Raw genomic sequence first — 72089 nt, 5'->3', positions numbered from 1 at the left:
TAAAACTAATTTGGGATTATTGAGAGGCCATGATTTATGGATAAGGAATTAAGGAAAATATATAAACAACTGGACCATATGCCACCCTTTTTCGATGTCACCCCTATGACCCCTTCGTTTTCACCAAAACACACTTTACGATAACTACATAACAACCAATTATCAAAAATTAAAGCAGCCCCACCTCCCAAAATCAAATCTATAGCCAATAAACCTTTTCATTTCATCAACTCTATTTTTTTTTTCTTTTTCTTCTAAATTCTTATTTGGTTGGACCGAGCAGTGAGGCTGCCTACGTATCTTTATTGTAAAAGAATCAGGTCTAACGTAGTTCAAACATCTGACCTGACTGTAATTTTTTTTCATCTTCCTTTTTTGTTTTTTTTTTGTTTTCTCTGTTTTTTTCTCTTTTTTTCTTTTTTTTTTGCTTTTTTTCATTTTCTTTTCAAAACAAATTGCCCCACCTTTTATTTTTTGGGGGCATGGACCTTTGACTTTTCTTTTCTAAACTTTCTAAGACTCGCCCCAGTTTGTACTCTTGGGGTGTGAACTTCTTTTTTCCATCATTTTCATTTTTATTCTTTATTGGACTTTTAACTCTAAACTTGATTCCAAAAGAGGGTGGTCAAAGAAAATAACACAGGCTCAAAAGGCGTAACAAACGGGAATAAAATGTTTGGGTAGCAGAAAGGGCCTCCCAACCTCGAGAACGCCAAACATAGTATTTTTTCGCGATTATAGCATTGACGAACATGTCTGTCTTCTTGATGTGTCGTGGTCACAAGACACTTTCTATCCCTTAGTGTTAAACTTTCCAACAAACTTCAATTTATTAAACATCCTCAAGCCCGATCTTCACAATGATTTGAAGGTGAATTTTACTCGACCTTAATTCCAAAGTATTTCAACTATTTATTATCCTCGAAACTGTCTTTTTCTCAGTTGTCCAATTCAAGCTTAAACAATTTTCTAAGATCTGACCAAAAATTTCGTATGCATGTCATGTCACTAGAACTAGCATGAAAAGAGCTACGCACAAAATGGATACAAAGTGACTGGCATTCTTTTTTGAATAAAGGAAGGCAGTGTCCTATAACACAAAAAGAAGAAAAGATGACAAAATAAGCTACCATGGCTAAAAGAAGAGTGACTTTCCAGTTACTAAGCGACATCTTAGCCAAAAATTTGCACATCAGCACTGCTACGACATTCAACCTTTTTATTCTTTTCTGATTCAGTACTCAAATTTTGACTTTTATTCTCAATATTGGCTGTCGGATTTCAGGACTAGCGATATGGGAAATTTCAAAGCAACTAATTTACCAAAGGACTTGGAAGAATTCTCATGTCTCCCCATCATCAAATCATACCCGAGCAGGCCATATCCTATTGCTCAAATCTGGTAAAGTCAACCCCACATTTGCCTCCATTTTTATTTTCACTGCCAACTTGCCTACTAGCCTTTTCGTGACTTTGGATCAACAACAGTGGTGCTTGTTCCATTGGTTGAGAAGATGCTTTTATTTCCGAGTGTTCTTGGATTGTTTTTGTGACTCGCCATTGCAAACCAACAAACTGACCACCTTTGACTAGCTTTTATTTCAAAACAACAAGCATGTTAGAATAAACACTCTCTTTCTTTTTCCTTTTTTTCTTTTTTTTGTTTCTTTCCTTTCTCTTTTTTTTGGTTTTTCTTGTTTTCTTCTCTTTTTCTTTTTCCTTTTTTTTAACCATTCGATCGAACCTGATGTGGGTTGCCTACGTATAATATAGGAACATGAATCAGTTCTTGCGTAGTTCAGAAAGATTAGGAAAAAGAAAATAATTTAAATCTTCTTTTTTTGGATTTTGATTTTTTTTTAAATTTCAGGAAGATATACTTATAAAAAAGAAAGAAAATAATTTTGAATTTTTGGACTTTTATGTTAAAATTATGAAAGAAAGACTTCTAAAAAAAATATTTTTGAATCTTTGAATTTTCTTTTCAAATTTCGAAAGAAAAACTTCTAAAGAAGAATGAAAATATTTTGTATTTTTTAGAAAAAATTAAAAGAAAATATTTTTGGATTTTTTTTAAAAATAAATTGGGATCTCAAAGAAAGACTTTTCTAAAAAGCGAAGTAAAGAAAAATAGTTTTGGATTTTTGAAAATTGGGGGTAGGAACCGATGAGGTTTGCCTACGTATCTCGCATCCGATGAGAATCAGACCCGCGTAGTTCGTCCAGTGTTGACGGAACAAAAATTGATTTATTTAAAAACATTTGCTTATTTTCATTCTCTCTCTTTTTTTTTGAAAATGTCGGCAGAGTTTCGGATTTGGAATACCTACGTCTCTTTTTAAATTTTTTTTCGATTTTTTTTTATTTATTTTAACTTTGTTTTCATTTTCTTTCCCTATTCAAGAAGCTAGTCAACATGCAAGCCGAAACAGACAGACACGCAAGTAGCACGTAAGATGCATCAGGATGGCCTTTTAATTTGGGTACACCTGTCCTAGACGGATCCAACCCATGTGTCGAGTCCCCAAAGTCAAATGCACGTGATGCAAACAAGCGTTCCTACTAGGGATCCGACATGAGGCTATATTATTCTAGGTTTAAAACCTGGGTGTATTGTTCTAGACCTGGCTTACCCGAGCGGACAACTCGAGTCGAGGGGCTACGTACTGGGAACCAAAAGGTCATCCGGCTTTGTAACTTATCCGAGCCTCTTTCTAATTTAAGGTACGACACTAACAGAAAGAGGAGTCACGCCAGCGTGCACATCCCCGAAGATGAGAAGAGAAGGATTTCGTAATAGTTTATATGTAATCCAAATAATATCAAGGCGGTAAAAAGTGGCATTTAGCACATTAGGCTCAAACATGTAAAAATCAGATAGTAAATAAAGTTAAGTATAACAATTATTCTAAGCTCGAATTCTTGAACCCTGAACCAAAAGTTCTAGGTTATGAATCCCCAGCAAAGTCGCCAGAGTTGTCACACCTCCTTTTTACACCCAAAGGTAATATAAGGGAGTTTTTTCAATTAAAGTGACATTATTCGAAATGAAATTATTTATTTATTTTCAGAGTGGCCGCTTGGAACAATTTATGGTGTCCCACCGGTTTATTTTAAAATCCCAAGTCGAGGAAATTTGACTTTATTTAAAATTCTGGATAAGGAATTCTGTTAACCCGAGAGAAGGTATAAGGCATTCCGGGGTTCCGTGGTTCAAGCATGGTCGCTTAAACAATTAAAATTTGCCTAATTATCTTATTATTTACATGTTTTAAAACCTATTGTGCATTTTTATCTTTTAAAACTGCTTTTAATTATTTATGAAATTATTCTGGAACAAGTTACGATTGTCGTACACTTATTTATTTGATACACATCGCGAATTGTGTCACAAAAACAGTACTCACGATCTACAACATATTTTAATTTATTAACATTATTAGAAGTTGTGGCCGGGTCACATAAATGTACCCCTGAATTTGAAAAATATGTATCACAACTACGTCACGGGAACCGTACCCGTAGCCGTGATAATTTTATTATAACGCGCCAAAAGCACACTACGAGTGTTCATGATTTTCCTAAAACTAATTTATGATTATTGAGATGCCATTATTTATGGATAAAGAATTAAGGGAAAGATATAAACATCTGGACCATATGCCATCCTTTTTCGATGTCACCCCTATGACCCCTTCGTTTTCACCAAAAAACACTTTACGATAACTACAGAACAACCAATTATCAAAATTAAAGCAGCCCCACCTCCCAAAATCAAATCTATAGCCAATAAACCTTTTCATTTCATTTCAGTTAATACAATCACTTATCAAAATAAAAACAACCAACTTTAAACAAGAACACTAGACTCATACGTCACCAATCATTCAAAGAACCAAAGGAAAACTAAGAAAATAGGTAACATAAACAGAGTATAAAAATGTACGGCCTTTAAAATTGTGCAAATAGATTCAAAAGAAGAGAGCTAGAAACAAATGTTAAAGTGAGAATGAAAAATTAATTAAGAACAAAGTTAAGAAATGGACTTTTATATTGATTAATAAAGCTGAAAATTTACAACTCAAATCAGAATAACAAAGCAACAATTGTTGGACTGAAACACCGAAATTACAAACCGAAACCTCAAATCGGCACCGAAAAACTCTCTGATTTTTCTTTATTGTTGCCGCTCCTCCCTCCCTGTTCGTACCACTCTTCAGCTTATTATGTCTGTTTCCCCTCCTTACCGTATTCTAACATCTGTTGTGAATATATTCCTAATTTCCTCCTAATCATGCTCTTTCTATTTTCTCTTGATGTGCAGGTGAGGTCATATCTTGAAATGTGCACAATCACTCACTCACCCTTCCCCCCTCTGTTTATGTGTATGTGTGATATTAATAGTATGAAAGAATGATAAGGGAAATGACTTAAGAATGAGGTAAGTAAGTTAGGAAAGGAGAAGGAATTTGTTGAAATTCATGATATCATCCATTGATTGAATGGCCGTATCTTAGAGTTGAATCATTGCGTGTGTGTGTGTCGGCCGATTCCTTGTGAAGAAGGGGTCTGCCGTTCTAGCCTCTTTTTGTGTGTGTTACTTCCAGTCGTTCTCCTTTGTTTTAGGTGTCTATGGTCTAAGCATTGAAATATTAGGGTAGAGTTTCTATAATTGGGTATTTCATATGAAGGTGGGAAGGGATGATTGTCATTGGATTAGAAGGAAATAGATGGATAGGATTAAATCTTGCACTTAAGTGGGCTAATGAGTCGGGAAGAATGGACTAAGGGTAATTGGGTTGGACCATGTCTTTTGGGTTTGAACTTAGACTAAAAAGACCAAATAATACAATGTATCAATAAAAATGTAAAAATCACTCTAAATTAAAATAAACTAATATAAAACTAAATACTACGAGTGAAACTAATTTTTTTGTATTTTCAAATGTTATAATACTATAAATATAAATATACTAATTGACTTTAACCTAAAGATAAAAAAAAAATATTTTTTAATTTTTTAATTTTTTGTGATAAAAATAAAGTAAAAGAGTCAACACTATTTAGAATATCGATACTAAACATAAATTAAATATTTACGCTAAAATATGTAAAATCTTGGGGAGGGTCAAAAATTACATGTCTACAGCCGCCCCTCTTTGATTGGAAACGTGAAGAGTATTCAGACAAAGAACGACGAGACATGTTTTTTGACCCGACCCTTACTTAGTGAGACCAAAAACTAAAAGAAAAGAGAACGTGACCGAGCCTTGGTATCTGAGCTGCCTACATATCCTTGAATATAAAGGAATCAGGTCACTTGTAGTTCAGAGTTCAGAAGAGTGATGGAGTATATCGAGGTGGAGAGCCAATTGAGGTGTCGTCGAGGTTCCGGTCTGTGATCCTGTTATTACATCAAAAATCAAAATTTAAAAGACTAACTAAGCCTATCAGATACGAGTTACAAGATTCCTATTTATGAGTCTTCTGAATCTTGATCTTGAGTCTTGGTTTGTTTTTCATGCGGACTCTGATATGAATCTTGATGCTTGTTAGCTACAGGTGTTGGTTTAATCTTCTTCAGCTTTTTCAGATCAAGACTGGACATGCAGAGCTTGTGACTTCAATTATGTCGTAAGCAGTCCATATCTTTTCTCCGCTTATGCACTTTGGATTCACTTTTTTTCTTTTTCTTGATTGAGACTTCTTTTTGGTTATCTCGGATTATTGACTCGCATTCTTGCCGCGAGCTTCTGCTACTTCTGACTTGAATTGAATTCTGAAAAAACTTTCCTTGTTCTCCAGGTGGACGCTCGTTACTACAATAAAACAGACAAAATAAAAGAAACTTTTCTGCCCTAGTTTGGTACCAGGAACATCTGTGAGTGTTAATCGAATCCTGTTATCCAAAAGAGTTCTATGAATTTAAAAGTTAAATCCCATTATCAGGGAGGGTCCTGAAAACTAAAATTAAATCTCATCTTAAAAGTGAAAATTTGAAAGCTAAATTTTATTTCCTAAATGTAAAACTTACGCTAATCTCATTATCTATGAGGGTCCTGAAAACTTAAAGCTACATCCCATTATCCAAAAGGGTCCTGAAAACTTTAAAATTAAATCTCATTATCCAGGAAGGTCCTGCAAACTTGAAACTAAATCCCATTATCCAGGAGGGTCCTAAAAAACTTTAAAATTAAATCTCATTATCTAGGAGGGTCCTGATTTCAAGACAACTAAAGATTGATAACTTAAGAAAATTAAAATTGACCCCCCCCCTTTTTCAAATCCAGACTTCCTTTTTTTTTTCAAATTATCCTAGGAGGAAATTCATCAGACTAGGTTTTAATCTAAGGAGAAAGATTCATCAGACTAAGACGTTTATCCTAGGAGAAAATTCATCAGACTAGATTTTCTATCTTAGGAGAAAGATTCATCAGACTAAGATTTCTATCTTAGGAGAAAGATTCATTAGACTAAGATTTCGATCCTAGGAGAAAGTTCATCAGACTAGGGCTTTTTATCTTAGGAGAAAAATTCTTTAGACTAAGATTTCTATTCTAGGAGAAAATTCATCAGACTAGGTTTTCTAATTTATATCTTAGGAGAAAGATTCATCAGACTAGGTCTTCTATCTTAGGAGAAAGATTTATCAGACTAAGATTTCGATCCTACGAGAAAGTTCATCAGATTAGGTCCCTTTTTTGTGTTATCTTAGGAGAAAGATTCATCAGACTAAGACGTTTATCCTAGGAGAAAGATTCATCAGACTAGGTTTTCTTATCTTAGGAGAAAAATTCATCAGACTAAGACTTCGATCCTAGAAGAAAAATTCATCAAACTAGGTTTTTTTGGTTATCTTAGGAGAAAGATTTATCAAACTAAGATTTCTACCCTAGGAAAAAATTTATCAGACTAGGTTTTCTATCTTAGGAGAAAGATTCATCAGACTAAGATTTTGATCCTAGGAGAAAGTTCATCAGACTAGGTCCATTTTTGTTATCTTAGGAGAAAGATTCATCAGACTAAGATTTTTATCCTAGGAGAAAGTTCATCAAACTAGGTCTTCTATCTTATGAAAAAGATTCATCAGAATAAGATTTCTATCCTAGGAGAAAACTCATCAGACTAGGTTTTGATTGGGATAAAAATCCATCAAACTCGGACTTTTATCTTAGGAGGAAAAAATGTAAAGATCAATGGCAAGATTTTGTGCACATAGCAAGACAAATAAAGGCAAAGATTTGAGAAACTTCCCTTTGTCGGCTCTTCTCTTCTTTTCTTTTTCTTTTCTTTTTTTATTGTTTTTTAACCACTTTCTTTGCACTGCTTTATTCTTGTTTCACGCAAAGAAACATTTGTCAGTTTTGAAAATGGTGGTCGGTTTGTGGCCTTGAGTCTTGGGCAGCTTGGCTTCTACTCAATCAGCTTGAGTCGGTTTCAAGAGGCTTTTGCTCTGCATCAACCCTAATTGTTTCACACCCAGTACCATTTGTATTTGTGGCTCAATCAGCCTTATCCCAACTGGAGATCTTTTCTTAGGTAACCTTTTATGATATCTTGAATGACTTTCTGCTTTTTGAGCAATTTGTCTGTTAGAGAGAATCACCAGTTATCTTCCTTGCGCCAAGTAGGCTGACAAGAGCCTTTTATGGGAAGCCTTAGCATGAATCCTCAAGGTATATTGACAATAACAACTGAGTGCAGGCCAAAATTTACTTTATGCAATTGAAAAGCTGGTAGCAGATATTGAAATCTTTTCTTGCTTGTTTTGACAAGGAGTGACTCAGAGTGAAGGACACAAATGATGCAAAAAAATAAGTATTAACAAAAAATGCCCCTGTCGGAAGGACAGAAGGAAGTTTTTTTTTTTCATTTTTTTAATAACTAGTCTTAATGATCATGGCATGCATTTTGGACTTAACGGTCAATCTATCAAACTAATCCAATTTCCCCTTTTACCATTCTTATGACCTTTGAAGTCGGGCTTATTTGTACCAATCCTTTGCATCAGCTTCACGACTCACTTTCGACAAGTAGTGTCCGAGGGGTTTTCACCAACAAGTCTCTCTCGTTTATTCATCTCTGCTTACCATCGTCTTACAGTGCCTGTGAGGGCTTTAACTAATAAGACTCTCTCATTTTTCTTTTTCTTTCCCTCTTTTTGTGAGCAACTCAATGATTTGCGATGTCGTGTGACAACTGTTGCTCATTGCATGCGTCTTTTTGCATTCTTGAAGGTATATTGGGAGATCTTTATTTGAAAGATTTTTGGATAGGGTTGAAAAGAAAGGTTGGCATGAAGGCTCGAAATAAACTCAAAATGAGGGGTTGTAGACTTACAACTCTTGGAATCGACTCTTTCAAAATGAAATAAATCCTTGCCACAGTTTTAGATGCTGGGGATTTTTCGATTTTTTTTTTCTATTTTTTTTCTTTTTCTTCTAAATTCTTATTTGGTTGGACCGAACCGTGGGGCTGCCTACGTATCCTTATTTTAAAAGAATCAGGTCTAACGTAGTTCAAACATCTAACCTGACTATAATTTTTTTTCATCTTCCTTTTTGTTTTTTTTTGTTTTCACTGTTTTTTTTCTTTTTTTTCATTTTCTTTTGAAAACAAATTGCCCCAGCTTTTATTTTCTGGAGACTTGGACCTTTGACATTTTTTTTGAACTTTCTAAGAGTCGCCCCAGTTTGTACTCTTGGGGCGTGGACTTCTTTTTTCCATCATTTTCATTTTTATTCTTTATTGGACTTTTAACTCTAAACTTGATTCCAAAATAGGGTGGTCAAAGAAAATAACACAGGCTCAAAAGGGGTAACAAAGGGTATAAAGTGTTTGGGTAGCAGAAAAGAGCCTCCCAACCCCGAAAACGCCAAACGTAGTATCTTTTCGCGATTATAGCATTGATGAATATGTCTGTCTTGTTGATGTGTCGTGGTCACAAGACACTTTCTATCCCTTAGTGTCAAACTTTCCAACAAACTTCAATTTATTAAACAACCTCAAGCCCGATCTTCACAATGATTTGAAGGTGAATTTTACTCGACCTTAATTCCAAAGTATTTCAACTATTTATTATCCTCGAAATTGTCTTTTTCTCAGTTGTCCAATTCAAGCTTAAACAATTTTTTAAGATCTAGCCAAAATTTTTGTATGTATGTCATGTCACTAGAACTAGTGTGAAAAGAACTATGCACAAAATGGATACAAAGTGACTGACATTTTTTTTAATAAAGGAAGACAGGTCCTATAACACGAAAAGAAGAAGAAAAGATGACAAAATAAGCTACCATGGCTAAAAGAGGAGTGGCTTTCCAGTTACTAAGCGACATCTTAGCCAAAAATTTGCACATCAGCACCGCTACGACATTCAACCTTTTTATTCTTTATGATTCAGCACTCAAATTTTGACTTTTATTTTCAATATTGGCTGTCGGATTTCAGGACTAGCGACATGGGAAATTTCAAAGCAACTAATTTACCAAATGACTTGGAAGAATTCTCATGTCTCGCCATCATCAAATCATTCCCGAGCAGGCCATATCCTATTGCTCAAATCTGGTAAAGTCAACCCCACATTTGCCTCCATTTTTATTTTCACTGCCAACTTGGCTACTAGCCTTTTCGTGACTTTGGGTCAACAACAGTGGTGCTTGTTCCATTGGTTGATAAGATGCTTTTATTTCCGAGGGTTCTTGGATTGTTTTTGTGACTCGCTATTACAAACCAATAAACCAACCACCTTTGACTAGCTTTTACTTCAAAATAACAAGCATGTTAGAATAAACACTCTCTTTCTTTTTCCTTTTTTTCTTTTTCTTTTGTTTCTTTCCTTTCTCTTTTTTGTTTTTTTTTCTTGTTTTTTTCACTTTTTCTTTTACCTTTTTTAACCATTCGATCGAACCTGATGTGGGTTGCCTACGTATCATGTGAGAACATGAATCAGTTCTTGCGTAGTTTGGGAAGATTAGGAACAAAGGAAATAACTTAAATCTTCTTTTTTTTGGATTTTGATTTTTTTTTAAATTTCAGGAAGAAAGACTTATAAGGAAGAAAGAAAATAATTTGAATTTTTGGACTTTTATGTTAAAATTATGAAAGAAAGACTTCTAAAAAAAATATTTTTGAATCTTTGAATTTTCTATTCAATTTTCGAAAGAAAAAACTTCTAAAGAAGAATGAAAATATTTTTGGATTTTTTAGAAGAAATTAAAAGAAAATATTTTTGGATTTTTTTAAAAAGCAAATTGGGATCTCAAAGAAAGACTTTTCTACAAATGGAAGTAAAGAAAAATACTTTTGGATTTTTGAAAATTGGGGGCCGGAACCGATGAGGTTTGCCTACGTATCTTACATCCGATGAGAATCAGACCCGCGTAGTTCGTTCAGTTTTGATGGAACAAAAATTGACTTATTTAAAAACATTTGCTTATTTTCATTCTCTCTTTTTTTTTTTGAAAATTTCGGCAGAGTTTCAGTTTTGGAATATCTACCTCTCACTTTTGATTTTTTTTTTATTTTCACTTTGTTTTCATTTTCTTTCCCTATTCTAGAAGCTAGTCAACATGCAAACCGAAACAGACAGACACGCAAGTAGCACGTAAGATGTATCAGGATGATCTTTTAATTTAGATACACATGTCCTAGACGGACCCAACCACTGTGTCGAGTCCCCAAAGTCAAATGCACATGATGCAAACAAGTATTCCTACTAGGGATCCAGCATGAGGCTATATTATTCTAGGTTTAAAACCTTGGTGTATTGTTCTAGACCTGGCGTATTTGTCCGAGCCTCTTTCTAATTTAAGGTATGACACTAACAGAAATAGGAGTCACGCCAGCGTGCACATCCCCCAAGATGAGAAGAGAAGGATTTCGTAACAGTCTATATGCAATTCAAATAATATCAAAGCGGTAAAAAGTGGCATTTAGCACATTACGCTCAAACATGTAAAAATCAGTTAATAAATAAAGTAAAGTATAACAGTTATTCTAAGCTCGAATTCTTGAACCCTGAACCAAAAGTTCTAGGTTATGAATCCCCAGCAAAGTTTCCAGAGTTGTCACACCTCTTTTTTACACCCAAGGGTAATATAAGGGAGTTTTTTCAATTAAAGTGACATTATTCGAAATGGAATTATTTTATTTATTTTTAGAGTGGCCACTTGGAACAATTTATGGTGTCCCAAGTCACCGGTTTATTTTAAAATCCCAATTCGAGGAAATTTGACTTTATTTAAAATTCTGCGAACAAGAAATTCTAGATAAGGAATTCTGTTAACCCTGGAGAAGGTATTAGGCATTTTCGGGTTCCGTGGTTCGAGCAGGGTCGCTTAAATTATTAAAATTGGCCTAATTATCTTATTAATTACATGTTTTAAAACTAATTTTGCATTTTTAGCTTTTCAAACCGCTTTTAATTATTTGTGGAATTATTCTGGAACAAGTTACGATTGTCGTACACTTGTTTGTTTGATACACATCGTGAATCGTGTCACATAAACCGTACCCACGATCTACAACATGATTTAATTTATTAACATTATTAGAAGTTGTGGCCGGGTCACATAAATGTACCACCGGATTTGGAAATTATGTATCACAACTACGTCTCGGGAACCGTATCCGTAGCCGTGATAATTTTATTATAATGCGCCAAAAGCACACTACGAAGGTTCATGATTTTCCTAAAACTAATTTGGGATTATTGAGAGACCATGATTTTTGGATAAGGAATTAAGGGAAAGATATAAACATCTGAACCATATGCTATCCTTTTTCGATGTCACCCCTATGACCCCTTCGTTTTCACCAAAACACACTTTACGATAACTACAGAACAACCAATTATAAAAATTAAAGCAGCACCACCACCCAAAATCAAATCTATAGCCAATAAACCTTTTCATTTCATGAAAACACTATTTCCCAATTTTCAGTTAATACAATCACTTATCAAAATAAAAACAACCAACTTTAAACAAGAACACTTAGACTCATACGCCACCAATCAAGAACCAAAGTAAAACCAAGAAAATAGGTAACATAAACAGAGTATAAAAATGTACGGCCTTTAAAATTGTGCAAATAGGTTCAAAAGAAGAGAGCAAGAAACAAATGTTAAAGTGTGAATGAAAAATTAATTAAGAACAAAGTTAAGAAATGGACCTTTATATTGATTAATAAAGCTGAAAATTTACAACTCAAATCGGAATAACAAAGCAACAATTGTTGGACTGAAACACCGAAATTGCAAACCGAAACCTCGAATCGGCACCGAAAAACTCTCTGATTTTTCTTTATTGTTACCACACAACAGGAAAGAACAAATGTGAAATTTTCCTAACTCTGTAGCCTTTGGGGGATAAATATAGACGTCTTCGTACCGATCCCTCAGACTCTACTGAGCTTGTCCGTGAATTGTAAGCCTATGTAACCTAGAGCTCTGATACCAACTTGTCACAACCCCGAAATTCCCACCCTTGGGAGTCGTGATGGTGCCTACTCGTAGAAGTTAGGCAAGCCATGAACTTAGAAACCACTAACTCATTCGTTTCTTTACATGTTTTGCCAGTTAAATTATCAATGATTAAGCATTTAAATGACAGCGGAAAATAAAATTTAGCGATAGTCTTAAATAAATATGAAACCCAAATATCTAGAAACCAATACATGTCTCTACCCAGAACCTGGTGTCACATCATCCACGGACTACTAAGAATACTACATACATCAGTTTGAAAGAAAGATAACACTGTCTGTCTCGAATACGTGAGATAACAGAATATAAAATAGGATAGAGTAGACGCCGAGCCTGCGGACGCCTACAAGGCTACCTCATTGTCTAGATGGACTGAAGGCTGGCTCCCGAGCTAATGTTGTTGCTCAAACGCTGCTCCGGTATCTGCACATAAGTGCAGAGCATAGCATCAACACAACCGATCCCATATGCTGGTAAGTGTCTGGCCTAACCCCGGCGAGGTAGTGACGAGGCTAGGACCAGACTCCTGATAAACATGTGCAATTATATAATATATGGCGGAAAAAGTAATCAAGTAATAAGCAATCAAAGCTGGGGAAGGGCAACATGCTTCAGGGGTAGCAGATAAAACAGAATATCAAAGAATAATAAGTAAACTACAATTTAACTTCTAACACGGATAAAAAGAAATAAGGCAACTTTCACTTTCGGTTTCATCTTGTTGCAGGCGTGCAACCCGATCCCATTTCTCATATCTTGTGGTAGGCGTACCACCCCCTCCCATTTAATTATATCTTGTGGTGGGCGTACCACCTGCTCCCATTTCATAATATCTCGTGGTAGGCGTACCACCCGCTCCCATTTCATCGATCTTGTGGTAGGTGTACCACCCGCTCCCATTTTATCATATCTTGTGGTAGGCGTACCACCCGCTCCCATTTCATTATATCTTGTGGTAGGCATACCACCCGCTCCCATTTACAAATCACCACAAAATTATAAGAAATCCCGGCTAGGGAACAAAAATAATATAATAACTTTCCGCCAAGGGAACAACAATATCGAAACAGTCATCCCGACAAGGGAGAATCAGCTATAACCAAATCCTAACTCATTTTGTACTCAACTCAATTAATGACAATAATCAATCATAACTAAGATCTACAAGGATAAAATCAATCTTTACTCAATATAGGAGATCATTAATTAAAGCATCCGAAGTGCCATCTAAGAGCAAAACAACGTTCAAATTTAAGACTCACGGTCATGCTCGACAGCAACGTATAGATACTCGACACCATGCCTATACGTCGCACTCAACAAGAAGCAAGTAGTAAATAAGACTCAACTCCTAATCCCTCAAGCTGTGGTTAGACCGAACACTTACCTCGAACTTTCACGGCAACTCAAGCCCCGAACACTGTTTTTCCTCTCAAATTCGGCTCCAACCCAATCGAATCTATACATAATTGACTCAATATAATCAATAAGTGCTAAACAATCCAATTCCAATGTTCAATTATAACTTTCCAATCATTCTTCCCAAAATCCCAAAAATTGACCCCGGGCCCGCTTGGTCAAAACACGAGGTTCGGACCAAAACTCGATCATCCATTCGCCCACGAGTCCGAATATATAATTTGTTTTCAAATCCGACCCCAAAACGAGGTCTAAATCACAAATAATCAAAAAACCCTAAATCTACCAAATCCCTAATTTCTACCCTTAATTATATGATTTAGGCCTAAAAATCTAGTGGGTGTTAATGGAAAATGAAGAAAACAAGTTAAAGATTACTTACCCAAGAGATTACGGTGAAGAGAAGCTTCAAAATTCGCCTAAGAGCTTTGGAGAAGAAGAGGTTTGTGAAATATTTATATAATCCCGAAAGTGTTCTGTTTTTGGCCTTTTTTTAAGATAACTGGGCGAAAATGCCCTTCGCGTTCGCGTACACGGGCTCGCGTTCGCGTAAGAAAACTACCCCACCCCCTGCCCAGGCCCATTTGGACTTCGCGTTCGCGTGGCCAGGACCGTGTTCACGAAGGGTTATCCCCCCCCAAAGCCTTGCGTTCGCGACCTGAGCTATGCGTTCACGTAGAAGGAAATTCCTTCAGCAACAATTAACCCATCGCGTTCGCGTGGGTACTCCCGCGAACGCGAAGAAGGAAGTACCAAAAACCCAACAGCTGAGAAACCTGCAACATTTTCTAAGTCTGAAACCCTCCGAAACACATTCGAATCACACCCGAGACCTCGGGGCTCCTAACCAAACACACGTACTAACTCAACAACTTCATACGAACTTATCCGTGTGATCAAATCGCCAAAATAACCTCAAAAACAATGAATCAAACATCAAAATCAAAGGAATTTTATCAAACTTCACAAAACATCAACTTTAGAAATTTAGGTCCGAATCATGTCAAACGAACTCTGTTTTTAACCAAATTTTACAGAAATGACTTAAACCATATATAAGACCTGTACCGGGCATCGGAACCAAAATACGGGCCCGATACCATCGCTTTCTAATCAGATTTCATTTCAAAATTCCTTAAACATTTTCAGAAAATAATTTTACTTAAAAATTTATTTCTCGGGCTTGGGACCTCAGAATTCGATTTCGGGCATACGCCCAAGTCCCATATTTTCCTACTGGACATCCGGGACCGTCAAATCACGGGTCCGGATCTGTTTACTCAAAATGTTGACCGAAGTCAAATTTATTCATTTTAAACTCAAATTTCATCATTTTTCACAGAATTTCATATTTAAGCTTTCCGGCTACGTGCCCGGACTGCACACGCAAATCGAGGTGACTCTAAATGAGGTTTTTAAGGTCTCGGAAGCACAGAATGCAATTAAAAATAGGTGATGAACCAAATCGAACGGATAGAAGAAAGAAGTACCTAAGTCGGGGAAAAGATTAGGATAATGGCTCCGCATATCAGACTCGGACTCCCAGATCGATGCCTCAGGAGGCTGACCTCTCCACTGAACACGAACAGAAGGAAAACTCTTCGACCTCAACTGGCGAACATGCCGGTCTAGAATAGCCACCGGCTCCTACTCATAAGACAAGTCCTTGTCCAACTAGACAATGTTGTAATCTAACACGTGGGATAGATTGCTGTGATACTTCCGAAGCATGGACATATGAAACACTGGATGCATGGCTGATAAGCTCGACGGCAATTCAAGTCTATAAGCTACCTCTCCCACTCGATCAATCTCAAACGGGCCAATGAACCTAGGGTTAAGCTTGCCCTTATTCCTAAATATCATCATTCCCTTCATAGGCGCCCCTCGGAGCAATACTCGCTCACCAACCATGAAAGCCACATCTCGAACCTTGTGCTCTGCATAACTCTTTTGCCTGGACTGAGCTGTACGAAGCCTATCCTGAACGATCCTGACCTTGTCCAAGGCCTCCTCAACCAGATCTGTACCCAACAACAGAGCTTCCCCCGGCTCAAACCATCCAACCGGAGATCTACATAGCCTACCATACAAAGCCTCATAAGGATCCATCTAGATGCTCGACTGGTAGCTATTGTTGTAGGCAAACTCTGCTAAAGGCAAAAACTGATCCCACGAGCCTCCAAAATCAATGACACAAGCTCGAAGCATATCCTCCAGAATCTGAATAGTTCGCTCAGACTGGCCGTCCTTCTGGGGATGAAATGTTGTACTCAACCCCACCTGAGTGCCCAACTCTCGCTGAACTACTCTCCAGAAACGTGAGGTAAACTGTGTACCTTGGTCCGAAATGATAGACACAGGCATACCATGAAGACGAACAATCTCCCGGATATAGATCTTAGCTAACCTCTCGGATGAATAGGAGACTGCCATAGGAATGAAATGCGCTGACTTGGTCAGCCTATCAACAATGATCCATACTGCGTCGAACTTCCTCCGAGTCTGCGGGAGCCCAATAACGAAATCCATAGTGATCCGCTCCTACTTCCACTCGGGAAGCTCAATCCTCTGAAACAATCCACCAGGCCTCTGATGCTCATACTTAACCTGCTGGCAATTCAAACACCGAGCCATATATGTAACAATATCCTTCTTCATTCTACGCCACTAATAATGATGCCGCAAATCCTGATACATCTTCGCGGTGCCCGGATGAATAGAGTACCTGGAGCTATGGGCCTCCTCTAAAATCAACTCTCGAAGCCCATCCACATTAGGCACACAAACTCGACCCTACAATCTCAAAACACCAGCATCACCTAAGGTAACTTGCTTGGCACCTCCACGCTGCACCGTGTCTCTAAGGACACACAAATGAGGATCATCATACTGCCGATCATGGATACGCTCCAATAAAGAAGAACGAGCGATCGTGCAAGCTAATACACGACTAGGCTCAAATATATCCAACCTCACAAACCGATTAGCCAAAGCATGAACATCCAAGGCAAGCGGTCTCTCACCGACCGGAATATAAGCAAGACTACCCATACTAACTGACTTCCTACTCAAGGCATCATCCACCACATTAGCCTTTCCCGGGTGATATAAGATAGTGATGTCATAATATTTCAACAACTCCAACCACCTCCTCTGCCTCAAATTCAACTCCTTTTGCTTGAACAAATACTGAAGACTCTTATGATCCGTGAACACCTCACACGCCACGCCAAACAGATAGTACCTCCAAATCTTCAATGCGTGAATAATGGCTGCCAACTCTAAATCATGAACCGGATAGTTCTTCTCATGAATCTTCAATTACCTCGAAGCATAGGCAATGACCTTGCTATCCTGTATCAATACTGCACCAAGCCCAATACGAGATACATCACAATAAACTGTATAAGGCCCTGAACCTGTGGGCAAAACCAACACCGGTGCCGTAGTCAGAGCTGTCTTGAGCTTCTGAAAGCTCACCTCACACTTGTCCGACCATCTGAACTGGGCACCCTTCTGGGTCAACCTAGTCATCGGGGATGCAATAGATGAAAATCCTTCCACGAACCGACAATAGTATCCTGCCAATCCCAAGACTCCGAATCTCTATAGTTGATGCTAGTCTAGGCCAGTTCTTGACTGCCTCAATCTTCTTCGGATCAACCTGAATACCCTCTACTAACACAACATGACCCAGGAATGCAACTGAACTCAACCAGACCTCACACTTTGAGAACTTAGCATATAACTAACTATCCTTCAAAGTCTGAAGAATCACTCTGAGATGTTGCTCGTGCTTCTCCTGGATACGGGAATATATCAAAATATCATCAATAAAAACGATCACGAATGAGTCCAAATAAGGCCTTAACACTCGATTCATCAAATCCATAAAGGCTGCTAGGGCATTTGTCAACCCGAACGACATAACCAAGAACTCATAATGCCCGTACCGAGTGCGGAAAGCTGTCTTAAGGGACATCGGAGGACCTAATCCTCAACTGATGGTAGCCAGATCTCAAGTCTATCTTTGAAATACCTTGGCATCCTGAAGCTGATCGAATAAATCATCAATCCTCAGTAATGGATACTTATTCTTGATTGTAACCTTGTTCAACTACTGGTAATCGATACACATTTTCATTGACCCATCCTTTTTCTTAACAAACAACACCGGTGCACCCCACGGCGAAACACTGGGTTTAATGAAACCCTTCTCAAGCAAGTCTTGCAACTGCTCCTTCAACTCTTTCATCTCTGGTAGGGCCATGCGATACGGCGGGATAGAAATAGGCTGAGTGCCTGGAGCCAAATCAATGCAGAAGTCAATATCCCTGTCTGGTGGAATCCCCGGCAGGTCTGAAGGGAATACCTTAGGAAACTCGCAAACAACAGGCACAGAATCAATAGAGGGAACCTCAGCACTAGAATCGCGAACATACGCCAAATAGGCCAAACACCCCTTCTCGACCATACGCCGAGCCTTCACATACGAGATAACACTGCAGGTAGAATGACCAGTAGTCCCTCTCCACTCTAAATGAGGCATACCCGGTAAAGCTAAGGTCACAATCTTAGCGTGGCAATCCAAGATAGCGTGGTAAGGTGATAACCAGTCCATCCCCAATATAACATCGAAATCAACCATGTCTAAAAGCAACAAATCTACACGAGTCTCAAGACCCCCGATCACCACAATACAAGAACGATGGACTCAATCAACCACAATAAAATCACCCACCGGTGTAGACACATAAACATGATCACTCAATGAATCACTAGGCATGATCAGATACGGTGCAAAATAAGACGACACATACAAGTACGTAGACCCTGGATCAAATAGCACCAAAGCATCTCTATCACAAACTAGAATAATGCCTGTAATGACTGCATCTGAAGCCTCAGACTCGGGCCTGGCTGGAAGGGCGTAACATCGGGGCTGGTCCCCACCACCCTAAACTACCTCTCTAGGACGGCCTACTGCTGGCTGGCCTCCACCTCTGTTGGCCTGAGCTCCACCTCTAGGACCTCTACCTCCACCTCTAGAACCTCTACCCCTACCCCTAGCTGGTTGGGTGGCCTGTGGAACACCTGGGGCCTGAACCATAACACGAGAACCCTGATGCGAAGAACTGCTCGAAGCTCGAGGGCAATACCTAGCAATGTGCCTCGTGTCGCCACAAGTAAAACAATCCCTCGGCTGTTGGGGCTGACGACCTTGGAAACTCTAAAGCGGTGGTGCAGTGGTAGGTGCTGGTGGTGCACTGAAGGACTATTGATCAGAATACTACATCGGAGGACCACGGCTACCTGAAGCACTGTGAGAAACCTGAAGAGCTGACTCAAAGGGCCTAAGAGGATGGCCTCTACCATATGAATCTCTACCTCCAAGCGAGGTACCACTGAATCTGCCTGAATGACGGGGCCTCTTATCCGACCCATGACCACCTCCTTGTGACAGAACCATCTCAACTCTGCGGGCCACATTGGCCGCCTCCTAAAAGGTGATCTCACTCCCAGTCTCCCTATCCATCTGAAGATGAATCAGCTGAATCATACCATCAATAAACCTCCTCACCCTTTCTCTTTCTCGGTAGGAAGTATGACAAGAGCATGGCGAGCTAAGTCAACGAACTTGATCTCATACTGGGTAACAGTCATGGAACCCTGCTGGAGGCGCTCAAACTGCCTCAGATAGGCCTCTCTTTGAGTAATGGGGAGAAACTTCTCCAGAAACAACACTGAAAACTACTCCCAAGTCAAGGCTGGCGAACCGGCTAATAATCCCTCCACCAAGTCTTGGCGGATCCGGACAAGTGAAATGTAGCAAAATCGACCCCATTGGTCTCAACAATACCCATATTCCTGAGAACCTCATAGCAACTGTATAGAAAATCCTGGGGATCCTCAGAAGAAGCTCCACTGAAAGTAGTAGTGAAGAGCTTGGTGAACCTATCCAGCCTCCACAAAGCATCGGCAAACATGGCTGCTCCATCGCCGATCTAAGCTACTACACCCGACTGGACTGCCCGAACTGGCTGAACCGTTGGAGTCTAAATCTGAGGAGCCACCTGCTCCGGAGTGCGAGTAACAGGAGTCTGAGCCCCTCCTCCAGCCTGAGAGACGGCTGGTGCTACAAGAAACAAACCTGCTCGGGTGACACTCTCCATGAGGCCCACTAATTGGACCAGAGCATCCTGAAGAACTGGGGTAGCAATAAACCCTTCCGGGCTTGAGCTGGGCCCACCGGAACCGCTGGGGCCGGAACCTCCTCGTCAAAATCAACATGAGGCTCCGCCACTGGTGCTGCTGCTCGAGGCTGAGCTCTGCCACTCGTAGGAGCTACTGCTAGGGGCTCGGGCTGTTGAGCGGTAGATGAGGAAGCGCGTGTTCTCACCATCTGCGAAAAAACAGAGTAGGAAGGCAATCAGTATTGAGAAACAAAACCGCACAACAGGAAAGAACAAATGTGAAATTTTCCTAACTCTGTAGCCTCTGTGGGATAAATACAAACGTCTCCATACCGATCCTTCAGACTCTACTGAGCTTGTCCGTGAATTGTAAGCCTATGTAACCTAGAGCTCTGATACCAACTTGTTACGACCCGGAAATTCCCACCCTATGGAGTCGTGATGGCGCCTACTCGTAGAAGTTAGGCAAGCCATGAACTTAGAAACCACTAACTCATTTGTGTTTATACATGTTTCGCCAGTTAAATTATCAATGATTAAGCATTTAAATGACAGCGGAAAATAAAATTTAGCGGAAGTCTTAAATAAATATAAAACCCAAATATCTAGAAACCAATACATGTCTCTACCCAGAACCTGGTGTCACATCATCCACGGACTACTAAGAATACTACATACATCAGTTTGAAAGAAAGATAACACTGTCTGTCTCGAATAAATGAGATAATAGAATATAAAATAGGATAGAGTAGACGCCGGGCCTGCGGACGCTTGCAAGGCTACCTTGGTGTCTAGGTGGACAGAAGGCTGGCTCCCGAGCTAATGTTGCTGCTCAAACGCTGCTCCTGTATCTGCACATAAGTGCAGAGTGTAGCATCAGCACAACCGACCCCATGTGTTGGTAAGTGTCTGGCCTAACCCCGGCGAGGTAGTGACGAGGCTAGGACCAGACTCTAGATAAACCTGTGCAGTTATATAATATATGGCGGAAAAAGTAACCAGGTAATAAGCAATCAAAGCTGGGGAAGAGGAACATGCTTCGGGGGTAGCAGATAAAACAGAACATCAAATAATAATAAGGAAACTACAATTTAACTTCTAACACGGATAAAAAGAAAAGGCAACTTTCACTTTTCGTTTCATCTTGTTGCAGGCGTGCAACCCAGTCCCATTTCTCATATTTTGTGGTAGGCGTACCACCCACTCCCATTTCATTATATCTTTTGGTAGGCGTACCACCCGCTCTCATTTCATTATATCTCGTGGTAGGCGTACCACCCGCTCCCATTTCATCGATCTTGTGGTAGGCATACCACCCGCTCCCATTTCATCATATCTTGTGGTAAGCGTACCACCCGCTCCCATTTCATTATATCTTTTGGTAGGCGTACCACCTGCTCCCATTTTATTATATCTTGTGGTAGGCGTACCACCCACTCGCATTTACAAGACCACAAAAATATAAGAAATCCCAGCAAGGGAACAAAAATAATATAATAACTTCCCGGCAAGGAAACAACAATATCGAAACAGTCATCCCGGCAAGAGAGAATCAGCTTTAACCAAATCCTAACTCATTTTGTACTCAGCTCAATTAATGACAATACTCAATCATAACTAAGATATACGAGGATAAAATCAATCTTTACTCAATATAGGAGATCATTAATTAAAGCATCTGAAGTGCCATCTAAGAGCACAACAACGTTCAAATTTAAGAATCACGGTCATGCTCGGCAACAACGTATAGATACTTGTCACCATGCCTATACGTCGCACTCAACAAGAAGCAAGTAGCAAATAGGACTCAACTCCTAATCCCTTAAGCTAAGGTTAGACCGAACACTTACCTCGAACTTTCACGGCCAACTCAAGCCTCGAACACCGCTTTTCCTCTCAAATTCGGCTCCAACCCAATCGAATCTATACATAATTGACTCAATATCATCAATAAGTGCTAAACAATCCAATTCCAATGTTCAATTATAACTTTCCAATCATTTTTCCCAAAATCCCAAAAATTGACCCCGGACCCGCTTGGTAAAAACACGAGGTTCGGACCAAAACCCGATCTCCCATTCGGCCATGAGCCCGAATATATAATTTGTTTTCAAATCTGACCCCAAAACGAGGTCTAAATCACAATTAATCTAAAAGCCCTAACTCTACCTAAATCCCTAATTTCTACCCTTAATTACATATTTTAGGCCTAAAAATCTGATGGGTGTTGATGAAAAATGAAGAAAACAAGTTAAAGATTACTTATCCAAGAGATTATGGTGAAGAGAAGTTTCAAAAATAGCCTAAGAGCTTTGGAGAAGAAGAGGTTTGTGAAATTTTTATAAAATCCCGAAAGTGTTTTGTTTTTGGCCTTTTTAAGATCACTGGGCGAAAATTCCCTTCGTGTTCTTGTACACGGGCTCGCGTTCTCGTAAGACAACTACCCCACTCCCTGCCCAGGCCCATTTGGCCTTCGCGTTCGCGTGGCTAGGACCGCGTTCGCGAAGGGTTATCCCCCCCAAAGCCTCGCGTTCGCGACCTGAGCTACGCGTTTATGTAGAAGGAAATTCCTTCAGCAACAATTAACCCATCGCGTTCGCGTGGGTACTCCCGCGAATGTGAAGAAGGAAGTACCAGAAACCCAACAGCTGAGAAACCTGCAATATTTTCTAAGTCTGAAACCCTCTGAAACACATCTGAATCACACCCGAGCCCTTAGGGCTCCTAACCAAACACACGTACTAACTCAACAACTTCATACAAACTTATCCGTGCGATCAAATTGCCAAAATAACCTCAAAAACAATGAATCAAACCTCAAAATCAAAGGATTTTTCGCAAACTTCATAAAACATCAACTTTAGCAATTTAGGTCCGAATCACGTCAAACGGACTTCGTTTTCAACCTAATTTTACAGAAATGACTTAAACCATATATAATACTTGTACCGAGCGCCGGAACCAAAATATGGGCCCGATACCATCGCTTTCTAATCAGATTTCATTTCAAAATTCCTTAAACATTTTCAGAAAACAATTTTACTTAAAAATTCATTTCTCGGGCTTAGGACCTCGGAATTCGATTCCGAACATACGCCCAAGTCCCATATTTTCCTACGGACCCTCCGAGACAGTCAAATCATGAGTCAGGGTCTATTTACCCAAAATATTAACCGAAGTCAAATTTATTCATTAACTGAAATTTCATCATTTTTCACAGAATTTCATATTTAAGCTTTCCGGCTACGCGCTCGAACTGCGCACACAAATTGAGGTGACTCTAAATAAGGTTTTCAAGGTCTCAGAAGCACAAAATGTAATCTAAAATAGGTTATGACCGTTTGGATCGTCACACCCCCTCTGTTTATGTGTATGTGTGATATTAATAGTATGAAAGAATGATAAGGGAAATGACTTAAGAATGAGGTAAGTAAGTTAGGAAAGGAGAAGGAATTTGTTGAAATTCATGATATCATCCATTGATTGAATGGACGTATCTTAGAGTTGAATCATTTTGTGTGTGTGTCGGCCGATTTCTTATGACGAAGGGGTCTGCCGTTCTAGCCTTTTTTTGTGTGTTACTTCCAGCCATTCTCCTTTGTTTTAGGTGTCTATGGTCTTGGAATTAAAATATTAGGGTAGAGTTTCTATAATTGGGTATTTTATATGAAGGTGAGAAGGGATGATGACCATTGGATTAGAAGAAAATAGATGGATACGATTAAATCGTATACTTAAGTGGGCTAATGGGTTGGGAAGAGTGGGCTAAGGGTAATTGGGTTGGACCATGTCTTTTGGGTTTGAACTTAGACTAAAAAGACCAAATAATACAATGTATCTATAAAAATGTAAAAGTCACTCTAAATTAAAATAAACTAATATAAAACTAAATACTACGAGTGAAACTAATATTTTTGGATTTTTAAATGTTATAATACTATAAATATAAACATACTAATTGACTTTAACCTAAAGATAAAAAATATTTGTTTTGTAATTTTTATTTTATTTTTTTGTGATAAAAATAAAGTGAAAGAGTCAACACTACTTAGAATAGAGATACTAAACCTAAATTAAATATTTACGCTAAAATGTGTAAAATCATGGGGAGGGTCAAAAATTACATGTCTATAACCGCCCCTCTTTGACTGGAAACGCGAAGAGTTTTCAGACAAAGAAGGACGAGACAGATTTTTTTAACCCGACCCTTATTTAGAGAGACCAAAAACTAAAAGAAAAGAGAATGTGACCGAGCCCTGGTATCTAAGCTACCTACATATTCTTGGCTATAAAGGAATCAGGTCACGTGCAGTTTAGAGTTAGGAAGAGTGATGGAGTATATCGAGGTGGAGAGCCAATTGCGGTGCCGTCAAGGTTTCGGTCTGTAGTCCTATTATTACATCAAAAATCAAAATTAAAAAGACTAACTAAGCATATCAGCTATGAGTTACAAGATTCCTATTTATGAGTCTTCTGAAACTTGATCTTGAGTTTTGGTTGGTTTTTCATGCTGACTCTGATCTGAATCTTGATGCTTGTTAGTTGCAGGTGTTGGTTCAATCTTCTTCAGCTTTTCAGATCAAGAAGGGACATGCAGATCTTGTGACTTCAATTATTTCTTGAGTAGTCCACATCTTTTCTCCACTTCTTCACTTTGGATTCACTTTTTTTTTCTTGATTGAGACTTCTTTTTGGTTATCTCGGATTGTTGACTCGCATTGTTGCCGCGAGCTTCTACTACTTCTGACTTGAATTGAATTCTGAAATAACTTCTCTTGTTCTTTAGGTGGGCGCCTACTACTGACTTAAAACTTGAAATAATTTCGAAACGAATTCTCTTGTTCTCCGGGTGGACGCCTGTTACTACAAAAAACAGAAAAAATAAAAGAAACTTTTCTGCCCTAGTTTGGTACCAGGAACATCTGTGAGTGTTAATCGAATCCTGTTATCCAAAAGAATTCTATGAATTTAAAAGCTAAATCCCACTATCTAGGAGGTTCCTGAAAACTAAAATTAAATCTCATCTTAAAAGTGAAAATTTGAAAGCTAAATTTTATTTCCTAAATGTAAAACTTACGCTAAATCTCATTAACTATGAGAGTCCTGAAAGCTTAAACCTACACCCCATTATCCAGAAGGGTCCTGAAAAACTTTAAAATTAAATCTCATTATCCAGGAGGGTCCTGCAAACTTGAAACTAAATTCCATTATCCAGGAGGGTCCTGAAAAACTTTAAAATTAAATCCCATTATCCAAGAGGGTTCTGATTTCAAGATAACTAAAGATTGATAACTTAAGAAAACTAAACTTGAACCTCCCCCCTTCCCACCCCCCTTTTTTTCAAATCCAAACTTTTTTTTTCAAATTATCATAGGAGAAGATTCATCAGACTAGGTTTTTATCTTAGGATAAAGTTTCATCAGACTAAGACGCTTATCATAGGAGAAAATTCATCAGACTAGGTTTTCTATCTTAGGAGAAAGATTCATCAGACTAAGATTTCTATCTTAGGAGAAAGATTCATCAGACTAAGATTTCGATCCTAGGAGAAAGTTCATCAGACTAGGGCTTTTATCTTAGGAGAAAATTCAACAGATTATGATTTCTATCCTAGGAGAAAATTCATCAGACTAGGTTTTCTAATTTATTATCTTAGGAGAAAGATTCATCAGACTAAGATTTTTATCCTAGGAGAAAGATTCATCAGACTAGGTCTTCTATCTTAGGAGAAAGATTCATCAGACTAAGATTTCGATCCTAGGAGAAAGTTCACTAGCTCCCTTTTTTGTGTTATCTTAGGAGAAAGATTCATCAGACTAAGACGTTTATCCTAGGAGAAAGATTCATCAGACTAGGTTTTCTTATCTTAGGAGAAAAGTTCATCAGACTAAGACTTCGATCCTAGAAAAAAAATCATCAAACTAGGTTTTATTTTTGGTTATCTTAAGGGAAAGATTCATCAGACTAAGATTTCTACCCTAGGAGAAAATTCATCAGACTAGGTTTTCTATCTTAGCGGAAAGTTTTATCAGACTAAGATTTTGATCCTAGGAGAAAGTTCATCAGATTAGGTCCATTTTTGTTATCTTAGGAGAAAGATTCATCAGACTAAGATTTTTATCCTAGGAGAAAGTTCATCAGACTAGGTCTTCTATCTTAGGAGAAAGATTCATCAGAATAAGATTTCGATCCTAGGAGAAAGCTCAACAGACTAGGTTTTGATTAGGAGAAAAATCCATTAGACTAGGACTTTTATCCTAGGAGGAAAAAATGTAAAGATTAATGGCAAGATTTTGTGCACAATAGCAAGACAAATAAAGGCAAAGATTTGAGAAACTTCCCTTTGTCGGCTCTTTTTTTTTTTTTTTTTGAACCACTTTCCTTGCACTGCTTTATTCTTGTTTCAAACAAAGAAAAATTTGTCAGATTTGAAAATGGTGGTCGGTTTGTGGCCTTGAGTCTTGGGCAGCTTGGCTTCTACTCAATTAGCTTGAGTCCATTTCAAGAGGCTTTTGCTCTGCATCAACCCTAATTGTTTCACACCCAGTACCATTTGTATTTGTGGCTCAATCAACCTTATCCCAACTAGAGATCTTTTCTTAGGTGACCTTTTATGATATCTTGAATGACTTCCTGCTTTTTGAGCAATTTGTCTGTTAGAAAGAATCACCATTTATCTTCCTTGCACCAAGTAGGCTAACAAGAGCCTTTTAGGGAGCCTTTACATGAATCCTCAAGGTATATTGACAATAACAACTGAGTGCAGGCCAAATTTACTTTATGCAACTGAAAAGCTGGTAGCAGATTTTGAAATCTTTTCTTACTTGTTTTGACAAGGACTAACTTAGAGTGAAGGACACAAATGATGCAAAGAAACAAGTATTAACAAAAAATGCCCCTGTCGGAAGGACAGAAGGAAGATTTTTTTTTTGAATAGCTAGTCTTAATTATCATGACATGCATTTTGGACTAAACAGTCAATCTATCAAACTAATCCAATCTTCCCTTTTACCATTCTTATGATCTTTGAAGCCGGGCTTATTCATGCCAATCTTTTGTATCAGCTTCACGACTCACTTTCGACAAGTAGTGCCCGAGGGGTTTTCACCAACAAGTCTCACTCATTTATTCATCTCTACTTGCCATCGTCTTACAGTGCCCGTGAGGGTTTTCACTAATAAGACTCTCTTATTTTTCTTTTTCTTTCCCTCTTTTTTGTGAGCAACTCGACGATGTTCTACGTCGTGTGATAACTGTTGCTCATTGCATGCGTCTCTTGGCATTCTTGAAGGCATATTGGAAGATCTTTATTTGGAAGGTTTTTGGATAGGGTTGGAAAGAAAGGTCGTCATGAAGGCTCAAAATGAGGGGTTGTAGACTTACAACTCTTGGAATCGACTCTTTCAAAAATTAAATAAAATCTTTTCCCCAGTTTCAGATGCTGGAGATTTTTGGATTTATCTATTTTTTCATTTTTTTTTCTTTTTCTTCTAAATTCTTATTTGGTTGGACCGAACCGTGAGGCTGCCTACGTATCCTTATTTTAAAAGAATCAGGTCTAACGTAGTACAAACATCTGACCTAACTATAATTTTTTTTTATCTTCCTTTTTTGTTTTTTTTTCTTTTCTCTGTTTTTTTTCTTTTTTTTTGCTTTTTTTTTAAATTTTATTTTCAAAACAAATTGCCCCAACTTTTATTTTCTGGGGACATGGACCTTTGACTTTTTTTCTGAACTTTCTAAGAGTCACCCCAGTTTGTACTCTTAGGGCGTGGACTTCTATTTTTATCATTTTCATTTTTATTCTTTATTGGACTTTTAACTCTAAACTTGATTCAAAAAGAGGGTGGTCAAAGAAAATAACACAGGCTCAAAAGGGGTAACAAAGGGTATAAAGTGTTTGGGTAACAGAAAAAGACCTCTCAACCTCGAGAACACCAAACATAGTATCTCTTCGCGATTATAGCATTGACGAACATGTCTGTCTTCTTGATGTGTCATGGTCACAACACACTTTCTATCCCTTAGTGTCAAACTTTCCAACAAACTTCAATTTATTAAACATCCTCAAGCCCGATCTTCACAATGATTTGAAGGTGAATTTTACTCGACCTTAATTCCAAAGTATTTCAACTATTTATTATCCTCGAAACTGTCTTTTTCTCAGTTGTCCAATTCAAGCTTAGACAATTTTCTAAGATCTGGCAAAAAATTCTGTATGCATGTCATGTCACTAAAACTAGCGTGAAAAGAACTATGTACAAAATGGATACAAAGTGACTGGCATTTTTTTTTAATAAAGGAAGGCAGGGTCCTATAACACAAAAAGAAGAAGAAAAGATGACAAAATAAGCTACCATGGCTAAAAGAGGAGTGACTTTACAGTTACTAACCGACATCTTAGCCAAAAATTTGCACATCAGCACTGCTACGACAATCAACCTTTTTATTCTTTCTGATTCAGCACTCAAATTTTGACTTTTATTCTCAATATTGGCTGTTGGATTTCAGGATTAGCGACATGGAAAATTTCAGAGCAACTAATTTACCAAAGGACTTGGAAGAATTCTTATGTCTCCCCATCATCAAATCATTCCCGAGCATGCCATATCCTATTGCTCAAATCTGGCAAAGTCAACCCCACATTTGTCTCCATTTTTATTTTCACTACCAACTTGCCTACTAGCCTTTTCGTGACTTTGGGTCAACAACAGTGGTGCGTGTTCCATTGGTTGAGAAGATGCTTTTATTTTCGAGGGTTCTTGGATTGTTTTTGTGACTCGCCATTGCAAACCAACAAACCGACCACCTTTGACTAGCTTTTATTTCAAAACAACAAGCATGTTAGAATAAACACTCACTTTCTTTTTCCTTTTTTTTTCTTTTTTTTTGTTTCTTTCCTTTCTCTTTTTTTGGTTTTTCTTGTTTTTTTTCTCTTTTTCTTTTTCCTTTTTTAACCATTCGATCGAACCTGATGTGGGTTGCCTACGTATCATGTGAGAACATGAATCAATTCTTGCGTAGTTCGGGAAGATTAGGAACAAAGGAAATAACGTAAATCTTCTTTTTTTGGATTTTGAATTTTTTTAAAAAAAAAATTCAGGAAGAAAGACTTATAAAGAAGAAAGAAAATAATTTTGAATTTTTTCGACTTTTATGTTAAAATTATGAAAGAAAGACTTCTAAAAAAAAATATTTTTGAATCTTTGAATTTTCTATTCAATTTTCGAAAGAAAAACTTCTAAAGAAGAATGAAAATATTTTTGGATTTTTTAGAAGAAATTAAAAGAAAATATTTTTGGATTTTTGTTTTAAAAAAAATTGGGATCTCAAAGAAAGACTTTTCTATAAAAGGATGTAAAGAAAAATATTTTTGGATTTTTGAAAATTGAGGGCCGGAACCGATGATGTTTGCCTACGTATCTCACATCCGATGAGAATTAGACCCGCGTAGTTCGTCCAGTTTTGACGGAACAAAAATTGACTTATTTAAAAACATTTGCTTATTTTCATTCTCTCTTTTTTTTTGAAAATTTTGGCAGAGTTTCGGATTTGGAATACCTACCTCTCACTTTTGATTTTTTTTTTGATTTTCACTTTGTTTTCATTTTCTTTCCCTATTCTAGAAGCCAGTCAACATGCAAGCCGAAACAGACAGACACACAAGTAGCACGTAAGATGCATCAGGATGGTCTTTTAATTTGGGTACACCTGTCCTAGACGGACCCAATCCCTATGTCGAGTCCCCAAAGTCAAATGCCCGTGATGCAAACAAGCGTTCCTACTAGGGATCCGACATGAGGCTATATTATTTTAGGTTTACAACCTGGGTGTATTGTTCTAGACCTGGCTTACCCGAGCGGACAACTCGAGTCGGGGGGGGGGGGGGGCTACGTACCGGGAACCAAAAGGCCATCCGGCTTTGTAACTTGTCCGAGCCTCTTTCTAATTTAAGGTATGACACTAATACAAAGAGGAGTCACGCCAGCGTGCACATCCCCGAAGATGAGAAGAGAAGGATTTTGTAACAATTTATATGCAATTCAAATAATATCAAAGCAGTAAAAATTGGCATTTAGCACATTAGGCTCAAACATGTAAAAATCAGATAATAAATAAAACCAAGTATAACAGTTATTCTAAACTTGAATTCTTGAACCCTGAACCAAAAATTCTAGGTTATGAATCTCCAGCAGAGTCGCCAGAATTGTCACACCTCCCTTTTACACTCAAGGGTAATATAAGGGAGTTTTTTCAATTAAAGTGACATTATTCGAAATGAAATTATTTTATTAATTTTCAGAGTGGCCACTTGGAATAATTTATGGTGTCCCAAGTCACCGGTTTATTTTAAAATCCCAAGTCGAGGAAATTTGACTTTATTTAAAATTTTGCGAACCAGAAATTCTAGATAAGGAATTCTGTTAACTCGGGAGAAGGTAATAGGCATTCCCGGAGTCCGTGGTTCGAACACGGTCGCTTAAACTATTAAAATTGGCCTAATTATCTGATTAATTACATGTTTTAAAACCTATTGTGTATTCTTAGCTTTTCAAACCGCTTTTAATTATTTATAGAATTATTCTGGAATAAGTTACGATTGTCGTACACTTATTTGTTTGATACACATCATGAATCGTGTCATAAAAATCGTTCCCACGATCTACAACATGTTTTAATTTATTAACATTGTTAATAGTTGTGGCCGGGTTACATAAATATACCCCCGGATTTGAAAATTATGTATCACAACTACATCACGGGAACCGTATCCGTAGCCGTGATAATTTTATTATAACGCTCCAAAAGCACACTACAAGTGTAATTTTCCTAAAACTAATTTGGGATTATTAAGAGACCATGATTTATGGATAAGGAATTAAGGGAAAGATATAAATATTTGGAGCTTATGCCATCCTTTTTCGATGTCACCCCTATGACCCCTTCGTTTTCACCAAAACACACTTAACGATAACTACAGAACAACCAATTATCAAAATTAAAGCAGCCCCACCTCCCAAAATCAAATCTATAGCCAATAAACCTTTTCATTTCATGAAAACACTATTTCCCAATTTTCAGTTAATACAATCACTTATCAAAATAAAAATAACCAACTTTAAACGAGAACACTAGACTCATACGCCACCAATCATTCAAAAAACCAAAGGAAACCCAAGAAAATAGGTAATATAAATAGAGTATAAAAATGTACGGCCTTTTAAATTGTGCAAATAGGTTCAAAAGAAGAGAGCTAGAAACAAATGTTAAAGTGAGAATGAAAATTAATTAAGAACAAAGTTAAAAAATGGAACTTTATATTGATTAATAAAGCTGAAAATTTACCACTCAAATCGGAATAACAAACAACAATTGTTAGACTGAAACACCGAAATTGCAAACCGGAACCTCGACTCGGCACCAAAAAACTCTCTAATTTTTCTTTATTGTTGCCGCTCCTCCCTCCCTGTTCGTACCACTCTTCAGCTTTTTATGTCTGTTTCCCCTCCTTACTGTATTCTAAGATCTGTTGTGAATATATTCCTAATTTCCTCCTAATCATGCTCTTTCTATTTTCTCTTGATGTGCAGGTGAGGTCATATCTTGAAATGTGCACAATCACTCACTTACCCTTCCCCCCTCTGTTTATGTGTATGTGTGATATTAATAGTATGAAAGAATGATAAGGGAAATGACTTAAGAATGAGGTAAGTAAGTTAGGAAAGGAGAATGAATTTGTTGAAATTCATGATATCATCCATTGATTGAATGGCCGTATCTTAGAGTTGAATCGTTGCGTGTGTGTGTCGGCCGATTTCTTGTGAAGAAGGGGTCTGCCGTTATAACGTCTTTTTGTGTGTGTTACTTCGAGCCGTTCTCCTTTGTTTTAGGTGTCTACGGTCTACGAATTGAAATATTAGGGTAGAGTTTCTATAATTGGGTATTTTATATGAAGGTGGAAAGGGATGATGGCCATTGGATTAGAAGAAAATAGATGGATAGGATTAAATCTTGCACTTAAGTAGGCTAATGGGTTGGGAAGAATGTGCTAAGGGTAATTGGGTTGGACCATGTCTTTTGGGTTTGAACTTAGACTAAAAAGACCAAATAATACAATGTATCTATAAAAATGTAAAAATCACTCTAAATTAAAATAAACTAATATAAAACTAAATACTACGAGTGAAACTAATTTTTTTGTATTTTCAAATGTTATAATACTATAAATATAAATATACTAATTGACTTTAACCTAAAGATAAAAAATATTTTTTTGTAATTTTTTTGTGTGATAAAAATAAAGTAAAAGAGTCAACGCTATTTAGAATAGCGATACTAAACCTAAATTAAATATTTACACTAAAATGTGTAAAATCTTGGGGAGGTCAAAAATTACATGTCTATAGCCGCCCCTCTTTGACTAGAAACGCGAAAAGTTTTCAGACAAAGAACAACGAGACGGGTTTTTTTACCCGACCCTTATTTAGTGAGACCAAAAACTAAAATAAAAAAGAATGTGGCCGAGCCCTGGTATCTGAGCTGCCTATATATCCTTGGCTATATAGGAATCAGGTCACGTGTAGTTCAGTGTTAGGAAGAGTGATGAAGTATATCGAGGTGGAGAGCCAATTGAGGTGCCGTTGAGGTTCCGGTCTATGGTCTTGTTATTACATCAGAAATCAAAATTAAAAATACTATCTAAGCCTATCAGCTACAAGTTACAAGATTCCTATTTATGAGTCTTCTGAAGCTTGATCTTGAGTCTTAGTTGGTTTTTCATGCGGACTCTGATCTGAATCTTGATGCTTGTTAGCTGTAGGTGTTGGTTCAATCTTCTTCAGCTTTTTCAGATCAAGACGGGACATGCAGAGCTTGTGACTTCAATTATGTCTTGAGCATTCCACATCTTTTCTCCGCTTATGCACTTTGGATTCACTTTTTTTCTTTTTCTTGATTGAGACTTCTTTTTGGTTATCTTAGATTGTTGACTCGCATTCTTGCCGCGAGCTTCTGCTACTTCTGACTTGAATTGAATTCTGAAATAACTTCCCTTATTCTCCAGGTTGGCGCCTGCTACTGACTTGAAACTTATAAGTAATTTCGAAATGAATTCTCTTGTTCTCCAGGTGGACGCCTGTTACTATAACAAAACAGACAAAATAAAAGAAACTTTTCTGCCCTAGTTTGGTACTAGGAAAGTGTTAATCGAATCCTGTTATCCAAAAGAGTTCTATGAATTTAAAAGCTAAATCCCATTATCCAGGAGGGTCCTGAAAACTAAAATTAAATCTCATCTTAAAAGTGAAAATTTGAAAGCTTTTCCTAAATGTAAAACTTACGCTAAATCTCAATATCTATGAGGGTCCTGAAAGCTTAAAGCTACATCCTATTATCCAGAAGGGTCCTGAAAAACTTTAAAATTAAATCTCATTATCCAGTAGGGTCCTGCAAACTTGAAACTAAATCCCATTATCCAGGAAGGTCCTGAAAAACTTTAAAATTAAATCCCATTATCCAAGAGGGTCCTGATTTCAAGACAACTAAAGATTGATAACTTAAGAAAACTAAAATTGACCCTCCTCCCTCCTCCCTCCCCCCCTCCCTTTTTTCAAATCCAGACTTTTTTTTTTCAAATTATCCAAGGAGAAAATTCATCAGACTAGGTTTTAATCTTAGAAGAAAGATTCATCAGACTAAGACGTTTATCCTAGGAGAAAATTCATCAGAGTAGGTTTTCTATCTTAGGAGAAAAATTCATCAGACTAAGATTTCTATCTTAGGAGAAAGATTCATCAGACTAAGATTTCGATCCTAGGAGAAAGTTCATTAGACTAGGGCTTTTTATCTTAGGAGAAAAATTTATCGGACTAAGATTTTTATCCTAGGAGAAAATTCATCAGTCTAGGTTTTCTAATTTATTATCTTAGGAGAAAGATTCATCAGACTAAGATTTTTATCCTAGGAGAAAGATTCGGTCTTCTATCTTTGGAGAAAGATTTATCAGACTAAGATTTCGATCCTAGTAGAAAGTTCATCAGACTAGGTTCCTTTTTTTATGTTATCTTAGGAGAAAGATTCATCAGACTAAGACATTTATCCTAGGAGAAAGATTCATCAGACTAGGTTTTCTTATCTTAGGAGAAAAATTCATCACACTAAGACTTCGATCCTAGAAGAAAAATTCATCAGACTAGGGTTTTTTTGGTTATCTTAGGAGAAAGTATCATTAGACTAAGATTTCTACCCTAGGAGAAAATTCATCAGACTAGATTTTCTATCTTAGGAGAAAGATTCATCAGACTAAGATTTTGATCCTAGGAGAAAGTTCATCATACTAGGTCCATTTTTGTTATCTTAGGAGAAAGATTCACCAGACTAAGATTTTTATCCTAGGAGAAAGTTCATCAAACTAGGTCTTCTATCTTAGGAGAAAGATTCATTAGAATAAGATTTTGATCCTAGGAGAAAGCTCATCAGACTAGGTTTTGATTGGGAGAAAAAACCATCAGACTAGGACTTTTATCCTATGATGAAATAATGTAAAGATCAATGGCAAGATTTTGTGCACAATAGCAAGACAAATAAAGGCAAAGATTTGAGAAACTTCCCTTTGTCGGCTCTTCTCTTCTTTTCTTTTTCTTTTCTCTCTTTTTTTTGTTGTTTTTAACCACTTTCCTTGCACTGCTTTATTCTTGTTTCACACAAAGAAAAATTTGTCAGTTTTGAAAATGGTGGTCGGTTTGTGGCCTTGAGTCTTGGGCAGCTTGGCTTTTACTCAATCAGCTTGAGTCCGTTTCAAGAGGCTTTTGCTTTGTATCAACCCTAATTGTTTCACACCCTGTACCATTTGTATTTGTGGCTCAATCAGCCTTATCCCAAGTGGAGATCTTTTCTACGGTAACCTTTTATGATATTTTAAATGATTTCCTTCTTTTTGAGAAATTTTGTCTGTTAGAGAGAATCACCAGTTATCTTTCTTACGCCAAGTAGGATGACAAGAGCCTTTTTGAGGAGCCTTTGCATGAATCCTCAAGGTATATTGACAATAACAACTGAGTGCAGGCCAAATTTACTTTATGCAACTGAAAAGCTGGTAGCAGATTTTGAAATCTTTTCTTACTTGTTTTGACAAGGACTGACTCAGAGTGAAGGACACAAATGATGCAAAGAAACAAATATTAACAAAAAATGCCCCTGTCAGAAGGACAGAAGGAAGGTTTTTTTTCGTTTTTTTCAATAACTAGTCTTAATGATCATGACATGCATTTTGGACATAACGATCAATCTATTTGTAACGAACCGACCGGTCGTTTTGAACTTTTGCACTTTGATTTCCAGTTCTCGGGCATGACTTGCCCCGTGTAACGTATTATAACTGATGTAGATCGTTGGTTTTGGTTTTCAGGAAAAATCAGAATGAATTTGAAGGAACAATCTCAGTTGAAAGCTTTGAATTTGAAAGGTTTGACTAAGATTTGACTTATTTGTATATGAGCTCGGATCAGAAATTTTATGATTTGGATAGCTTCGTTGGGTGATTTATGACTTAGGGGCGCGATCGGAATGCATTTTGGAAGTCCGTGGAAGGATTTGGCTTGAATTGGCAAAGTTAATATTTTGGCGAATTCCGGTTGATAGGTGAGATTTTGATCCGAGGGTTGGAATGGAATTCCGAGAGTTGTTGTAGCTTCGTTATGTCATTTTTGATGTGTGTGCAAAATTTCAGGTCATTTGGACGTCATTTGGTCGACGTTTTGATCGAATTCAAATTTCGGAAGTTTTGGAATTCTTAGGCTTGAATCCGAGGGTGATTTGATGTTTTGATGTTGTATTGAGCGTTCTGAAGGTTGGAACATGTTTGAATTATGTTATGGGGTGAGTTGGCATGTTTGGTCGGGATCCCATGAGGCTCGAATATGTTTTGGAAGAGTTTTTGGAAGATTTTGCCGTTTTGAGCATAAGCAGGTAATGATCCAAAGGTCCATTTTTAGTTCTACAGATCGAAATTTAATTTCGAGACTTCCAGAGTTTTGATAATGAATTATAGGACTGATCTGGAAAGTTTGGTCTAATTTTATCAAGTCGCGATTGGGTTTTTGACACGAAACATGAGTTAATTGTTTAACGAGCGAAATGGGTATTGAACTGAGCAAATGAGCTCCGAATTGAGTTTCTACTGAAGGTCTATGTTCGTATTATTATTTTTGACTCATAGGAACAAGAATCATCGAATTCCAAGTTCGTGTGATGGAGTTAGAGCCTTTTTAGTGAAAAGAAAAGTTGCTGCAATTTTCTGGGCAGTTTCTGCATTTTTTGCACGTGTGAATAGTAACCGCACCTGCGTGAACAGTATCCGTGTACAGTACCATGTACAGTAAACATGAAAGTATCCGTATACAAAACATATGAACAGTATCCCCGTATACAGTACCCGTGAACAGTATCCATGAATAGTAAAATGCGTGAACAGTACCCATGAACAGTAAAATGCGTGAACAGTACCCACGGAAATTCTGGACAGAATGTTGAGTTCTGAAAATGGGACTTCGTCCCATTTTTCATTTTTACCAAATTGGAGCTTGGGGAGAGGCAATTTTTGGGAGATTTTCAGAGAAAACAACGGGGTAAGTGTTCTTAACATAATTTTGGTTAGATTACCCGAATCTATTACTAGTTTTGGCATTTAATTGAGAGACAAAGGCATCGCGAGCTAGAGGATTAGCCGGTTCGAGGTGAGTAATGATTGTAAATGATGTCCTGAGGGTTTGAAGCCCCGAATTTGCACATCGTAGTTCTATATTGAGGTGAGACATGCGCTGGATGATGAGCGCGGGGTCTTTTACTACCGGGGATTGTGACTTGGTCCATCCCGATTGATGATTTTACCGCATATTTGATTGAAACTTATTTGTTATCATCATGATTTGGGCTGATTGCCATACTTGAGCTTTGTGCCAATTATTTGAATCCTTTGGGAATTTTTATCACTATTTTCTCACTGTTTTGACTTATATTTAAACTCAGTCTTGTTGATAATTATTGTTTTACAAACTCAGCCGCTTTTATGCAGATTTGAAAACTCAAATGATATTTCTAAATGGTATTTTGGGCTGAGAACTATTGTTTTACAAATGCCTGAGGGGCTTATGATGTTTTCCGAACTGAGTGAGCCCGAGGGCCATATGTGAGGATATGCTGAGTGATATGAGGACGAGGGCCTGGGATACTATTTATGCCACGGGGTGGCTTGAGTGATGTGAGGCCGGGTGATATGAGGCCGAGGGCCTGAGATACTTTATATGCCACGCGGTGGCATGAGTGATGTGAGGATATGTTGAGTGATGATGCCACGAGGTGGCTTGATATAGCGCTTGGCCTGTAAGGGGCCCCTCCGGAGTCTACACACCCATAGTGAGCGCGAGTACCCATTGTTCTGAATGATTGATACTATGCCCGAGGGGCTGATATGAGTGATTGTGAGGTAGCCCGAGGGGCTGATACTATTCTGAGAGTGAGCCCGAGGGGCTGTTACTGATCTGATATTGAGCCCGAGGGGTTGTTACTGTTCTGATATTGAGCCCGAGGGGCTGTTACTGTTCTGATATTGAGCCCGAGGGGATGACACTATTCTGATATTGAGCCCGAGGGGCTGGTTCTGTTGATATTATGCCCGAGGGGCGGTTTGTTGTACATGTTTTGCCCGAGGGGCTGTTTACATTTCTATCATTTTTTACGCACTTGTAAACTACTTGCTTTACTTGTTGGAAAAAAGAGATTTTCACTTGATTTCTCACTATTTTACTGTTTAAAGTGATTTTACTGCTTTAGTATGGAATACCTTGTGTTTTTGCATGATTTCTTGCCTTCAATCTTTATTTATTATTATTACTCACTGAGTCGGAGTACTCACATTACTCCCTACACCTTGTGTGCAGATTCAGGTATGTTTTGGCTGATCGGAGGCAGAGTCATCAGGGTTTAGCAAGGTAGCTACCGGCGTTCGCAGCACTGCTTTTCTCTCTCCCCATTTCATTAGTCTGTATTTGTACACTCCAGGCTTTCAGTTGTATTTATACCCTAGTAGATGCGCGTGACTTGTGACACCTCAGTTATGGCTGTGGCGGGTTGTGCTTCCGTTAATTATATTATTAAATCATATTTAAACTATTTATTAATGTTTAACTATTTTTGAAAAGGCGATATGGGTTTGTTGGCTGACCTTGTCTTCACGAGAGGCGCCATCACAACCGGAGCGAGGTTTGGGTCGTGAAAAGTTGGTATCAGATCCTAGGTTACATAGGTCTCACGAGTCATGAGCAGGTTTAGTAGAGTCTCGCGGATCAATACAGAGACATCTGTATTTATCCTCGAGAGGTTGCAGAACCTTTAGGAAAACTTCACATTCTTGAATTCTTATCGTGCGTCCTTTGATTCAGCTTGAAATGTAACTCTTTGAATTCATTCCACGCGTTCGTATGCGCGCATGAGCGCTCAGTATCAGATGTGCCTTGATGGCTTGTGATTCCCCGATCGAGGGGCGAGATGTGATCTCTGTGAGTTTGATGTTGGGCCAGTCTGGAGGAGGCCAAATATTTGCCTATGGCTTGAGCATCGAGGTGCTGATTGTGTGAGCAAGTATTTTTGAACTTATATGTTCGGTAGTGTCCCTATTAGTGGGAGTGATGGCTGGATAACTATGTGATGAGTATGTTAGTACTGCGAGATGTATCCATCTTGATTTGAGGTATAGCCCCGAGTTATGGGTGTGCAAAGAGTCTTTTCATGTATCCTAGTTGGGAGTGAAGTAAATTTCATGTTGCGGTATGAGTTCAGAATCAGGAAGACTAAGTGACTGCGTAATAGTTATGACGATGGAAGGTATACATAAATGTTAGTTTAAGGCGAAGAAGGTGGGTTATCTCATGCGAAGTGTTCTGAGGTTGTACGATCCTTATGTGTCTGTTAGATTTGCGAGTGAAGGATATGTGTTGCAACTTAAATTGGGTCGCTTAGTGAGTGGGTTTAACTGTTGTGAGAGTGGAATGCGAGATTTGCAGAAGAGTTAAAATTCTAGATGATCTATGTTTTCACAAGCTTATAAAAGATTTGAGTTTAATCTCATTATGGTATCATGGCAACAATAAAGTATAATCGTTATGAGTTATTGAGCGTGTGTTGATATATGGCTTCGAGCCAAGTGGGGGAGTCCTCTATTGAATAGTTGATTGCACGGTTATATGCTCTAATGGTTCCAGTTCGAGGTGTATTTGTAAATCAGTTATGGCTCGAGTAAAGGAAATTTCAATAAAGGCTATGTTATGCTTTATGGGTATACGAGAATCGGGGGATGACTTGAGTTGTGGTTGGTAACGAATGCTCGGTGCATAGAGCATAAAGTTGCTTGGTTATATTGGAATGAGGTCACATTCTGCAGTGTCGGAGTGCTAATGAAGCACAGGTTGTTCGGTTCGTTTAATCAATCTAACTACAGTTTGAGTAGTGTGGATGACTCAAGAGAATGGTCCTATTGTGTTCAAAACTCTACATACAATAATTGGAGGCTTCTAAGTTGTACTTATAGATAGAAACTGAGTTTTCAGTGGAAGATGGCAAGACTTGTGGTATTTTCTATATTAATTATGGGATTCTATATATCAGTATTGGGAAGGTGAAGGTAATGGCTTTGGGGAAAACTTAAAGAGTATTCAACGGCTTAGGAGCCTTAGACAGTGTAGCTTTATGCTTGGGTTTCGTGTGATAAGCCTAGGTTGAGGAAATTGTGGTGCTACAGCAAGAAGGAATATCAAGTTGAAGATGAATCAGAAGGAATTTAGATATATGGTGTATCTTGATAGTAGACCAAATCGGTATGGTAAGAATATGATTAATTCCTTGTGTGTGTTCAAGGTAATGAGTTCCTACAGCTATTTTGCAACAATGCTCTTGGGTTTTGATGGCTTGCTTAGCTTGGTCTAGTTAGAAGGATTCAGTCCTGGCAGTTGAATTTGTGCAAATGGAATTGGGAGAGTTCTTATTGATTTCTACCGTGGTTGGAGAGGTACAATTTCTCCGAGTGTGAGAAGAATAGGATATGTAATGATTTTTCTTCTAGATGGGATCAATGGAAGTTCTTGGCTAGATGAGTTACAGTTCAGTTCTGAAAGGAAGTTCATAAAACTCTTAGGCAGCGGGTAGCCTTAGATGATTAAGGAAATGGTACTGCTAATTGGAAATGATTTGATGAGAGTCTATGTTTTAGTAAAAGGGCAATGTTATTAAGTTGATAGCACTTCGGTAGTATTGCGGCACCTTCTTTTTAGATCGACTGGTGATATTCAGGTTTGTTTGGTGGCACAGGGAAATTTTAGAGTATCTATAGTGGAATGATTGGGTATTGGATGTGGAGATGTAATTTCTCATATTCAGGCTATGTTGTGATTGTAGATCGTGTGTATCAGCACTGTTTTGTGACTACCGAGATTTGGAGGCCCGAGTGGATCTTTCTTTGCTTGGTATGTTAGATTTTGGATGTGATGTTGGGGATTTAGACTGATCGTCTCAGTGTTGGGTTATTCTGGACTATTGTGTTATGGGCTAGGTTGGAAATGCCAAAGGTTGAGTGGCGATGTGTGTCAGGTTATGTTCTAGTAGAGTGGTTTATATTTCATAGACCCAGCGGACGGCTGGAAAGGATTGCTTTTCTTAATTGGGCCTTCGTGATGGATGTCAGTGCAGAGGTTTCTACCATTGATTCAGTTCCGGTGTTGAGGAACTTTCCGAAAGCGTTTCTTGTGGTCGGGTATGTTGTCGGGCGAGGTTGTGGATTTTGGTATTGATGTGATGTCGGGCACCGTATCGTATGACTCCGGAAAGAGTTATGGTAGTTAAAGGAGCAACTTTAGGCTTCCTTGGTAAGGAGTTCGTTGGCAGGCCAATGTGGATGCGTGTTCTAGCTCGAGTCGGCTTGGTTGGCCCCGAATTGTATTGTTGAGGGATAGGTTGATTCGACCATTATTGAGCTTATTAGTGATCTGGGGAGATCTATGAGTTGCCTTTCTGTGTTGCGAGACATTATGATTTATTGGTTATGGGCACATATGGTGAGGTTCTAATGGGGTTCATAGTGGAAGTCGAGGTGTAACGGTTACGTCCTATCGGGTTTGCGTGTATATGTTACTTGTTTCACCCTTGGTGTAATGATTTGCCTTGGTTCTAGACGTCAAATTGTGCGTGATTGTCAATTTCGAGCATAGTGACTTGAGGTGTCTCATGTGGAGCAGTGTTTGGATAGGTTCGCGCATTGTAGCGAAGCTATGTGGAGATATGACCTTGCGGGTTAGATTCGTATGTCCTATTCTATGATGTGAGACGGGTTGTCAGCCCTGCATTGTGATAGTACTGGTGAGCTTGAGGTACAACTCTTTCATTTGAGTCATTTTCATGATTTGAGTATGTTCGGACCGTTGTTTATTGGTGCGCATATTATGCTAGATGTGGCTTAGGCCTCTATTGGTGTGACATGTCACTAGGGTAGTGTGTTGGGTCAGAGGAGATCGTTGGGATCATTAATGAAAATAAATGGATTCGATTTCAGTATGTTTGATGGGTAAATATCGAGGTTCGGTTCAAAAAAAAAAATTGCTATAGTAATTGCCAGAGGAGAAATGGCTTCATGAATGGTTGATCTGAGAAATGGTTATGGTTTATTGCGTGTTTCATTTATCGTTGGCAGTATATGAAAGTGTTGGAATAAGACTTTAGCTGATAAGAGGTTTTCTATCGGTATTTGGTTGTTATGGGCACCTGCTATGAATAGAAGTTATTGCTGCGAGCGTTAGAGTTATATGGTATATCATGGGATTTCTCCCGAGGTTGCAGGCATGGGTTACTACAGCTAGTTCGGGTCTATTCACAGTATAGGTGTGAGGTTTTGATCGTATTGATGGTTTCAGAAGTGAAAATGTGGTTCTATGGTTTATGGGCTAGATTGGATTGTGTAATTTTAGTTAAACAGTGTTATCGGACCTATATGAGATAGGGTGATGTGGGATCACCCCCGGCTATATGCATGGGAAGGTTATTCAGCGATTGGTGGGCTTTTAGAACAACTCTGGGTACGTTCGAGGACGAACGTATGTTTAAGTGGGGGAGGATGTAACAACCCGACCGGTCGTTTTGAAGTTTTGTACTTTGATCGCCAGTTCCCGGGCATGACTTGCCCCGTGTAACGTATTATGACTGATGTAGATCGTTGGTTTTGGTTTTCAGGAAAAATCAGAATGAATTTGAAGGAACAGTCTCAGTTGAAAGCTTTGAATTTGAAAGGTTTGACTAAGATTTGACTTATTTGTATATGAGCTCGGATCGGAAATTTTATGATTTGGATAGCTTCGTTGGGTGATTTATGACAGAATGCATTTTGGAAGTCCGTGGAAGGATTTGGCTTGAATTGGCAAAGGTAATATTTTGGCGAATTCCGGTTGATAGGTGAGATTTTGATCCGAGGGTCGGAATGGAATTCAGAGAGTTGTTGTAGCTTTGTTATGTCATTTGTGATGTGTGTGCAAAATTTCAGGTCATTTGGACGTCGTTTGGTCGACTTTTTGATCGAATTCGGATTTCGGAAGTTTTGGAATTCTTAGGCTTGAATCCGAGGGTGAGTTGATGTTTTGATGTTGTTTTGAGCATTCCGAAAGTTGGAACAAGTTTGAATTATGTTATGGGGTGAGTTGGCATGTTTGGTCGGGGTCCCATGAGGCTCGCATATGTTTTGGAAGAGTTTTTGGAAGATTTTGCCGTTTTGAGCATAAGCATGTAATGATCCAAAGGTCCATTTTTAGTTCTAGAGATCGAAATTTGATTTCGAGACTTTCGGAATTTTGATAATGAATTATAGGACTGATCTGGAAAGTTTGGTCTAATTTCAACAAGTCGCGATTGGGTTTTTGACACGAAACATGAGTTAATTGTTTAACGAGCGAAATGGGTATTGAACTGAGTAAATGAGCTCCGAATTGAGTTTCGACTGAAGGGCTATGTTCGTATTATTATTCGTGACTCATAGGAATAAGAATCATCAAATTCCGAGTTCGTATCATGGAGTTAGAGCCTTTTTAGTGAAAAGAAAAGCTGCTGCAATTTTCTGGGCAGTTTCTGCATTTTTCGCACGTGTGAACAGTAACCGTACCTGCGTGAACAGTATCCGTGTACAGTAAACATGAATAGTACCCGTATACAATACATATGAACAGTACCCCGTATACAGTACCCGTGAACAGTACCCATGAACAGTACCCCGTATACAGTACCCGTGAACAGTACCCATGAACAGTGCCCATGAACAGTATGTTGAGTTTTTTCATTTTTACCAAATTGGAGCTCGGGGAGAGGCGATTTTTGTGAGATTTTCAGAGAAAACAACGGGGTAAGTGTTCTTAACTTAATTTTGGTTAGATTACCCGAATCTATTACTAGTTTTGGCATTTAATTGAGAGATAAAGGCATCACGAGCTAGAGGATTAGCCGGTTCGAGGTGAGTAATGATTGTAAATGATGTACTGAGGGTTTGAAACCCCGGATTTGTACATCGTAGTGCTATATTGAGGTGATACACGCGCTGGATGATGAGCGCGGGGTCTTTTACTACCGGGGATTGTGACTTGGTCCATCCCGATTGATGATTTTACCGCATATTTGTTGAAACTTATTTGTTATCATCAGGATTTGGGTTGATTGCCATACTTGGGCTTTGTGCCAATTATTTGAATCCTTTGGGAATTTTTATCACTATTTTCTCACTGTTTTGACTTATATTTAAACTCAGTCCTGTTGATAATTATTGTTTTACAAACTCAGCCGCTTTTATGCAGATTTAAAAACTCAAATGATATTTGTAAATGGTATTTTGGACTGAGAACTACTGTTTTACAAATGTCCGAGGGGCTTATGATGATTTCCGGACTAAGTGAGCCCGAGGGCCATATGTGAGGATATGCTGAGTGATATGAGGCCGAGGACCTGAGATACTATTTATGCATGAGGTGTCTTGAGTGATGTGAGGCCGAGTGATATGAGGCCGAGGGCCTGAGATACTTTATATGCCACGCGGTGGCATGAGTGATGTGAGGATATGCTGAGTGATGATGCCACAAGGTGGCTTGATATAGCGCTTGGCCTGTAAGGGGCCCCTCCGGAGTCTACACACCCATAGTGAGCGCGGGTACCCATTGTTCTGAGTGATTGATACTATGCCTGATGGGCTGATATGAGTGATTGTGAGGTAGCCCGAGGGGCTGATACTAATCTGAGAGTGAGCCCGAGGAGCTGTTACTGATCTGATATTGAGCTCAAGGGGTTGTTACTATTCTGATATTGAGCCCGAGGGGCTGTTACTGTTCTGATATTGAGCTCGAGGGGCTGTTACTGTTCTGATATTGAGCTCGAGGAGCTGGTTCTGTTGATATTATGCCCGAGGGGCGGTTTGTTGTACATGTTTTGCCTGAGGTGCTGTTTACATTTCTTTCATTTTTGTTACTCACCTGTAAACTACTTGCTTTACTTGTTGAAAAAAAAGGATTTTCACTTGATTTCTCACTACTTTACTGTTTAAAGTGATTTTACTGCTTCAGTATGGAATACCTTCTGTTTTTGCGTGATTTCTTGCTTTTAGTCTTTATTTATTATTATTACTCACTGAGTCGGAGTACTCACATTACTACCTGCACCTTGTGTGCAGATTCAGATATGTTTTGGCTGATCGGAGGCAGAGTCATCAGGGTTTAGCAAGGTAGCTGTCGGCGTTCGCAGCACTGCTTTTCTCTCTCCTCATTTCATTAGTCAGTATTTGTACACTCCAGGCTTTTAGTTGTATTTATACCCTAGTAGATGCTCGTGACTTGTGAGACCCCGGTTAGGGCTGTGTCGGGTTGTGCTTCCGTTAATTATATCATTAAATCATATTTAAACTGTTTGTTAATGTTTAACTATTTTTGAAAAGGCGATATGGTTTGTTGGCTGGCCTTGTCTTCACGAAAGGCGCCATCATGACCGGAGCGGGGTTTGGGTCGTGACACTATCAAACTAATCCAATCTTCCCTTTTTACCATTCTTATGACCTTTGAATTCGGACTTATTCGTGCCAATCTTTTGCATCAGCTTCACGACTCACTTTCGACAAGTAGTACCCGAGGGATTTTCACCAACAAGTCTCTCTCATTTATTCATCTCTGCTTACCGTCGTCTTACAGTGCCTGTGAGGGTTTTCACTAGTAAGACTCTCTCATTTTTCTTTTTCTTTTTATTTCCCTCTTTTTGTGAGCAACTCGACGATGTTCTACGTCGTGTGACAACTGTTGCTCATTGCATGCGTCTCTTGGCATTCTTGAAGGCATATTGGAAGATCTTTATTTGGAGGGTTTTTGGATAGGGTTGGAAAGAAAGGTCGGCATGAAGACTCAAAATAAACTCAAAATGAGGGGTTGTAGACTTACAACTCTTGGAATCGACTCTTTCAAAAATGAAATAAAACTTTGCCCCAGTTTCAGATGCTGAGGATTTTTGGATTTTTCTATTTTTTCTATTTTTTTCTTTTTCTTCTAAATTCTTATTTAGTTGGACCGAACCGTGAGACTGCCTACGTATCCTTATTTTAAAAGAATCAGGTCTAACGTAGTTCAAACATCTGACCTGACTATAATTTTTTTCATCTTCCTTTTTTGTTTTTTTTGTTTTCTCTATTTTTTGCTTTTTTTTTTGCTTTTTTTTCATTTTCTTTTCAAAACAAATTGTCCCAGCTTTTATTTTCTGGGGACATGGACTTTTGACTTTTTTTTTCTGAACTTTCTAAGAGTCTCCCCAGTTTGTACTCTTGGGGCGTGGACTTCTTTTTTCCATCATTTTTATTTTTATTCTTTATTAGACTTTTAACTCTAAACTTGATTCCAAAAGAGGGTGGTCAAAGAAAATAACACAGGCTCATAAAGGGTAACAAAGGGTATAAAGTATTTGGGTAGCAGAAAAGGACCTCCCAACCTCGAGAACGCCAAATATAGTATCTTTTCGTGATTATAGCATTGACGAACATGTTTGTCTTTTTGATGTGCCGTGGTTACAAGACACTTTCTATCCCTTAGTGTCAAACTTTCCAACAAACTTCAATTTATTAAACATCCTCAAGCCCAATCTTCACAATAATTTGAAGGTGAATTTTACTCGACCTTAATTTCAAAGTATTTCAACTATTTATTATCCTCGAAACTGTCTTTTTCTCAGTTGTCCCATTCAAGCTTAAACAATTTTCTAAGATCTGGCCAAAAATTCTGTATGCATGTCATGTCACTAGAACTAGCATGAAAAAAACTATGCACAAAATGGATACAAAGTGACTGGCATTTTTTCCTGAATAAAGGAAGGCAGGGTCCTATAACACAAAAAGAAGAAGAAAAGATGACAAAATAAGCTACCATGACTAAAAGAGGAGTGACTTTCCAGTTATTAAGCGACATCTTAGCCAAAAATTTGTGCATCAGCACTGCTACGACATTAAAACCTTTTTATTCTTTCTGATTCAGCACTCAAATTTTGACTTTTATTCTCAATATTGGCTGTCGGATTTCAGGACTAGCGACATCGAAAATTTCAAAGCAACTAATTTACCAAAGGACTTGGAAGAATTCTCATGTCTCCCCATCATCAAATCATTCCCGAGCAGGCCATATCCTATTGCTCAAATCTGGTAAAGTCAACCCCACATTTGCCTCCATTTTTATTTTCACTGCCAACTTGCCTACTAACCTTTTCGTGACTTTGGGTCAACAACAGTGGTGCTTGTTCCATTGGTTGAGAAGATGCTTTTATTTCCGAGGGTTCTTAGATTGTTTTTATGACTCGCCATTGCAAACCAACAAACCGACCACCTTTGAGTAGCTTTTATTTCAAAACAACAAGCATGTTAGAATAAACACTCTCTTTCTTTTTCCTTTTTTGTTTCTTTCCTTTCTTTTTTTTTGGTTTTTCTTGTTTTTTCCCTTTTTTTAACCATTCGATCGAACCTGATGTGGGTTGCCTATGTATCATGTGGGAACATGAATCAGTTCTTGCGTAGTTCGGGAAGATTAGGAATAAAGAAAATAATTTAAATCTTCTTTTTTTTGGATTTTGAATTTTTTTTTAATTTCAGGAAGAAAGACTTATAAAGAAGAAAGAAAATAATTTTGAATTTTTGGACTTTTATGTTAAAATTATGAAAGAAAGACTTCTAAAAAAAATATTTTTGAATCTTTGAATTTTCTTTTCAATTTTCGAAAGAAAAACTTCTAAAGAAGAATGAAAATATTTTTGGATTTTTTTTTTTTAAAAAAAATTGGGATCTCAAAGAAAGACTTTTCTAAAAAAGGAAGTAAAGAAAAATATTTTTGGATTTTTGAAAATTGGGGCCCGGAACCGATGAGGTTTTCCTATGTATCTCACATCCGATGAGAATCAGACCCGCATAGTTCCTCCAGTTTTGACGGAACAAAAATTGACTTATTTAAAAACATTTGCTTATTTTCATTCTCTCTTCTTTTTTTTGAAAATTTCGGCAAAGTTTCGGATTTGGAATACCTACCTCTCACTTTTGACTTTTTTTTCGATTTTTTTTTTATTTTCACTTTGTTTTCATTTTCTTTCCCTATTCTAGAAGCCAGTCAACATGCAAGTCGAAACAGACAGACATGCAAGTAGCACGTAAGATGCATCAGGATGATCTTTTAATTTGGGTACACCAGTCCTAGACGGACCCAACCCTTGTGCCGAGTCCCCAAAGTCAAATGCACGTGATGCAAACAAGCGTTCCTACTAGGGATCCGGCATGAGCCTGTATTATTCTAGGTTTAAAACCTGGGTGTATTGTTCTAGACCTGGCTTACTCGAGCGGACAACTCGAGCCGAGGGGGGCTACGTACCCGGAACCAAAAGGCCATCCGGCTTTGTAACTTGTCCGAGCCTCTTTCTAATTTAAGGTATGACACTAACAGAAAGAGGAGTCACGCCAGCGTGTACATCCCCGAAGATGAGAATAGAAGGATTTCGTAACAGTTTATATGCAATTCAAATAATATCAAAGCAGTAAAAAGTGGCTTTTAGCACATTAGGCTCAAACATGTAAAAATCAAATGATAAATAAAGCCAAGTATAACAGTTACTCTAAGCTCGAATTCTTGAACCCTGAACCGAAATTCTAGGTTATGAATCCCCAGCAGAGTCGCCAGAGTTGTCACACCTCCTTTTTACACCCAAGGGTAATATAAGGAAGTTTTTTCAATTAAAGTGACATTATTCGAATTGAAATTATTTTATTTATTTTCAGAGTGACCACTTGGAATAATTTATGGTGTCCCAAGTCACCGGTTTATTTTAAAATCCCAAGTCGAGGAAATTTGACTTTATTTAAAATTTTGCGAACCAGAAATTCTAGATAACGAATTCTGTTAACCCAGGAGAAGGTATTAGGCATTCCCAGATTCCGTGGTTCGAGCACGGTTGCTTACACTATTAAAATTAGCCTAATTATCTTATTAATTACATGTTTTAAAACCTATTGTGCATTTTTAGCTTTTCAAACCGCTTTTAATTATTTATGAAATTATTCTGGAACAAGTTACGATTGTCATACACTTGTTTGTTTGATACACATCGTGAATCGTGTCATAGAAACCGTACTCACGATATACAACATGTTTTAATTTATTAACATTATTAGAAGTTGTGGCCGGGTCACATAAATGTACCCCCGAATTTGGAAATTATGTATCACAACTACGTCACGGGAACCGTACCCGTAGCCGTGATAATTTTATTATAACGCGCCAAAAGCAAACTATGAGTGTTCATGATTTTCCTAAAACTAATTTGGGATTATTGAGAGGCCATAATTTATGCATAAGGAATTATGGGAAAGATATAAACATTCGGACCATATGCCATCCTTTTTCGATGTCACCCCTATGACGCCTTCGTTTTCACCAAAACATACTTTACGATAACTACAGAACAACCAATTATCAAAATTAAAGCAGCCCCACCTCCCAAAATCAAATCTATAGCCAATAAACTTTTTCATTTCATGAAAACACTATGTCCCAATTTTCAGTTAATACAATCACTTATCAAACTAAAAACAACCAACTTTAAACAAGAACACTAGACTCATACGCCACCAATCATTCAAAGAACCAAAGGAAAACCAAGAAAATAGGTAACAAAAATAGAGTATAAAAATGTACGGCCTTTAAAATTGTGCAAATAGGTTCAAAAGAAGAGAGCTAGAAACAAATGTTAAAGTGAGAATGAAAATTAATTAAGAACAAAGTTAAGAAATGGATCTTTATATTGATGAATAAAGCTGAAAATTTGCAACTCAAATCGGAATAATAAAGTAGCAATTGTTGGACTAAAACACCGAAATTGCAAATCGGAACCTCGAATCGGCACCGAAAAACTCTCTGATTTTTCTTTATTGTTGCCGCTCCTCCCTCCCTGTTCGTACCACTCTTCAGCTTTTTATGTCTGTTTCCCCTCCTTACTGTATTCTAAGATCTGTTGTGAATATATTCCTAATTTCCTCCTAATCATGCTTTTTCTATTTTCTCTTAATGTGTAGGTGAGGTCATATCTTGAAATGTGCACAATCACTCACTCACCCTTCCCCCCTCTGTTTATGTGTATGTGTGATATTAATAGTATGAAAGAATGATAAGGGAAATGACTTAAGAATGAGGTAAGTAAGTTAGGAAAGGAGAAAGAATTTGTTGAAATTCATGATATCATCCATTGATCGAATGGCCGTATCTTAGAGTTAAATCATTGTGTGTGTGTCGGCCGATTTCTTGTGAAGAAGGGGTCTGCCGTTCTAGCCTCTTTTTGTGTGTGTTACTTCGAGCCGTTCTCCTTTGTTTTAGGTGTCTAGGGTCTAGGAATTGAAATATTAGATTAGGGTTTCTATAATTGAGTATTTTATATGAAGGTGGGAAGGGATGATGGCCATTGGATTAGAAAGAAATAGATGGATAGGATTAAATCTTGCACTTAAATGTACTAATGGGTTGGGAAGAATGGGCTAAGGATAATTGGGTTGGATCATGTCTTTTGGGTTTGAACTTAGACTAAAAATATCAAATAATACAATGTATCTATAAAAATGTAAAAATCACTCTAAATTAAAATAAACTAATATAAAACTAAATACTACGAGTGAAACTAATTTTCTTGTATTTTCAAATGTTATATTACTATAAATATAAATATACTAATTGACTTTAACCTAAAGATAAAAAATATTTTTTTGTACTTTTTTTTATTTTTTGTGATAAAAATAAAGTAAAAGAGTCAACACTATTTAAAATAGCAATACTAAACCTAAATTAAATATTTACGCTAAAATGTGTAAAATCTTGGGGAGGGTCAAAAATTACATGTCTTCACCTATATCATTGTATATTTAATTATTTATTGTAAGATATTAATTCCATTAATTATATTTCTATATTATGGCTTATCACTTTTTTATTAGCTATATTGCAAACCTTATGATTCCCATTAGTTCAAAAGATTCAAAATTTTAGTTTGTTTTGTTTGAAAAATATTGATAAAGTATTTTTGTTTAATTTTATGTATTTTATCATAAAAATAATAATAGTCATAAGAGAGGCGTTCCCTTTCGAATCATATTAAAATCTCAATTTTTAGAATCAGTATATAATTTAATTTATGTTAATTAATAAGTTATTGAGATAGTAATGGATCATATCATTATAATCTATTACTGTATAGATTAATATAAATAATTTGCTATAGAATGTAAGTGTTACAACACTGTGGTTGTTTAAATTCTACTAGATAATTGATTATTTCATCATTAGTTAGATATACTTTAATTATTTTTATTTATAATTGGAAATTATAAAATATACTTATATGATAAGAAATATAATATATTTAGTTTTCCAATGAACTTAGACATTAACTATATTAAATTAGTAATTCTAAATGTATCTAGATATATGAAAATTATATAAAAATTTACATGAACAATAATGTTAGTGATAGATAATTAAATATTATATTCTATCTATGTAATTGTTAAGCTAACTATTTTTGTTGTGTGGGTAATTTAAAGCAAAAATATTCATTTAGCTACATGATTTTATTTTAGGTAATTTTTTGTAGCTAAAAGATTACTATTGCTATAGCAAGTTTTAACTTGTGTCAAAAAATAATAATTAGTTGCGAACTTTTATCTCAAAAATAAATTCTTGGCTATATCATCTTATCATGCAAATTACTGTAGCTATTAAACCAATTGTTGCCACGGTAATTTAGTTCTTGAAGCAAAAGAAATTAGTTTAACTATAATATTTTATTTTAGATAACTTGTTGTGGCTAAAAGGTTACTATTGCTACGATAAGTTTTAATTCGTAGTTAAAATTAATATTAGCTACGAAATTATGTTATAGCAATAACTCTGTGGCTATATCATTTAACTATTGCCACAAGTTTTTGATAACTTGAAGCAAAAATACGTATTTAGCTACTATTTTTTGCTTCAAATAATTTATTATGGCTAAAACATTACTATTGCTACAGTAACCTTTATCATGTGGCAAAAAATTATGATTAGCTATGAAATTTTATTGTAGCAATAAATTTGTAGCTATTTATTAATAATTGCTACGATTGTTAGAAATTATAGTAAAAATGAGGAAATAGCTTTGCCAATTTAATTTTTGTGGCTAAGAAATTTTATAAATTTGTAAATAGCCATGGAATTTGAATTTTTTGGCTATTGTTAGGTACTAGCCACGATTTTTAAATCTATAGCTAAGATTTTATAGCTATATATGCATAATGTTGTAGTGTAACATGATAATAGTAATAGTTGGGAAATAATTGCTCCAAAAGACGGTACAAAAAGATGAAATTGTCTTGATGCGATTATTTAAAGGAAATTTTACACCGCGTGACAAATTACGCTGAGAAATCATACTTGGAACATGATTTAGTTATATATTTGGGTCTGGAAAAGAAAACCAGAAACATTACAAAAGCAACCTTATTCTTTTTTATTCATACATTAGCCTTAGCCTTAGGGATGCCTTCTTTTTCCCAACAAAAATAAGAAATCTAAATATTTATTTCTTGAGCTTGATAATCCCTTGCTTGATATTCTAGAAGGAGGAACCGTCAAGGCATATCCATTCACCAACGAACATTTTGTCACAATTGAGATTGGGATTGAAAGTAGTAAAAGCCTCAGGGGTCACACTAAAATTCTGCATAATGCTGAAGCATGTATCTCCAATATTTGCACCATAAATCTTACTGCATATCAGAACTGAATTTTTTCCCGTTCCAGCTGCACTCATCAAAAAATTATATTTATTGAAAAATAAAAGATAAATTGCACATCTAGTATTTGGTCGATGAGTGAAAATGTATTATTATATTAAAGTTTAGTAATAATATGATCAAATCAAATAGTTTTTTTATGAAATCCCTTAGTATTAAAGATTAATAATAATGTCTAGGTTTTATTTTGAGCAAGTGATATTAAAAATTAAGATAGTTTGATCTTCAAAGGAAAATGACTTTCGTCCATACATGTGAGGAAAAGTCATTTTACGTATGAACATATTTTCTGGTAATCAAATACTAAAAATGACTTTCATCGTACCAAAAACATTCTTAACTAGTACTTCCTCTGTTTCAGTTTATGTGAACCTATTTTCTTTTTAGTTCGTTCCAAAAAGAATGACCCATTTTTACATTGGTAACAATTTAGCTTAACATAACAATTTTACCATTAATGAGAAGCTTTTATAACCACACAAATACTTTGAGTCCCTTTTTGCTTTGTTTAGGATCATAAATTCCAAAAGTTTTTATTTTTTCTTAAACTCCGTACCCAGTCAAACAGATTCACATAAATTGGAACGGAAGACGTATTTTTTTAGAAAATTACTTCGATTCGTACCAAAAACACCCGCAAGTACTTTTTTAAAGAAAATGACTTCCCTTTGTAACAAAAACACCCTCAAGTGAATTAATCTTTTTAAACAAGCTGGACATTTGTGGGCATATGTATTACTCTATTAACAAGGTAAACTTTCACGTCATACTTACAGGAAAGAGTTCTGCTCTCAGCCATGTTAATGCAGAGAAGGAAAAAGAGAACAAAGCTGAGAAGCATGGCTTGTTTGTAGCTTGCTTTGGCCATCTCTGTTGTATATAAATTGCTCGAAAATTGATTTTAATTTCTTTCCTTTTCCTTTGATTGTTGAATTGATGGATCAATTTGCTAACAATGCCACTGCTTTTATAGTGTGAAATTAGCTTGGATGGTGACCAACTTGAGATGAAAAATTGGACGTTGTAATTTCCTCCTATTCACAACGTTGCCGACTTCATTGTGCAGCTTACAAAATCTACAACTGTGTTCTTGTCCTTCTGTCTTTTTCTCTGCTGCTTTTTTTTCCCTTTCTTTCCTTTCGGCAATACTAGGAGAAATTCAAAAATAGCTAGATTTACAAATGATCACTCAAAAATAGCCATAGTTTCAAAAGTAATTAAAATTTAGTCACTTTTCATGGAAAGATAAATTTGAACGAAAGTACTGTTCAAAATTCGGAAAATACTCCAGCATAATATCCTGGAATTCCAGTATAATATATTGGAACTCCAGTATAACAGCATAAGTATACTAGAAGTTCATACATAGGTGCTCTAGTCTCCAGTATATTATGCTGGAAGTTCATATACGGGTGCACCGATCTCCAGTATATTATGCTGGAACTTTCCGTGTTGCAGCAAAATAATGACTATTTTTCAATGACTTTGCGAATACTGGCTATTTTTGAATGACCAGTTCAAAAACTGACTAGTCCGTGCTATTTTTACGCAATAATCTGTCACGTGAAAGCTTTTTTAAGCTAAACGTTTGGAGATAAGTTTGGCTTTGTAACGCTAATATTTGTACGGTTTAACATATTTCACTTGCTTTCAGTTTTTTTTCTAGTTGTCGAGATTGGTTAAACGATAAAATTTGTATAAACCAAAATTACCCTTTTTGGTGTTAAATATTGGATGCTAAATTGACTCGAACCTCCAGTTAAATTCTCCTGATGCTATACAATTGGTCTAAAATTCTTAAGTTTACTTATATTGTTTGAAACATAGTTTGTTTGATTATGATTCATTTTAGAGAAGCTTTCAGGAACCACTATGTTTTAGTGGTTATTAGCTAGTTGTAGCTACCATTTACTATATTACTTTCTATAGTTATGTTTTCAGATTTTTTGGAGTATATTCGATGTATTTAAGCTACTGTATTCATGAATACAGTAGCATTTTTAGGCGTGAAACATGAGATTACAGCTAGACAAATTTTTGTATTCGAGTATATTCGACTGTATTCATGGCATGAAACATGGGATTACAGCTGAACAGATTGTTGTATTCGACTGTATTCACGGCATGATACAGGGAATTACACTGTTTTTAAACGGAAAGTGAATCAATTAACATAATAGACTCCTAATATAACTCAACAAACTCAATTATAATGCACAAATTTTGTATTTCCATTTATAAAAAAGATTCTCAACCGAAAAATACCCCAAAAATATAACAATCATCAGAGAAATTATATAATACATCTGAATACATAAATTATATTAATTAAAAAAAATATGAATACATTCATGGAATATAGCGAGACAGTGAATGCAATGAAATACATAGAATACAGCAGGATACAATGTAAAAAAAGACAATAAATATAATGAAATACATAGAATAAAGCGAGATACATTGAAATATAATGAAAAAAAAAAGGTAACAGACTCTTCAAGTTGCTCAGCCCCAAACTCCGTCGTCTTTGTTCAAGAATAACCCTAATGTCATCTTGTCTAGAGCGTCCAAAGAGCACAATCACAGAATCACACAATCACACAAGATCTATATTGCCGGCGATGAGCTTGATGAGGGAGAGCAGATAGATGGAGATATTGGGACTTCCAGGTAGAGCTATTTGCAGATAAGTTTGAAAACAACTCAGAGTTTGGTCTCAAAACCAACATTATTTGATAAAACATGTCTTCAGAAACTTCTGGAAAACTTTCCTTTTGAAACTATTATCAAACTTAATTCCATTCAAATGGGTTTTTGGAGAAATTCTTGAAATTGTGCTTAGGTTATCTTTCTGGGAAGAAGAAAGAAGGAAGAAATATGAGATTGACTTATTTTCTCCTTACAGCAATAAGCAGATCAGAGTAAAGTGCAAAATATTAGGTAGTTTCGAAGGAGGCGGTGAAAATGTGTAACTGAAAGAGGAAAGAGAAAGGAGGAGAGAGGGAAGAGAGAGGGAGAAAAAAAAATAATACACAGCGTATTTAATGGTTTAAAGGTAGGAAGTGGCCATAAATAGATATTTTGCTCTAAAAATTAAAAGGTAGATATAGGAGATAATTTTTTAAAAGGGTATTTATTTAAAATAAATAATGTGTTAATCTTTGATATAAGAGGTAAAAATTCCTTCATTTTACTTAACATGGAAGTATAAACATGGACATACGTATTTTTGGTGTATACTGTCATGAATAATATTGGGCTTGGTCCAAATGAAAGTAGCGGGCAAGTTGGGGTTAACGATAGTGGGCTTGGAAAGCCATTAAGTGAAAGGAAAGGATCGAAGAAACCATCACATGGGTCGGAAAGTTACATTTGGGACCCGGGTTGATGGGCTTAGCCTGTGAAATGCGAAATGGAGTTCGATTAGTTAAATAGCACGATTCTATGATAGTGGGATATGCTGAATTTTGTAGAAATTTCCCCTCTCTGGTCTCTCTCCCTCGACTATTTCTCTCTATGGCTTTGGCTCTCCCATCCCTTTCTTTCTGTTACTTAGTTATTGTTACCTTTTCAGTGTAATTACTTTGTTATCAATATCAACATATCAATATGTTATATATGTATTTGATCGTGGATATTGGATCCAAAATATTGGTGTTTTCATTGAGAGAACTTCATGGATCTCTACTCTTCTAGTATTATCAATTATCACCTCGACGCCATCCAGGGTTTGATGATGGCGATGATGAACAATAACAATCGTATGCTGAGAATTCTCGGCAACATTGAGAACAAGTTGTCTGCCTCTTCCAAGACGATCCCCGAAGCTTCTGCGCATCCGGATGTGGTTGTGTCTTTGAACAATAAGTGCGAACCAGAGGAGATATCAGTAGCAGAGGTTGACTCTGATTTTGATAGTGAATGCTCCAGCCCTGCCGATGATTCCGAAATACTTATTGAGATGGTGGAAACTAAAAATGATGAGGGAGAACATTTAAAAAGCTATGGCTGCCAGGTATTCGTTGAAATACCCAATAAGAAACTTGACATGAAAGTAGAAGATTCAGTGAAGATGTTGGTGATATGATTTCACGATCATCAGAAGTTGAGAATGATTTGCAAAGAAACCTCAAAGAGAAGGGACAAGAAAGTTGAATTTGTGAAGGAGAAGTTTGATACAAACGAGGTTAATCAAGCTCTTGTCTGAAGAGCTTTTGATGTTTGTTTCATGCTCAATAAAATTGGGCCAGGCAGGCATTAGGCTTAAACTACTTCTCCAAACTGCTTATTTCATCTTGGGCCCAACACACTAAAAAGGCCTTCTTAGGTTTTCTAGAAAGAATTAGAAGAGTCTAGTTAGAAAATAAAATGTATTTATTTCTCTTTATTTCTGTACATATCTAATAGATAGTTATAGCTTGACAAACAAGCATAAGACAAGTGGATAGTTAGTTATGCAAAATATTCTTTCATTCTTTGTATATATACACATAACTTATACAGAAAACATTCATTCAATATACTAAAAATTTCAGCTACACAAATTCTCTATTACGTTAATGATTTCTAATAGAATATTGGAGCTTTGAGGCTCAATCATTTTCATCCTTCCTCTCTTGTTTCTTATCCTCTTTTATCTTCTTTTCTTAGTCTTTCTTTCTTTGTGAACACCAGGTGCAATGGTGGATCCCTCTGATTCATCTGCTGATACTCATGTCACCAAAACAGCAGCATTTGAAGCTCAGTCAAGGACTGTTGTTCCTGACTCCTCTCACCCTTTCTATCTACATCCCTCAGATTCTTCAGGTATGCTCCATGTCAACACTGTTTTTGTTGGAAAAGGGTATGCTGGTTGGAGGAGAGGTATCCTCAAAGCCTTGTCTACCAAGAACAAGGTGGGATTTATATATGGACCTTTCTTCAACCCAAGATCTCTTGTGATTCTTTTAAACTTTGGGCTAGAAAAAAATGATATGGTGATATCTTGACTCTTGAACACTCTGACTAAGGAGATAGAAAAGAGTGTCCTCTACTCTAAAACAGCCAGAGAGATCTGGTTAGAACTCGAGGAGAGATTTGGACAAAGCAATGGACCTCAACTTTACCACATGCAGAAGGAAATCAGTCAATCAGTGTAGGGAAATTTGGACATTGCAGGATACTACACCAAGCTCAAAAGGCTTTGAGATGAACTTGATAGCCTAGACACTTGTCAACGCTGCACCTGCGATTGTAATTGTGGAGGAAAGATCAAAACATACAAATCTCAACAAGATGGAAGGTTAATTCAATTCTTGATGGGACTGAATGATGCTTACTCTGGCCCAAGAAGCAGCTTGCTTATTCTCTCACCCTTACCCTCCATCAACTATGCTTACTCTCTTCTTATCAGGGATGAGAAGCAAAGGGAGGTGCAAATTTCTCAGCCTAATGGAGATATGACTTTCTTAGCTAGTATGCAGTATAATGGAACAAATAAGTTTAATGCAGAAAGGAAAAACTCTGAGGGAAATAAGTCTGTCCAGTTTTGTGCTTATTGTAAGAAACAAAATCATACCATTGAAAATTGCTACAGGTTCATTAGCTTTCCATCTGACTTCAAGTTTACCAAATCCAAGAGATATGCTCCAACTCCTAAGAGTAATGCAGTCTTACCTGCAGAAGATGGTGGAAATCAGTCACTTCCTTCAGGGGAAAAACCAATGACACAGGATCAGTATCACAACCTGTACCAGTTGCTTCAAAATGTCAAAGTTGGAAACCAAGGAACTCAGATTAATGAGGAAGAAGTTTCAGCAAATTGTGCTGGTATAATTCCTTCTCCCTGGCCTTCTACTCCTTCTAGATCATTCATTAGCGTTTCTTTAAACTTTGTTTCTTGGATACTAGATTCATGAGCATCAGAACATATGACTTCTGATTCCAGACTTCTATTTAATATTCAGACTTTCTCTAAGCATGTTCATGTTACTCTACCCAATTCTCTTAAAGTTTTAGTTTATCAGTATGGTTCAGTTTCTCTTTTATCTCAACTCACTCTACAGAAGGTTTTATTTGTTCCAAACTTCAATTATAATTTGTTGTCTGTTCACAAATTATAATTCAATTCCATCCTAATATTTTCTTATCTTGGAGCTATATTGCAGGCCCCTTCAATAAAGAGTCCAGTGGTGCTTGGTGAAGTAAAGTAAAGACTCTACATTTTTCATTCAAGACAAGTCAAGCCTAAGGCTGGAGTTATTAGTAAAATAAAGGCATTTTTCCATTCTCTTTGTAATCAGCATGTTAGGAGTCAATTTTCAAATTCTGTTTAAGCGTCAGTTTCTAGTGATGTAAGCCTTTGGCATACTAGATTGGGACATTTTCCATTTTCTAATATGAAGAATATCAGTTCTATTGCTTATTCTGGTTCTTTTTATAACAAATATGCTTGTGACATTTGTGCTAAGGTAAGACAGGTCAAATTACCTTTCCCTTCTAGCTCTATCACTAACAAAAATGTTTTTGATCTTATACACATTGACACTTGGGGGCCCTATAAGTCTAGCACTCATGAGGGGTTTAAATATTTTCTTACCATTGTGGATGATTATAATAGAGCTACTTGGACTTTTCTCCTTAGTACCAAATCCAATGCTTTTCCAATCCTTAAGAACTTTCTAGCTATGACAGAAAGACAATTTGACACTAAAGTAAAGTCAATTAGATCAGATAATGCTTGGGAGTTAGGTTCTGGTTCTTAACAATCTGAATTTTTAGCTTCACAAGGGATTTTACATCAAAAAACTTGTCATTACTCTCCTCAACAAAATGGTGTTGTTGAGAGGAAACATAGGCATCTCCTTGAAACCTGTAGAGCACTATTATTCCAGCCAAATTTGCCTATTCACTTCTGGGGAGAATGCTTGTTGACTGCCACCTATCTAATAAACAAATTCCCTTCTAAAGTTCTAAAAGGGAAGTTACCCTAAGAAATCCTATTTCGAACACCTCCTTCATATTCTCATCTTAAGGTTTTTGGTTCACTTTGCGATGCCACTACCTTACCTGTACATAGATCAAAATTGGATCCTAGATCACTAAAGTGTGTATTTTTGGGGTATCCTTTTGGGAAAAAAGGGATACAAACTTGTCACGACCCCAACCCCGGCCGTGATGGCGCCCAACACAATGCTAGGCAAGCCCGATCAACTAACATCTCACAATATCTTTCTTTATGATTCAATACCAATTTTCGGGATTTAATACCAATTTAATATAAATAGAAGTATGAATTTTAACAGATGAAATGTGCGGAAACCATAATCACAAAAAATCTCTGTAAAACAGCCCACTGATCCGGTGTCACAAGTCTGAGCCTCTAATACAAAGTTTCAACAATCTAATACAGAAATATGTCTAAAATGCGGAATAATAAGTGGAGATAGAAGGAGAAATCGGGTCTGCGAACGCCATGCAGCTACCTTGATAACTCCGATAAAAACAGAACGGCGGGAAAGCTCACTCTATGCCTCAGGAATACATGTACCTGCACATATGGTGCAGGGAGTAATGTGAGTACTCCGACCTAGTGAGTAATAACAATAAATAATGGCTGACAGTATGAAATCACGTAAAGGCACTAAGCAATTCTATATCAAAACAGTAAAATCATTTAAACATCAGTGAATGAGGAAATCATGTGAAATTCTTTTAACCAGGTAAAACAGATATAATCAGTATAAATCAGCTCCTCAAGCATTTCAGTTCATTTATTCGTTCTTATCCTCAGTTCTCAATTCATATACTTCTCATGATAACCGAATCAATATATATATATATATACCGTTGCGTCGTGCAGATATATATATACTGCTGCAGCGTGCAGCCCGATCCGTATATCGTTGTGGCGTACAGCCCAATCCATAATAATAATAGTCGATTGCGCTCATTAGGGGTGTGCAGACTCCGGAAGGGCTCCTTCAGCCCAAGCGCTTTATAATTGTTGCGGCGTGCAGCCCGATCCATATAAGTAATTGTTGCGGCATGCAGCCCGATCCATAATATGTATAATATATATATCTGCTGCGGCGCGCAGCCCGATCCATATTGTAAGCACGTGATTTTTGCTTCACGGACAACCACTCCAAAAGAAAACAAAAATAGTGACCAGTGACCTCGCTGTACAAATTTTCAATTTTCATGACATGTCCTGTTAGTCATTTGTGGTTCGGCCCAAGTTGCATTTGATCTTATCAATCAAAATACAAAGTGTGTCTGTCATGGTAATCAAACCGTAATTCGGTCGTTGAAAGAAAATTCAAAAAATATATATGCATCGTTCGTTCTAGGTTGTGATTTAACTTACTTAAATATTTTAATTTGTTGTGATAGTTGTGTTGAAGTGTCACATGGTTGTTTGTTTTAATTTCATTTGTTTTATTATTTATTTTGTTATTTCATTTTTTGTTTTAAAATAAGAAAACAAAGAAAAGAGTGATTTGGGCCCAAGAAATGAAATAAAAATAGGCCCAAAACCGGCACAAGGACCCAGTCCAAGTCAGGCCTGCCCAAATACTAATTCAAACGACGCCGTATCAGCGTCCTTATCAGAACCGTTGATCTGACTCAAACAAACGGTCCTGATCAGGTTGATCACTTCACTCCGACGACGTCGTTTCAGGCAGATTAATCTAAGCCGTCCAACCCCTTAATCCAACGGACCCAAGCCATTCCCCCTAAACCCGTCAAACTTTGACCCGATCTAGCCTTACCCGATCTCACCCACTATCAAACCCAAAACGACACCGTCTTCCTTAAGTGAATAGATCCTGGCCATAGGTCTCATCTGATCCAACGGCCAGGATCTAAACCCTTAGATCGTATATAAGCTTTCTATCGTACCCCACGCCCCCTATCCGAACCCCCTCCACTCATCGTCTTCACCAAACACTGAAACCCCCAAACCCTAGCAGCCGCCCTAGTTTCCCTTTCACCAGAACCCGGCGGCATGAACGCCGATGACCACCTTCTGAACACCCTAGGACCACCTCACTGTCCTGAACATGGATCTGTTACCTCCTAGCCTCGAATCACCTTCCTTCGTCTCGAATCTTCATTTGAAGATTCGAGTCGAACTCTGACCTACACCAAACCTCACCATCTTCACACTAGACAGTCCCCGAACCTCCCTCGTGACCAAACCATGTTTGGTTTGGTCCGAATCTGACCAGGGAAACATGAATCCCAGATCTGCTGTTTTGAACCCTAGGGTTCTTCGTGCCTATTCTGTGCCTATTCCGTGCCTGTTCCGTGCCTGTTTAAACCAAGAGTTTATGGTCTAATGGACCTTGATCGAAGTGTTTCTCAAAACACTTCGATTAAGGGTTCCTCGTGCATGTTCCGTGCCTGTTTAAACCAAGAGTTTATGGTCTAATAGACCTTAATCGAAGGGTTTCTCATTTGAGAAACACTTCGATTAAAGTCCGTTAAACTTTGAGAAGGGTCTGTTCAAACACAAGTTGATTTTCCTGATCTTTTCTTTCAAAGATTTTAAGGTAAGTTTGTCTTCTCTTCTTCATTCCAGTTCGTGTGTGTGTTAAAGGTCTATTCGTATGGCCAAACATCTTGTTCAAATTGTGTTTTGAATTTTACCAACTGTTTTCTCACACCTTGCCTGGACCTCTGTTATTTGATCAAATGTTTCCTCATTCACTGATAATGCGTGTGTATGTGAACTGCATAACTTACTGAATTGAAACTGTTTGAGTAATCAATCCCCAAGTTAACCTCTGTATTGACATGTGCAATCTGACCCCTTGCTGATACTGTTTGATTCTAATCCTTGGCTTTGATTGTGTATGTTGTAATTAGTATAGTCGATTCGATACATGTCGTTAAATAGTTTTAGCTGTTTGAATGGTAACAGTTTGATTTGTCTCGTTGAACATTGCTTGAATCAAAATTGAAGATCGACTATAGCTATTTACAATTGATGTATTTGAATCAGAAATACAAAGGGATTGATTTTGTTTAGTTGCAGTTAGAATTGGAGGGCATGTGCACTTGTGCACAACATGTGCATAAAGCCCTTTTGGATTAAAATAGTCTGACAGCACATGCTGTCAGATTATATTCTTGCTGCCCATGGCCTGTTTTAGTTTAATAAATGTTAAAGGGGGCTGTCAGGGATCTCATGGGAGTTTTGTTATTTAAAATAACTGAGTGGAAAAACAACAGGGAGGGGGAATTTTGAGTTGTCCAGCAGGCTGTAAAGTGCTGGGATTAGGCTATAAGAAGGGGGACCTTCTGTTAGAGGAGGGGGATTCTTTTTTGGAGCCTAAAAGAGAGGGGATTCTTTTTGGAGCCTAAAAGAGAAGGTTTTCTTAAAAAAAACTGAAAGAAAGAAAGATAAAAATTCTGAGAATATTGTAACCAAACGCTGTCTAAAAACTACAGAAAAATTCACATTGGTCAAGTTGTCTTGGTCAAGTTCTGTTGTTTGCCCTGATTGAGTTGCTTTTGATTGTTGAACTGCTGGTGTTGCTGCATTGAATACTCTGTTATTTCTGTTGGTTCATTACTCTGGTTCTGGGATTGTTTGTTTGTTGATCGACTGCTCGTGAGCTTCATCATTGTTGGCCGGTTGTTGTTGTTGTGTATCTGCTGTTGCTGTGTTTGTTGCATACCACTCAATTGATCATTCCTTTCTTCCTTTGCTTTCCTTACCAGGTACACAATTACACTACCAATGTAACTCGAAAGTTTGAGCAATGAGTGTAAAAGAGAAGATCTGCAGATGTTTTTTTATATACATTGACTGTTGTGTTAAATGTCATGTAGTGTCTATAAGATCACATTTTTGTTTGGGATACTGAAGGTAGCTTACAAGCCTAGCTGATGTCAATGTAGGGGATTGAATGATAGTTGTATATGTATGCTGTTAGATAAAGGTATTCCCAATGCAGTAGGTTGTATCTTGGATTTAGTTTAATTGTGTAGTATAATTCTTTAATGTATGCCAAGCATGAAAACTGTACACTACTAGTTAAGTTCTTTCTCTTCCGATAAATTGCCTCATCTAACTGGTAAACTATGCTTTAGAACAAAGAACACAAATCTTGCAATCTCAACCTCATGAAGGTCGAGCCCAGGTCAAAACAGACCAAGCAGGACCGCATCGAACAAACAGTGGCCCAGGTCTGGCCCATCCCGCATGAGCTGGATTTGGGCCGTAACGTTCAATTGGTTGTCTGTGTGCGTAATCACGTTTATTTATTCTGTAAAGGCATTTTGAATCCTGCTATAAATAAGCCTACAAGCATGTAATCAACTAGGACTATCTCCGTTTTCAATTAGTAGAGACAAACGCGACAAGAAACGTAGTTGCTATAGGAAATCCTTTTAAAATAAGGACGAGATGAGCCTCGACAAATAAAAACGCACAAGCTGCGGGGCCCTCGTTAAATGTATATATCGAAGTATTCAGTTTCCAAGGCGGGTCGTTTAGCAAATCTCACGACCCTCCCGGAATAATAATGCGATAGCCTCTTTAAGCGCGTATTTAATAATTTTACCTTCTTAGATTCGGGTGCGCATTTATGTGACCCAAATCCAAATCTCGATGGATTCGAGATGTGTTTCTAATCACGGGTACATCGATTGTGACGTGGTTCGAGATGCATGTCCATGACGTCGCAAATTCCTTTTTAAAAGTAAGAATGAGACGAGCCTCGACAAACAAAAAATGTACAAAGCTGCGGGGCCCTCTAAATGTATGTATATATTAAAGTGTTTAGAATTCGGGATGTGCCGTTTAACGGATCTTTACGACCTTCCCCAAAATAACAAGATGTTAGTTGCTTTAGGCGCGCCTTTAACAATTTATTTTCCTTAATTCGGGTGCACATTTATGTGACCCAAATCCAAATCTCAACCGAGTCGAGATATATCGATAACTACGGGTGCACTGATGTAGCGTGGTTCGAGATATGTTTTCATGACGTTGCAATTCTCGTAAAATAATAATAATGACAAAAGCAGTTAAAATTAAATTTTGCACATAGGTTCAACATGTATTAAATCAGATAATCAAGCCGAATATAACAGTTGAGCGACCGTGCTAGAACCACGGAACTCGGGAATGCCTAACACCTTCTCCCGGGTTAACAGAATTCCTTATCCGGATTTCTGGTACGCAAACTGTAATATAGAGTCATTCTTTTCCTCGATTCGGGATTAAAATTGGTGACTTGGGACACCCTAAATCTCCCAAGTGGCGACTCTGAAATAAATAAACCCATCCCGTTTCGATTGTCCTTTAATTGGAAAAACTCCCTTGCGCCCTCGCGGGTATGAAAAAGGAGGTGTGACAGCTCTGGCGACTCTGTTGGGGATGATAAAAACCCAGAACCACTGGTTCAGGGTTAAGAATTCGAGCTTGAAATAATTGTTATTATTTGGCTTTATTTATTATCTGATTTTTACGTGTTTGAGCCTAATGTGCTAAATGCTGCTTTTACTGCTTTGATATTATTTGAACTGTACATATAAACTGTGCCGAAACCCCTCTCTTCTCTCTCTTGAGGAGTGCACGCTGGTCGTGGCTTCTTTCTGTTAGTGTCATATACCAAAATAGAACGAGGATTCGGAGGAGTTGCAAAATCGGATGGCCTTTTGGTTACCGGTACACAGCTCCCATCCTCGGCTCGAGTTGTCCGCTCGGGTAAGCCAGGTCTAGAACAAACACCTAAAGTTTTACAGCTTAGTATAACATGACTTCATGTCGGATCCCTAGTAGGAACGCTTATTTGCATCATGTGCATTTGACTTAGGGGACCCAACACAGGGGTTCGGTCCGTCTAGGACAAGCAACCTGAGAATAAAGACCATCTTGCTACATCCTGTTTGCTTTATGCATTTACTTGTTTCAAAGCTTGCATGCTGACCGGCTTCTAAATATTGGGAATGTTGTGGAAAAAAAAAAGAATAACGGTTAGGGAGTTAATTATTTATTTTTGAAAAAACCAATACCCAGAAAACAGTTAAAACTCTGCCAGAATTTTGAAGAAAAAAAAAGAAAAAGAGAAAATGTGTGTCTTATTAATTTGTTTTAGAAAGTAAGAGAAAAAAATAAGAGTCTTTGTTTTATATTCAAATAGAAGAGGAAAAATAGTGTGTCTCCAAAATTCGGATTATGCCCGGACTACGTCAGTTTGATTCTCGCGGGGTGCGAGATACGTAGGCAACCCTCATCGGGCTCAACTTATTTTTCAAAATATAGGTACAATCCAAAAGAACAAAAGTTTTAAATAGTCAAGGTGACATCACGCTTTTCAGAAACAACCAAATTTTGTTTTTTTATAGGAAAAAGGGTGTGTCAATTTGGTATTTGATTCCCATGAGTCTGGATCTTTGCTTAATCACCCCAATAAACATGCAGAATGTGCATAAGTCCAAGTTTGCCAGTAACGGTTAGGAGCAAGATCCCTCTGGAGGTGCGATTATGGTGGGAGGATCTGGAAAAGTCAGTGCAAGACAAGATCAAACTGCACCTGGGAGGTCTGGTTAATTTGTTGAATGTCCGGCCCCGATGCGACATCATAAAGGCTTTGGTTACATTTTGGGACCCGGACCACAACGTATTCCGTTTCTCGGATTTTGAACTCATCCCAACCTTAGAAGAAATGGCGGGTTACATGGACGTCACTGAAGGTTTGAGACACAAATACCTGATCGCTCCAAGAGCTGTGAATTCACACAAATTCATGGATCTGTTAAAGATAAGCAAGGGAGTCCCATACGCTGAACTGGATAGGGTTTTTCTACCCTACAATTCATATACCAGAGGTACGGGAACATAGGAGGATTCAATGATCCAGAAAGTGGTGTTTGCAGTAGGGGAAATCTGGTAAAGTGGAATGAGCATAGGCGGTTCGCTTTTATGGTGGCATTTTTGGGCCTTGTGGTGTTTCCCCGAAAAGATAGAAATATCGATCTGAAGGTGGCTGGAATCATTAAGGTCCTGATTACCAACGATAAAAGCATCCTTGCTCCTATGGTAGTGTCAGAAATATACCGAGCCCTCACGGCTTGTAAGGCCGGGACAGACTTCTTCGAGGGGTGCAACTTGTTATTACAGATGTGGATGATCGAACACCTGTGTCACCATCCTCAGTATATGCGCTACATGTCTACAAATGGGGGCTGCATCGAGGGTTATAACCTGAGGGTTTCAGGTTTCCGATCACCAGGAGGGTTTGAAGAATGGATATCCTATCTCCGGGCCATAACTGCAGATCAAATAAACTGGACTTTGGGTTGGCTTTCTGTGGAAGAAATCGTATACATGCCCGCCACTGGTCCTCACTTCCTCTTGATGGGACTCAGAGGTATTCAACCTTATGCCCCTTACAGGGTGATGAGGCAGTTAGGAAGGTGTCAAGTAGTACACCCGGACGAATATCTCAGCACTTATGCAGTCGAGGTCAGCAGTGACGACCAATTTCCTGAAAAGACAGTTCGTTGCATATGGGGAGAATGCCAGTACCTGACGGTAAATACTCGGGTAGGTGATGTATCCAGAGGTGAAGCCTCACCAGCTTATCTTGCTTGGCATAATAAGAAGAACATTGCGGAGCGGCCCACCAAACGGCCTCACCTCCAAGATTTTGTTGAGTTATCACAAGAACAATGGGGCTGGCTCGCAAAAGAGGAAGGTTACCGAGTTGAAATCGGGAAGCTAAAGCGTCAAGTTGAAAGACTTGTATTTGAAAATAATGTGCAAGTCGCCTCGGAACAGGCGGAAAGAAACAAGCTAGCCCAAGAGAACCAGACCTTGAAGACCCGCCTTCGCCAAGCCAGTAAGAATAACATTGACCGACAGAGGCGTCGCTCCGACGAAAGATTGATAGCAAGTTTGAGAAATCAGGTCATCCAGAGCCAAGACAAATTAGAACAATCGAAAACTTGCATCACAAAGATGAGGGTCAAATGGGCAGAAGGTACAATAGCCTGAAGGCAGCGTCTGCAACAGGTCATAAGGGATTATGAAATGAGCATCGGGATATTAAGAGAGACGAACTCCACTCTGCATGAACGGATCATCAAACAAGCACGAGATGCCCAGGCCGATAGAAGACAGTGTTACGATGCAATGGCCTGCATGGAAAGACAAATGGAGTTGTTCCAGAATCGACTTGCCGACAATGCTCAGGCACTGGGATTGAAGAACCAACAAATCAGGCAGTTGTTCATTGAATGGGATAGCATTCAAGCAAGGATTGACGAAATTGGGCATTACATCTACATGAAATGCCTGACATGTGAGCGAACACCTCGGAAGACCCTCCTTGTTTCCATCATGGGCTGCGTCCACCGGATTATGAACGAGTTGAAGAGCCTGCAAAGAGACCTTACACCTAGGGCCGCGAAAGGGCCGAAAGATGCCTCGTGGGCCCCTAAGTTGGAAAATTAGGCTTGGGTCGAGTCTTGCTCATTTGGCTTTGTTGCTTTCCCATATGTTGTTTTCTTTTTCGTTTAGTCAAACCAAGTTAAAAATTGTGGAGTCTGTATTGTTGCTATTTTTGTCTGAAGTAATGTGTAATAGCAAATTTTGATAATGAAATTAAGTGACTCCAAAAGAATTTCTATGTGTCTTTACTTTATGGAAGAACTACGCCTGGTCTGATTCGCGCGGGGACGTGATACGTAGGCAATTCCCATAAGATTCGGCCGCTTTAATAAAGAAAGAAAAGAAAAAAGAAAAATAACGATAAAAAGGACAAATGAGCAAACCGGGATGACGCATGTTGTTCGAAGCAAAGCATGTAGAAACGGTTAACTGCCTAGGAGCATTGCATCCTCTATGTGTTATGATCAAATCTGTTAAACTCTAACGCTAACAAAGTTTGTTGTTGTCTGATTCAGACAAGTTAGTTGTTAAAGAACTCTGGCAACACACTCCTATCAAACCAGATCCAAAGGACCGATAGCAACAAGAATGACTACTTCAGAGAATAGTAATGAGGAAGAGAGGCCGATGAGCCAGTTGTTAAAAGAAGCGATGGAAAAGATTGAAAGGATGGGACTAGAGATGAATGCAATGCAGCTAGCCATAGCCAAAACACAAAAGAGCCCTGAAACACTGGGACACATGCCAGAATACCCTCACTCCGGCCCTTCCACAAGCCGCCCAAATCCCCTTTATCATCAAGAAAGAAGCCCTCATGATTCCCAAGCTCCACCACCCCATCAACCTCTCCCAACACCCAATATTCCCATTTTTGTGGGACCAACATCAGCCCCTTTGCAAAGAACGACCAGTGAGCCATTGTTTCAGGCTCACGATACACAATACTACCCCCCCGAGCCTACGTTTCATGCCCCCGAACCACAGGCTTACAATCCACATTTGGAAGTGCCGGCAGAGATTGAAAAGCCGGCTAAGGCCCCTGAACAGGATGAAGTATTGAGAAAGTTCAAAAGCCTGGAGCAGTCCTTCTGGAACCTGCACGGTTTGGGCAACCAGGTCAGCGTAGCATACAAAGATCTGTGCCCTTTCCCAGACGTCCAACTCCCGGCTGGGTTCAAGATGCCTAAGTTTTATTTATATGAAGGGCACGGTGATCCCATGGCACATTTGCGGGGATTCTGTAGCAAAATGAGAGGGACAGGCAGCAAGAATGAGCTGCTAATAGCTTATTTCGGCCAAAGTCTGAGCGGATCTGCACTAGAATGGTATACCAGGCAGGATTCCAGTAGGTGGTATACATGGGATGATCTGGCGCAGGCTTTTGCAGGTCATTTTCAGTACAATCTCGAGATAGTCCCTGACCGTCTCACATTATTAAGAACTGGGAAGAAACCCGGGGAAAGCTTTCGCGAGTTCGGATTCCGTTGGAGAGAACAAGCAGCTAGAGTCGATCCTCCCATGAGAGAGGGAGAGATGGTGGACTATTTCTTACAAACATTGGATCCAACCTACTTTGGCCACTTGGTGACAACAGTTGGAAAATCTTTCAACGAGGTGGTCAAGATAGGGGTCATGATAGAAGAGGGTCTGAGGTCTGACAAAATCTTGAACTATTCGGCACTCAAGGCCACAACCCAGGCTATTTAAAGCGGCACGAGAGGTGCGCTGAGAAGAAAGAAAGAAGAGGTTGCCACGATCGAGGCAGGCAGTTGGTCCAGGGCTGGCAGGCCACACTACAACCAACCCAGACCTCACAGGTCAAACTACCCATACAACCCACCACAAAATTTCTATCCACCTCGAGAACCACATTGTTCCGTACACCAGGCCCAAGCATACACTCAGCCTCCGGTTCGCCCGCAATGGCGCGCGCCGGCTCCCCAGAACATATATACGCCACCACAAAACACCTATCCTCCACCGAGGGCGTATAGAAACCCTCTAGGGGCAGGCTTTCAGGGAAATCCAGATGCTAGGAATGACAGGTTGCGGAAACAGAGAACTTTCACGGAGTTGGGAGAAACCTACACCGCTTTGTTCCACAAGCTGAGGCAATTGGGTTTGGTTAGTCCTGTCCAGACTCGAGAACCAAATCCCCCACCTCAGAATTTGGATCGATCAATAAGTTGTGAATACTGCTCAGGGATGCTCGGGCATGACACCGAGAAGTGTTGGAAGTTAAGGCATGCCATACAGGATCTTATCGACACCAATAAGATCGAGGTCCAGACACCAGAAGCTCCTAACATCAACCAAAACCCACTGCCAGCGCACCACGAAACTCACATGATTGAGTTGGTGTGTGAGGGAGGAGAGTTGAGAAAACCCTCACAAACGGTGATGATGATCCAGGCCGCCCCGAAAGAAGTCTCAACCAGTGGAGGAACGAGTGTACAGTCGCAGGGAGAAGGCGTCAAGCCGGTAGTGATATTGGGAAAGAGCCCGTCCGCAATAACAAGCAAACCCGAGCCAAACAAGTTGGTAATATCAGGGATTCCGCCCACACCGACAGTCGTGTTAAAAGGGGTATGTAGAGAACTGGTAACCATAAAGCCTATGGTCCAGCTGCCGATGATTGATAGCAAGGCTGTGCCTTGGAAATATGAAAAGGCGGTGGTGATGTATAAAGGAAAACAGGTGGAAGAAGTTAGTTGTGAAGCGCAAGGGCTGACTCGATCAGGTCGATGTTTCGCTCCGGTGGAGCTAAGAAGAACCAACCCAGTTGCAACCAAGAAACCTGTGTCCGAAGAAGAGGCTGAGGAGTTCCTGAGGAAGATGAAAGTGCAGGACTACTCCGTGGTCGAACAGCTGAGAAAAACACCGGCCCAGATCTCACTGCTATCATTGCTGATCCATTCTGAGGAGCATCGGCGGGCCCTAATGAAGATATTAAACGAAGCTCATGTACCTAATGATATTTCTGTAAACCACCTAGAAACCATTGCCAACAAGATCTTCGAGGTGAATAGGGTGACATTCTCAGATGATGATCTGCCGGTGGAAGGTACGGAGCATAATAAAGCTCTATACCTAGCTGTCAAATGTGAAGACTCGGTGGTAACTCGAGTATTGGTGGATAACGGCTCAAGTGCCAATATTTTTCCACTATCTACCCTGAACCAGTTAAAGATCGACCACGGAAGAATCCACAAGAACAACATCTGTGTCCGAGGGTTCGACGGAAATGGAACAGCCACTGTGGGGGATGTTATACTTGAACTGACCATCGGTCCAGTCCTGTTTACCATGGAGTTCCAGGTGTTAGATGCCACAGTGTCTTATAACCTGCTGTTAGGACGACCATGGATTCATGCAGCCAAAGCAGTGCCCTCCACCCTACATCAGATGGTGAAGTTCGAGTGGGAAAGACAAGAGGTCGTGTTACACGGCGAGGACCCGGCGTGCACCATGGGTGGCGCCATTGTACCTTTCATAGAGACCACTGACGACAAAGGTCCTTGGGTCTACCAGATTTTCGATACAGGGTCGGCCAACAAAATCTCTGAAGGAGAGATCATCCCACACCCTAGGGTAGTTGCCGCGACAATCATGATGGTCTCAGAAATGCTGGGTAATTGATTTGTGTCGGGAAAGGGTCTAGGAGTCGAGCTTCAGGGGATTGTCCAACCTGTCACCTTGCCTAAAAATCTGGAAACTTTCGGATTGGGGTTCAAACCAACCGCAGCAGATAGGAAGCAAGCGCGAAAAATGAAGAAGAGGGTTTGGTTTCTGCCTAAGCCGGTGCCACGTCTCTCAAGGTCTTTTGTCAAAGCAAGTGCCAAGGGGTCGCCAATCCCGAAGATCCTAGGACCGTTGATTGGTATGTATGGGGACCTGAATCAGAGTTTCGAGAGGCTATTCGCTGATGTCAGTATGGTGGAAGCTGGAGAAGGTTCCAGCAGAACAGAGATACAGTTTGTGGGGCCTGAGGCCAAGACCAACAATTGGACAGTTACTCCTCTTCCTGTCCGAGGGGAGTCTTGGTAGTAGGCTTTGATTTATGTTTTGTTTGTTTTGTTTTGTTCGGATTATTCCAGGGTGTAATCCAAATTTTACTTTTGTTTTGTAAAAGTGTGAACCCTTTTATCCCGCAAGTTTAATAAAGTTCTCTTCTTTTGCCCATTTTAATTTTGTTTTGTTCTTTTTTTTTTC

Source organism: Nicotiana sylvestris, chromosome 7 (genome assembly GCF_000393655.2).
Source record: "Nicotiana sylvestris chromosome 7, ASM39365v2, whole genome shotgun sequence".
NCBI classification, from domain to species: domain Eukaryota; kingdom Viridiplantae; phylum Streptophyta; class Magnoliopsida; order Solanales; family Solanaceae; genus Nicotiana; species Nicotiana sylvestris.
Note: the sequence above shows the minus strand (reverse complement) of the source record.